Genomic DNA, 66942 nt, shown 5'->3' on the forward strand with positions numbered 1-66942 from the left:
TCCATCTTCAGTGGCGCTCCGATACTATGATTCACCATGGCAACAGGTAAATAAGTTAACACTATTATATTTTATTCAGCGTAGTCCACTCATTCATCATTTGCCAGACTTGAATTTCCTTGATGGATGATAAAGTGGTGGAATCCCACTGCATGTAATATTTGATGTTTAAATATATGTATTCTGTATAGATGTAACCTGACGGGGACAAAATGCAGGTGGCAGCAGCTGAAGATGAAAATATGGAGTTTACTTATGGACCTGTGATTGTAAAGTCATAGTCCAACCCAGTAATAATGATTTTGGTGATTTGCAGTTGAAAAGATGTCTAAGTTCAAACTGACTGTAAATTTTTAGACGTCTATTTTAAAATTTTAAAAACTTGCTCAACAGCATTTAATGACTATATTTCGATGTGTCTAAATATTTCAACATAGTCACTGAAATGCTGTCAAAACACATTAAGACTACATTTCAGCCTCTATTCAAAAACTCACTTTTAAACTACATTTAGTCCAGTTTTAGAATCTTAAAAGGGACAGTTCACTCCAAAATCTTACCTGTAGTGCTATGTATCCATCTGGATTGTTCTGGTGTGAGTTGCTGAGTTTTGGATATATCGCCTGTAGAGATGTCTGCCTTTCTTTCCAGATATCATGACCCGGTTACTCAAGATAATCCACAGACCTTGTTGTGAGCAGTTTCATGTAGGAACTATCGGCAGAAAGAAAACAGTTCCTTAAAAAACTCGGCAACTCACAACAAAGTCTAGATGGATAAATAGCTCTACAGGTAAGAAGAAAAATATGCATTTTTGAGTTTGGGGTGAACTGTTCTTTTTTTAAATTAGTTTCAGCTGCAGCACAATCATCCTCACTCAGAACCAACTCCAGCATATGTTAACAATGATATGTTCCATCAGGGTGACCAACCACAACATGACAAATGATTGTTCATTGATCAGTGTTTTGTGTGTCTAAAGCTTCATACAGATTAGTTTTATTTAAACAGTGATTACTACAGTAATGTACGGTGAATGTTTCAGTGCAGGGGCACTTGTTGACAACCTGACAGCTGCCTTAATGTCCACAGAGTCACAGGAATATAGAATACATTGGTAATGTACATTTTACCGGCATAATTGAGTGGTTCTGAACGGACGGCCGCAGCAGTTCCTCTGAGCCTCTAATATTGCCGTGGATGGTTTTACATTGGAGTTAATCGAAAGCCCGGTGCGTCTCATACAGACGCTGAAGGGTGCCTTGTGCGTCTGTATGAGACTCCAAGGGGCGTGACAAAACGTCTGTATTTGACGACCTGGGAATGGGTTTGTCATACACAAAGTGAAGTCTGACTGCTGCTTGTATAATCTCCGCAAGGTGACGTACTTGAAACACATAATATACTTGTCAACATCACAATATGGTACCAAAATCACACACAAAAAATCCCTTCACTGATTAAAAGCAGATAGCAGGTAAAGTCAATCAACCATAGGCATGGCATTTACTTGAGTTGAGGGAAATTTACATTGAGGGAAATTTTCTAAATATTTGAATTCATTTGATTTAGTTGGCCATCTCAATTATGGGTGAGAGGGGAAAAACTTATGACTCGAGAATGGAAAGACTGGGTCGGTTCCATATTTATCCACTCAGGATATTTGGTCTTGATAAGTCTTAAAACATTGAATTCAGTTTCCTCAAAAAAGGACTTAGAATGTTTTGAAAAGTCTTACATTGAACTATTTCCTTTTGCCTGCTGTGGGCAGCAATGTTAGATATAAATAGTTTTTGTATCTGATTGCGGGCTGGAGACGTAATATATCTATCAACTAAAAGTGGGATTGTTGTTACAGTGGATTGTGCGCACAAGAGGCGTAGAGTTTTAGTCAGCACCATCAAACCTGTAGCAAACGCTATCATTACTTCTAGCTACAGTAGCTTGGACGCCTCATTATGGGCAAGTGTCGATTTTAGCAAATACTTAAATGAACTTAAAAGAATTCATAATTTTTAATTGGTTAATCCATCCATCCATTTTATTCTGCTTATCTATATCGAGGTCATGTCAAATTAATTAATTATATCATCAGGAATTACTGTTATGTACTGCTTGGCTAACAATGGGGATATCATTTCTTTACAGTTAGATCGTAACAGGTATTAAATTACATTCTATGTGGTATTATTAGTGAATGATAATACGTAAGTTATGTGAATAAAACATTTAAAAATGATATAGTAAATTGTAAAAATATTTGCAAATGTTTCTGACAATACATGAAAACAGTGTATGATGATCATTTATGAATCATTTTGCGAATTTTGGATTAGATTTGAGGACACCGATTGGCTAAATGTTATGTCAAACATTCATGTTTGGCTAAACTGCTACTAGGACCCACCTCCTGTGGGCGATTTCTCCATTGCCCCAGAACAGCTGAGACAAGCAGACAGGCAGAGGGGATGTGTAGAAAAAGCATATATGTTGCGCAGATGATTTTCTGTCATATTTTACACATATTACTGGGTGAATTCCATATTTCAAACACACAAATATTGACAATGTGTTTAATTTATTATTACTATTAGTAGCAGTAATGGGTTTTTTGTGGCTCAAGGTCTCAAGGAGGGCGGCATCCTTGCACCCTCTATTGGCCAGCTGCCACTGGCTTAGTGCTTCAGTCTCTGTTGTAGAATATCGGTATACTAAAGCAAGGGTTTTTGTTGGTCTTTAAATATTCTTGCCCTCCTAAGAGATCCTCTCACGATCCGCGCACCAAGTTTTTATTTTTTTATTATTTTTTATTCTTTTATTCTTTAGATCTTCTATGAATGGGGGATGCCATTTTCCAAGAGAATTGATTGGTCAGTAGGCAGTACTTGTACGTGTTGATCTGTTATCTCCAGCATAACCTTCTCCAAAACAGGTTAGGTGTTCAGCTTAAGTTACCATGGCGATCTACCCCGCTAAGGACTGAAAACCCAGGGTTAAACCTGCAGTTACCCCTCTAACCCCAAATCCTGCTTCATAGTATAGGCCCCAGGACCAATTGATACTGCACACATAATTTCTAACTCAAAAAAGATTAGTGTTACGTTACTCTTTAAATTAAGACAGATATATTGGAAAAACAAAACAAAAACAAGCTCTAATGTGTCAAAATAAACTCAAGTAAAATCTCACTGTGAACAAAAGGGAAATTTAAAGCCACTGGTTACATTACAAGTTTCCATCATTTCACTTTACTGCAGGGTAGTTTCCTCAATCTGTTCAGGTAAAGCAAAGGGTGAATGAAGCCAGTCAAAAGATCTGCTGATGCCACATTTGACATAATGTAGCATTGTGTGTGGTCAAACTGCTATAAAGTGATGCCAATGATTACGAAGCTGAGAACAACAGACGTGTTGAGCAAAGTGATGTTAAAAGCCTTTCCCTTCATGTTGTTCAATCCCTTGCTGTCTGTCTGTCCCTGTCTCCTGTTCCTGGCTGACTCAGAGCACCAAAAATATAAAAATGTAAAAGAACAGTAAGCTTTAAAAGGAAAATGACACCAATGTAGTGTTAAATACAAAATCAAAGGATGTCAGGGGTTTGCACCTGAGGAAAAACACAGGATGAAGTACTTCCAGGTAACACTCCATGGAAATACAGGACTGGAACAGGGGCTGAAAAATGTATAAAAAGATGTCAAACAAACTAGTTAAATCAACCATCCACAAAATATTTGTCAAAGTAAACAGCATGTTAAATACACAACCCAAACAGGTGAGAAGATCAGACACAACCAAGTTGACAGTGAAGAGCTTGGCGGCCATCGTCCCTGCTGCTCCAGTCACAATCAGCCACATGTAGCTGTTGATGGGGAGACCGAAGATGATTTTGACGGAGTAGGCAGCAGTTCTTGCTGAGATGAACACAGGGGAGTAGTTTGAACAGGAGTAAGTGGAGGTAGAGAAACTGGAATTGTTCAGGGTGTTGTTCATCATAACGTTCAGTTGAGATTTAAGGAGTTCTTGGAATCCTGTGGAATTATTATGTACATTGACATTATTAAACAAGATTTAAATAAGATTCAAAAATAGCCTCTGAGCTAAAATATCTTTTTTTCTGAGCTTAATTTTTAGGTAAATATGTTTTGTTTTTCTGTCCCAAATGTTTTGTGAATGAAGCATTGTTCAGCAAATTAATTGTCACATTTTTGGATTTCAGGTGTTAAACCTTTAGGTAGGATGTGACGGTGAAATGTCAGCTTTGTTAAGAACTGTGGCAATATCTAGTTTACCAAATCAAACTTTTTGATATCGACTGCATTTTTCTAACCCTCTGCTGTTTTTGTTTCTGTGCCCTAAAAGCTGCTAAGCTGTGCAAGCCCTCCACCATCAGCCATCCTAGGACCTCTCTCCTGGCTGTCGGTGCCTCATCCAGTCGTTGATCTGGATCTTCGTCCCCCAGGAGATTCAGCCTCTCCTTGTCTCTCCCGAGTTTGCATGTTATCATGGCTCTCTCTCCCTATGTGTGTTTGTTTGTTTCTCCTCTCTGTGTGAATGCTGACCTCTTCTGAGTTTGTGTGGCCTGTCTGCTTTCCAGGTGTCTATGGTGGAGAGGAGGTGGTCTCGCTCAGATCCTACTTATTGGGCGACACCTGAAGCTGCTCAATTATCCTTCTGCATCCATTCTCTTCCCTTAAGTTTTACAATCTACATTTTGTCATCATAACTGTATATTGTCATGTATGACTTTCTGTTGTGAATCTATTCTGTAGACACGACATTTGTCACGCCCCTTGGCACCTTGGCTGAAGGTACCCCCTGAAGGGTACCATTTAATTCTCATTTAATCCCTGCACTTGTCATGTTCATATATGTATATCATCAAACTGCACTTGATATTGTGCATTGCATTAGCCTCCACTGTTAAATAATGTAATTATTTATGTACATGTCACATTTAATGTTTGCGCTTGTCACCTTCATATATTTCATACACTTAATTTCGTTGTGCATAGCACAGTCCATATTTCCTTTTTTATATCTCATTTCAAAACTATTAGTATTCCATTCTGTAAATAGATTTTAAAATGTCAATTTAATTTTAATATTACTTTATTTAATTATTATTATTATTATTATTATTACAATACTTTTGTCTATTCTTATTCTTCTGTGTTGCGTTTTTTTGGGAGCAAATGCTTTGTATGCTTACATTGGCTAATAAAAGATACATGGTTGGAAAGGTTGTGAGCTGAAGAGTAAGATATGTCAGTATGAAGATTCTTCACGGCTCCTGCTTTGAGATACTGACCTATGAACCTTGACCTCGGTGCATGTTTGAAGGTTTATAATCCAGCAACAAAAGAGGCTACAGACATGGGACCAACTGTTATAGAGAACTCTTGACTTCGGAGATCATGTGAGCATAGTCAACAACTGGGGCTGCCAAATAAGATAAATTTCATTGATCCCACACCAGGGAAATTTGCTTATTACAGCAGCTCAAGATTCAACACGTACAGGAAAAATGTTGATAGATAAAAAATACACATAAAATAAAAATTAAATATAAATAGAGAATATAAAACAAGAGCTATAAACACTATATACACCTGTCATTTATTTAAGAATTGACGGCACAGGATACAGCAGGAGGTAGTTGACAGAATTAATACCTTCTGCCACTTTTTGTCACTCAATGGTTTTCATTTATGATACCTGAACTAAGGCCTCCATCAAAACTTTTCACTTTTCTTGACCTCACCACCAAGTGTCTCAACTTCACATTTGATGAAATTGTGCTCTCTGACATTCGTTGCTCTGCCATGTCTAACAACTTGTAGTGAATATAGCACTCACAGCAAACATGGGTTGGAAGTGTATGAAATGTACACAAGAGTCCTAACAACTTTTCTCATAGAAATGTAGTTTATTTACAATTTACACATAATGAACAGAGAGGAATGAAGAAATGCCGTGAAGAGTCAAAACCACAAATCAGATCACAAAAGAAGAAAATACATTGATAAAGACGTGATTGTGTTTCATGATTGTCGTCAAGGTATGTACTGTAGGATAAGGAAATGTCTACTGTATTTCCCAGCTCAGCTCTATAGGTGGCGCCCTAGGTGAGATCTGGGAGGCAAAAATATACAGTACCAATATTAATGTACAGCATTAGCCTATATTATCGAATATACAGCATCCCAAATGCTTTTAAGGGTAGATGGTGTTAAATTTAAATGGTAAATGGATGCATTTATACAGCGCTTTGATCCAAAGTGCCTGGCATTTACATTTCGGGGGAAAGTGAAACTCCTTTCAGTGAGTATATGATGTGTATATCAGGTGTACAAGTTATTTTAGTCAAGGGTATACATGTGTACAGCAATGCCACTACTGTAAATAGCATGAGAAAAGCAACCAGCCACTTACATAAACACAGGATAATGTGGATCACTGTTACGACCATCTTTGTGACCTTCTGTACAAGGAAATGGATAAATACTGTGCAGTAAAAATTGATGTTATGAAAAAGAATTACTGAACAAAGCGACCATATTGGAATAACAAATTAAATGAATTATGGATTAACCTGTGCTCAGCAGAGAAAATGTGTAAGGACCAGAGCAAGAGAGGGAATTTAAAGATTAGGCTTAGGTTTTTCAAGAGACGTTTTAGGAGAGGACAAACTCTCCAGTTAGAACAATCCCAAATCATAAGCCACAGCACTTTTGGACGGAAATACATAAAATGGGTCCAAAAGTTGATTCCAATGGAGCTCCTAATGAAAAATGGTGAATCTTCATTTGAGACTGACCAGATATTAAAGAAGTGGGAAACAGATTATAATAATTTGTATGCATGTAACAGTCCTCCTCTATTTAATGGTCAATTTTAAATGAAATCTGTAAATTAAAATGTGATCTTGAAAATGGGATGAGTAATACAGCATACTGTCTAAACCATATGCTGAATAGTGAGATCACACTACAGGTGCAGAGGGTAGTAGATAAAGCTAAATTAAATAAAGCTATGGGTTTAGAGGACCTCCCTAAGGATGTCTTTAAAAGTACTAATGTGTTGAATATTTTACATTGTCTATGTCAGACGTGCTTTCAGAGTGGTATTATTCCGTCTGTGTGGAACAAATCCATAATCAAACCCATCCTTAAATCTGTAAAAGCTGACCCTAGAGTACCATTAAGCTACAGAGGTATCAGCTTGATCAGAACAGTTTATAAATTGTATTCAGGTGTCCTGCATAGAGCAGAACGGTTTTAGGAAAAACAGGGCATGTATTGATCATATTTATGCTGTATGCTCTGTGGTGAGAGCTAGACTACAAGGGGGTAAAAACATGTTTGCTTGTTTTGTTGATTCCTAGAAAGCCTTTGACTGGATCAATAGAGATCCTCTGCAGTAGAAGTTCATTTGCTCTGGTATTGACAGTAAATTTTATGATGCCATCAAAACCATGACTTAGCTCAAGAAATCAAGCAGGCCGATCTAGGTACATCGATGATGATATGAACTTTAGTATTCTGTTATATGCTGATGCTTGCCGAAAAAGAAATTAATTTATTAAAAATTCTGAATATTGAGTTTATGGTGTAGTAAATGGAGACTTGCTAATATCAATGAAAAAACACAGATTATACATTTTAGAAAAGCAATGTGAAGAGCAGAGCAACCGTATATTTCAGTGTGGATCAATGACCCTAAAGTACACCGCTTCTTCGTCTTTAATGAAAACCTGAGCCTTTCAGAGGGCAGAGAAGCGTTGGCAGAGTGTTAGGGTCTGTGATGAACAAAATGAAACTGTGTCCTGACCTTGGTTTTTCAACTTTATGATTCAATGGTTGGCTCAATTTTATTTTATGCTGCAGGAATGTGGGGATACCCCTGACAGTGATGCTATCCAGAGTCAGGCCATGAGGTGCTTTCTTGGGGGTGCATACATATACTGCTGTGTATTAAGTAAGTGGGCTATTGAAGGGACATGGGATGGGACTCATGTCTTTGTAAAGCAGAGGTGTGAAATAGCTCCGCTGTGGAACCGCCTGCTCCAGTTGCCAGAGGAAAGGCTAACCGAAAAGATTTTTACCTGGGACAGAGCACACAGTTATTCTTGGTCAGGAGAGGTTTCTGCAATATTTCTTCTTTCTGATTTACATTTTATGGTCAGGAATAATTTGCAGTGTAATATTATTATAGTCAAACAAAAACTATTAACAATTGAGGAAGGCAGATATAAAGGCATTCCCAATGAGCAGTGTTTGTGTTTTATCTGATCTTGGTGTTGGTGAGGATGAACTTCCTCTTGTGTTCCACTGCCCCATGTACAGTGACTTGAGGAATCATGTTTGAAATAAAACAGCTGAACCCTGATTTGTTCTGGTTGTCTGAAAGTAATATGTTGAGTCGGCTCCTTAATGAGGTTTTTATCTTAGCAAGGTTTATAGAAAATGCTTGGCAACTAAGACAGAGAACACTGTATCCGACATTACAGGGCATTTCTGTCATGGAAATTGAATGTTTTGAAATGTTCTCTTTTTGAATTTGTGGAAATGTCTATTATGATTTGTCATGTGGCCATCCTGGCTGTTGGTGCTGTCTAGTGTCTTGTAAGCCCATATGGGCTGGGCACCATATTGTGCAGGACTCTCAAACAAATAAACTGAGAGCTCCCTGTAGTAATGTGTATTTATGATAAAGGAATATTTTTACAACTTCAGTAGAATGAATCTATTTTTCATTTTGTGTTATTTTTTTTTATTTCAGAGTGGGATTTAGAAAAATGAAACCATGAGTAGTCATGGCTTTATAAATCCAACAAAAAGAATGTGTATGCATAGTTCTGCATTTCAATCCACACAAAGTTATTAAGTTATTTTATATATATATATATACACATGCTAATGGGGAACAGCTGCGAGGATCGGGTGGATGGTCAGTTGATAGCTGAGAAGCGAAAACTGCAGCTGGACAGGTACGCAATGGTATACACGGAGCTGGAGAAGGGCGTGGAGATATTTTAGTGATCCACGTGTGTCCTTACACATGCTGGATGTATACCAATACAATTAGAGCTGTGTCACCTGCATGTCTGTGTTGTTGATGATAATCCAGTGTGTATTCTGAAAAGAAACCGTCAGAGGACAGGCATGCTGGGAACACGCGTGTCTAATACAATTCAACTTGTCCAGAAGGTGTTAAACAAAGAGATGAAATCGCAGAACAGTATTTAACAGAATGACCAGAACTAGCACCTTTGAGATGGGTAATTTATACAATTTACACAGAACATCATCCATTATAGTCCTCCCATTAGCAAGTGACAAGAACTGAGTTGCCTATCAATTGGCAGTTTTTTTTCCCAGCATGCTCTGATTATGATCACCTGTCTGGCAACCTGGGAAATGGAAAACATACGGAGGTGGCAAGCCCCTGTGTCCGAGGGCGAGGTGAGCCTGGACATAAAAAAGTGTGTTGCTGCTACTAACCAGAGAGCAGGAATCCTGTAGGTAAACTGCCTCAAATATTGTATAAGTATTTTACTGTGTATCACAATTTAAATGACTGCAGGTGTAAACTTAAAATTTGTGTGTTTTCAAAAATAGGATTTTTGTTTTACTGTAAGGTTATTAGGAAACAGTTTTGCGGTTTGCCCCCTACTCTCAAAACCTGCAGTAAAAACCTCGGGGAAAACCATAAAACAGACAGGCCGATCAAAGACTACGAAAGCTATTAAACTGCAGATGGAGAAATGTCTGACATTCAGATAGTGAATGAGTGATAACAGACAATTTAGTAAAAACCTTTTATTGACTGTGCACAGTTCTTACTGCCAGCCATATTCCACTGGCTTCTCCTAATTGTACATGAAAATGAATACCACATATTCAAACAGAGACAGGACATGAGCCTAATCTGGACCCTTAGTGAGAAATGAAGGGACAATACAAAATGAGGGGAATGGCAAATTCAGTCAAGAGTTTCAAAGCCACATTCAGCTGGAGTCAGGTTTGGCAGTCACATTCGCCTTATTCGTGGTCGGCAAGTATTTCTAGAAGACAATGAACAAGGAAACTAGATTAGACTGGAATATTCTGGCCTCTTTGTGACCAAACAAATGGCTGGAGATATTGACACCTGTATTACAATAAATGAGTCAAGAATATAAAAATGGGCAATGATCTTGAGTCCTCGTGATCTTGATTTCCTTGACGAATCCTACTTTACAGGCCACTCAAGTTCTTCTTGGACGCCTTCAGGCTTTGTTTAGTGTATTTCTCTATTGTCAAAATAAGGTATGTGTGTCAAGAAACTCTACTACAGGTATTCCTCAAATTTCCAAAAGTTCATGTATGGGTGTTTATGGTACAAATAGACTTGTGTAACAATTCAGGAGCAAAGTGGATGGTGTGATCTAAGATCACCAGCGACTACACTTTAAAACCATAAAACCTTATGAGCATCTAGAGCCAAAACAGAGGCTTGGGAAGACTTTTAGTGACCATTTTTATGTCCAGACATAATCCGAACTTGTAATGGTCTCCAACGGGCCAAATAACTGTGTTGCCTACCTGTAGGTTGTCATAGTGTTTGAGGGTTTTGCAGTGGTTGACCTCTGCCTCTTTGGTTCCGCTGAAGAACCTATTACACACCTTACAGAAGAAACCTGTCTTTGGGACCAAGAACTCCATACCTGTGGACACACACACACACACACACACACACACACACACACACAAAGTGAGCTCTATCAGCTGTTGACCACTATCAAATATAATAAACATAAATGTAAAAAACATAGATGAACACACAATGGCAGACATGGTGAATAAACAGAAAAGTCTCTTACCAACTGGGTTGCTTGGGTCGTAAGGAGGGAGGGAGTAGGCTGTGCTCAGGGGCGTTTCTGTCTTTAATTTCTTCTTCACACTCTCCTCTTCAGTGTTTGTTTGGTCTTCAGACTTCTTGTGCTTTCCTGTGAGAAATGGAGACCTCCTTAAAATCGGGAACAGGGATGTAAAAAGACCTGGTCCTGGTTTTACTCAGCAAGCTTATCCAGATAACCTTGTAATCATGCTTTTTCAAATGGGCTCCAGGTGCCGTCATCATTAAACATCTGCATCCCTTCTAGCACCTCCCTACCACAAGGATAAGGTGCCATGGTGCCACACATTTTCAAGAGGAGGTAAATTAGGACATTACACATAACGGTGTTTTGATGCAGTGCCAAAACATAAATGAAGAAATATCTCCGTCTCGTTATAATCTTAATAAGCTACACTTAACTTGACAGTTCATGCACTATGACCTTATACTGTATTATTATCATCAACCGGTGAGCCCACTTTGTACTTCACACTTATTTTATTTTATACTCACACCCACTTGGTACCTAATCTATCTGACCTGTGTTATAGTGGATTATATGTTTTGCTCAGTGCTTCTCTTCCTGTGTGCACTGACTGACAGCGAGCTGCTGGAACAAGAGTTTCCCCTCGTGGATCAATGAAGTGTTTCTGACTCTGATATCTGCAGGAACTTCGGAAGGCTGGGAGCTTCCCAATACAACCATACTATCTAACCACTAAGGTACTGCTGCCACCCACGGCTCTCATTAAATCAATCAAATAAGCTGTACCCGTCTCCGCAGCTTTGCCCTCTTCAAACTGCATCTTCTCTCGTTCCTCCGTTTTGTCCGACACCACCAGCATCTCCGCTGCCTTAGCCTGACTGTGACTGAGAGCATCTTCCTCAGGCTCTGCGGTCACTGGCCCTGTTGTTGGGCTGTTTGAGGTGGAGCCAGCTGGGGCCGCTGAAGCTGCAGGGGCACATGTGGGAAGTGGTTCATCCTCATTGGTGGAGTCCAGAGTGGCTGTCAGTGTGGTTTCTAAAAAATGACAGATTTCAGGCCAAAATGAATGACACAATTTTAAACTTAAAATTAAAGAAAAAATATTTAAGAAAGATGTTGTTTCTTTCATTTCAGAAGAGGTTAAATCAGTGTGAGGTTGTACCTGTCTCAGGTGCTTCTGGTTGACATATTGGCAGGTGTGTTTGGCCGGGGGAAGAGTCAGACTGTGAAGCCGGGGCGGGGGATGCTGCAGCGGTGAGGACCAGACCAGGTGTTAAATCTGATGACACCAAACCTCCTGAAGTCTCAGCTGTCAGCACAGTCACAGGTTCAGACTCCGATAAGTGCTCATCAGACACTGATGTTTCTGTGGTAACTTCCATGGGTGTGTCCTAAAAGCAGGAAGAGGACCATGATGTCATTACATTGTGAAAATTAAAGTCTCAGGGTGCATCCACGTTTCCCTCACTTGTGTCTTTTGGAAACCATGCAAGGAGAGAAGAAATGAGGAAATATGTTTTAAGAGAAATGAGACGTCCTTTCCTCTGAGTGAAGCGACGCCCGTTTCTGATGACGACGGCAGCTGATCGCAGCTGCTCAGCTGTCAGGCGGCTTTAACAGCTGTAGAGACTTTTGATGCCGTGTGAACTGTGCTAATAAAAAGGCACACAATTTTTGTGGTCCTTTTGCTGTTCAGACTTACAATTAACAGATTTTTAACTAGATGGAGAATCAGAAAACACATCCAATATAACATTTGGGAGTGATACACTTGAGTTTAATCGGTTATCTGTCTTCACTCCGGTATGAAACTCCAAAAAGGGGGCGTGTCGGCCAGTCAAAGACTTCCGTGAAGGCTGCTCTTGTGTCTCCTCATTGCTCCTCACTCCTCGGAGCACAAATAAGAGCTTTGGGACGTCCTTCAAGATGGCGGACCAGAACGACTTCCGGTTCAAGCGAGGATCGAGGAAGTGACAAATAAGAGACTTGGGAAGTACCCTCAGACACCCCAATAACCATACAGAGAAACACAGTGGTATATGATATATAGAAGCTAAAATGTACCCCTGGAGCGTCCTGTAGGACAGATGAGGGAGCGTCTTCCCTTCCCTCTGTGGTTTCCGTGGGAACAGCGGGAGAGGGAGAGCAAGGAAGGTCGGTCACATCTCCCACTTCATCTACCGTCACAAAGTCGCTCAAGTTGAATGGGAACTCAAAATCCTCCTCCTCCACCTGATTGTATGACAGGACAAAAACATTTAACTGAGGATGAGAATAAAAAGAGATTCAACTGGCCAGTTTCAACCCTTTCAGACCTGACGTGTCTTCTCACCGTTTTGGTCTCAGCTTCTGAGTTGTTATACTGTTCATCCCTCCAAGAGCTCGGCTTGTATCTCTCAAACCTGCAAGACGACCTCAATCCCGACAAACCTTCACCGTATGCTCTCTTTCTCTCCCTCCTTTCTCTTTCCCTCCTCTCCCACTCCCTTCTTTCCTCCTCTCTCTTCTCCCTCCTGGCTCTTTCATCCCGCTCCCTCTCCTTCTTGGCCCTCCTCTCCCTCTCCCTGGCCTCTTTCTCCTTTCTTGCCTCACTCTCTTTTCGCTCCCTCTCCTGCTTCGTCACCTCCTCCTCTGTGTGGCTCTTGGCTGGCTCTTTTGTCTCCTCTACTGCTTTTTCGCCCTGCTCTGTCTCCATTTGTGTTTCCCCTTGTTCTCCATTGGTGGACGTTGCTGTGTTGTTGGGATGGCTGGCGGTTCTTGTTCGGCACTCCACAAGCAGTGCGTTGACCATCTCTTGCGTAACCTGGTGAAACAGGAATTGAAAAGAGAATTTCAAATTCATGAATATAAATGAATATGCTGGAGCTTCCTGACCTTAGCTACCCAGGAGAACAGTCTGGCTCCAAAGGCGGAAGTATCCTGATATTTTCAGGATATTTTACCTTAGGGAGCTTTGGCATTGCAGTCTCCCAGGAAACTGTTTTGCCATCAGAGCTAGACGGCTTTGTCTCTTCACCAGCAGGAGTCTTGTCATGTCCTGCTTTGGATGCATTGACACTTTTCTTCTCTTCTGCTGTCTCCATGACAGTTTCAACAGCTGAAGTTTCCCTCATGTCTGTCTCCAAGTCTGCTTCTGGTTTGGTGTCTGGTGCAGCCAAAGAGTCAGAAACAGCATTAGCAAGCTCGTCTTTTTTGATCTTGTCGTCTTTGCTCCCGTTGTCTCCCAAAGCTTCATCTTCACCAACCGTCTTCTTGGTGCTCTTCATCTTCTCGTCCTTCCCATTGCCGTGTTTTTCCATTCCCTCCAATGGAGATTCTGAATCCTCTTCATGTGCAGTTTGGCTGCCCTTTCCATTTGCAGGTGTATCCTGTGACCAAAGACAAGGAGGTATTGAGCAGTCACATCAAACACCTGAATGCTGGTGTTAAAATATAGAAACATAAACAATGTGTCTAAATGGATGTCCCAAAAGTCTTGACAACCATTGCCAATCGATTATCAAAGTTACCGACCTCAGATGAATCAAGGTATGCAGTGATGACTTTGGTCTGTGTGTTGGCTTTGGGGTCAGGCTTGCGGGAGAAGAACAGAGGGTTGTTCTGGATGATGCACGGAAACATCTGGAAGCGTTTGTAAACAGACAGGGCCATGGCTGCAGTCGCCATCTCACAAATGACCTGAGCCGGAAGAGACATGACATCATGTCAACAGCATGTGAGATTTCTTTGCCTGATAAATACAGAGTGAGACATGCCAGATTTAGAGAGAACAGGACATAGCTGTGACTGAGGACGCAGATATTCAGGACATAATGGATTACCACGTGTGCAGCTGCGCAGACAAAGAGCCCTCACCGTATTGTTGAGCACTAGGGTCTTGATGACAGTCCCAAAGCGTCGCACCAGTTTCTGGACCTCAGAGGAGCCAGACGGCGTGTTGGGAACATTATTGATCACCAACAGGCTGCTCCAGCCTACTGGAACGGGACTCTCCTGCAGGACGCCAAGGAAACTTTCAATTCAACTTACTAGCCAGTGGATAATTACTCGCCCATCACCAGTTCAGCTATGTAACAGTCAATCGATCAGTTCAAGGTGTACAGATTATTCATGTTAGTTAAGACACATTCATTTACAGTCCATAAATGATGGTATAAGAGCCCCTGCACGGTATGATGATAACCATGTACAATACGGTTTTGTTGGTTAATTTAATGTGTTTTCACAGTAAATCAGAACTTCAACATACGTTTGTCAAAGACAGAAATACTAGCTTTGGATCGTAAAACACAAACTAAATTTTGACCAATCAATTACTTCACCATGTCAAGGGACTACAGATGAAAAACTGCCTTTTGGCTAACTGCCGCTTTTACAGCCAAGTTTATTAATGTGCAAGTGCCAGTTAAATAAACTAATATTGGACAGAGAACTATACTGGTAGGAATACTCACTAATGGGTCCACTGATCCCATCAGAAGATTGTAGAGAGCCACCTGTGTAAAGAGTTTGTTAGTTTTCATCATCAGTTATTGCTTAAGGTTCGATGTTCAACACAAAAAAATGTTTTTCTTTCTATACAAATAGTGACTGAAATGCCCCACTTGAAATATATATATCAAATATATCAAAAACCCAACTCCCAAAAGGGAGATAATTGACAAAGAACAATGTTCATGATGATGCTCAGTATACTGTTGAGGAAAATTGGGTGAGTGATGAGAGCCCTACCGGAGTGCTGAGACCGATACACTGTTTGAGATGGATCATCTTCAGCTCAGAGTCTTTAATCTTCGCAGGGATAAAGGTGTGGACTTTCACTATCTCTTGAGCAATCTCATTGTCTGGCACTGACACGAGTACCTAACATACAAAAAGGATGTTTTTACTAGTGTGGTAGTCACATCGACTTTCCTGTGAAAGAATATCTTTGTTAAAAAAAAGACAGACATTAGCTGCCCTGAAAAGAGCTCACCATCAATCAAAACTACATGTATCAGCAAGTTAAATGTAAGACTTTTTAATGTCACAGTTTAATTAAATTTAAGGCCAATTCTGCAATAAAAATAAACATCAGATGTGAAAATATAGGTGTACTCTTCTGAGTAAATACATATATTGTCAGTTCAAAATCATAAGTAAGGTAAAATCTGACGTAAAAGTAAAATGACAATAGTTAAATAAAAGTTAAAGAACATTTGTCCAAATGCGTTTATTAGTGTTTATTAGTGTTATTTGTCCTTACTGATCCAATAGCCTTACAGCCACAGAGTCTGAAGTGAGGCTATATCAAGGTAAAATGTCAATTCTGTATCATTATAGTGGTTCTCTGTTTTATAGTTTATACATGGCTTTTAAATCAATAGATAAATGCCATCCTGTCTCATTTAGTCTGTTGTAATAATCACCAGTCAGCATTTCAAGTTGACAGGTGCAATGACATGAATGTGAGTGGCTCTAAAATACTGGAGATTAACGGCTAAACGGAAGCATTGGAGAAAGGGTTAAAATGATGGAGAAAGTAAACCCACAGAAACTGGAGTGATTGCAGGTTAGCTAACTAACTAGCTCCTCCATGCCATCTAGACAGATGCTACGGTGGTCACCAGGGGACAAAGTTTGCGAACACGAGTAGCAAAAACCTAAAAGACTGTAACAGGATAATAGAGGCATTTGAATTCAGCTCTTTCACCAAAGATTAAATGTACAGGCATTTTGCTCTTGGAGTGAATTTTAGACCATGCTTACAGCATCCATAAATTAATCTAACACTTTCCCAAACAGAATTTAAGACATTTTAAGACTTTTTAAGGGCCCGCGGCCACCCTGAAGTAACTAACCGCCAAACAATGGAAATAACAACTCGACAATCCACACAAAAAATATTCTACATGGACAGATCGACTTAGTATACTACTTATAGACACAACGTACACAGAACTTTGGTTTGTATTGTGGGTATTCATGATCATTTGACTATCCTATTTAAAAGCTGGATTGTAGCCTGTCAAAGAAAGCCAACTATCTTGCAAAAATGTCAAGGTACTCAGGACTTGCATCAGCTACTTGTATTACTGCCGTCCAGTTGTGTCCAAGTGTTTTCTCCACTCCTAGAAACATTAAAAGCTTCAGATCAAACTGTGTTTATACCAACCTTTCCAATTTGTGTTGCCAGGATGATGTCAGAGGGAGTTCCAAAGGGCTGGACCAGCTTGATGATGTCACTCTCTGACCAGCCAGTCTCAGGAAGTCCTGTGATCAACATCATGCCCTTCTGTAGGAGACATGGTACTGGGATGTAAGGAAAATGCCTGAATACTGATATTTTATTACTACTGATGAAGCCCAATCTAAACATTTACCTGAATTGCAAATTTCAGCATGAGCTACAGGATTTGGTTTAACACACTCACCAGCCCTTTTCACAATGTTCTAATTTATTTTTATGTGTTATGTGTATGTATCATGTACCTCATCAGAAGTCTTCTGGTCAGCCTCGACTCCTGCAGTGGCGAGTTGGAGGAGGGGGAGGGGGAGGAGATGGGGCCAAAGTGCAAACAGAGCTACAATCAGTATGTTAGTAATAAAGTATTTCTGATTCTGATTTTCAACACCACAACATGGTGATGGCATGACATCACAAACCAGAAGTGGTATAGTTAAGATATAGTTATTATAAATTGATATACTGAGCATTTCTTGACAATGATAGATTTGGATATGTTAGCACAAACTTATTTCATTGGTGAGGATTGCAGACTCCGACTAATAGTTTTCCTACCAGAGTCTTCCCCAGCAGCCCTTTTGTCCTGTCCTGGAGCAGGTTTGCTGTGCAGACAGAAATATTAATAGTTGAGTGCAGCCAAGCAGGTTTGAAACTGGCAGGGTGAGTGTGCAGCATATTGGGGTAATATGGAAAATGCTTAAGATGATGATAACGGTGACAGACCTGTTGTTAGCATCAGAAGACTGCCCCGCTTCAGGTTTCTAAAACAAAAAAATATGTTTGCTGAACGTGTACATGACACTACATGTCCAAAAAGGTAAAAACAACAGCAAAAAAACTGTTTTTTCAAAAAGCAGATTTTTGTCTTTCAAACTGTTTCTGAACAATAGCGACTGCTTTTTACATTCAGGAAAAATAAAAACCCATTCTGCTTTTTGTGGAAGCGTCATGTTTTTTTATGTATCAATGGGTTTATACAGGATATGCCACCAATGCCACATGCATATTTCCACACAATACCTTGGCTACTGAAGCAGAGATTTGCTGGTCTCTGATGGAGAGCTTTGTGGAGTTAGCCAGAGCCTGAGCGTCTTCAGCCTTCACCATGCATACAGATGCCTGCAACAGGGAGGGTGACAAAGTGATGATGTGGGACAGACAGAAACCATGATGGCTTTCTGCAACTCAGAACCAGGAAATGTTCACAGCCTAACATAGCCACGGCTACTGTTTTTTTGGACTCGGGAGTGACAGATGGAGAGACCAACTGCTATGTAGATTTGGCTAATTTTGCTACAACAAAATAGAAAAGAAATATCATCCTTTTAAAAGAAATGGCCAGATTGAACATTATTGCAACATGTTATTTCTTTTTGCCTGTAATATTCACTACATGAGCAAACTGCAACAAAAACTTCATTATCAAAACAGATTGTGACTACATAACATTATTGCTACATAACAGCAATACAACCATATCAGCGTGACGTGATGAATGAACAAAACATCAAAAGTCTGGTCTTTATGTCTGTTTATGGGTTGTGTGGGGTGTTCGGACCCCTTCATAACTGCCTGCAGGTTTTATACTTTTCATGTATCTCCAGAAAACGTCAAAACTGTAAAAAATCTCAAAAGTCACATTTTTTGCAAAATGCATCAATAACCATTATGTCACATTTAAATAGCACCTTTTGCCCTTCATCCTTCTCGCTCTCTTCCGTGGAGCATGGCATGAGGATCACGTTGTTGATCTTGCCATAGGACCCGACCAAGTCGGTAACTTCCTGCTCTGATGCATCCTTTGGGATGCCTGTCAGATAAACTAGACGATCTGCGACAGACGAGTCCTGGGAGGCTGGAGTCACTATTTTCTTCTTCTTCTTGGCCGGCGGTGGCTTGGCAGACTAGAAACCAATGGCATAAGTTTTAGGAGAAATCGAGTTTCAGTTGACCAGAGGCAAACCAATGCAAGATTTTACTACTTTGATCAAGTAGTTTTTATTCACAATGACCAAAGGAAAAATTCAATATCAACTTGTCAAGCCAATAGAACTAATATAAATTATAGAAATAGAATTATTTCTAGCATTGTGCCTGAAATCAGCCTCTAGCATCTGTAAGCTTCACTGACAAATACTGGTGTAACGGTGTAAACATTAGTAGCTACTGCAATCACTTCAAACATTCAGCTGGTTTTGGGAATATTATGATAATGTCACATTGTGACATTGTAACTGGCTATATTCAAGAGCAGAGAACTCAGCAATATTCATATTAGGAGTAGTCCAATAATAGTTTAATGGTATGAATCAGTTAATATTCTACCTTCAACAACACATTTGAATAAGTGATTTAACTGCCACTAAGCCACTGTATAACCAGTTGATTAAAAGACACACTAGCAGGTGTTTTTGTGGTGTGTTCATTTTTATGATCTTAGTGTTCACCCAACACATGCTTAGGAATAAAAGTGCTTCTTTAGAACATAAAAATGTTTACTGTTGTTACCATACACTCTTTGTAGTCCTGACTGGCTCAGGACAAAGGAAAAGGTTCTGAATTCTCACACTCCAAAACATCTGTGTGATCTACAAAATTAGCTGTGAAATTGTGGTTCGAAACACTGGTCTCCTATGTCAAGCTGTACACAACTAAAGGGAAAAACACTCACTGTGTCAGCAGTCTTGGCACTTGCTGTCTTAGTCATCTTGGATCCAGGCTTTGTCCCGCTCTTGACAGTTTTGGTTGCCTGTAAGGGTCTGTGTTTGGAGCTGTGACCCGCCTTGGAGGAGGATGGATGTCGGCTGGTGTCAGTGGAGAATTTGGTTGAATCATCATGTGGACGTTTCACACCACTGTAGGAGGAATCCCCTGTAGACACACCATCAGAGGGAGGGGGACAGGAGAGCAAAAATAAAGAACAATTCAATTTAGTCAATTTACAATTACATGAAATATAGAAAACATTAAATCCCTGCATTTGAAAAAGGTAAAGACACAAAAGCTCTGGTCATTTAAAGCCCCTATGTGTACGATACGAACACTTCAGACTGACCCTGCTAATATATTTGAGTTTTTCAAATCTGGGATGAAGGCTTATACAGGTTTGTGAAAACAGGATATGTTGTTTACCAGAGCTAGCTCCTGTAGCTCCCGACCAGCCGGGAAACCAGGGAGGCTGGGTGACTGTCCGAAGGAAGCATAGCCCTAAGCAGAAGCCCACGGTTCACCACCAACCTGTTCACGGTTCTAACAAGTTCTCCCTTCTTAGCGACACACCTGCTGAGAAACTAACTGTTGATTGGCAGCTCTGTTTTGAGAAACGTGAAGTTAGCGACACCAGCGACCATAGTCAAATGTATTCATGGGGCCAGAGCGGGCGGCGTTGAATCCTATTTAAAACTGCTGGCTAAGGATAAACGTAAATACAGTAAGATTGTTATTCACGTTGGCGGTAATGACTCCCGATTACGCCACGGAGGTCACTAAAGTTAACGTTGAGTCGGTGTGTACATACCTCAACGTTAGCTTGACCGAATCCATGTGTGCCCTGGTGTTCTCATGTTTCCTTATTTTCTCAGGCTACATCCACATTACTACGTTTTCATTTTTAAAACGCATAAGTTTTGCTACGTTTACACCAAGCGTTCACACTACTCTGGCGTTTGAGCCCCTAAAGCGGATAAGTCTGGAAACGCTGCTGGCCCCGTATTTGTTTGAGAACTCCGGGGTTGCGTTTTAGTCTGGACGGGTAAAAACGAAGGCTTCAGGAAACGGTGACGCAGACACCCACATTCGCTTCTTGGTCTCATCAGTAACGCCGTGTCCTTCCCCGATTCGTCCTGCCCCTATCACGCAACCCTTTTCCAGAAGAAAACAAACACAAAGCATGGTTAATTCAACAGGGATAAGGAACCGCCGTTGCTGACCTTGCTGTCAATGCTAGCAGCTGTTGTGCAGTTAAAGTCAGCCTTTTATAATGCTACTACTGCCCACATGCGCAGGAGGCGAGCTATTGTTGGAGCGATTTGTGACAGTTCCCAAGTTCAGCGGCGTTATCAGCTCTGGGCGTTGAGCATCGGTTTTGGGTGAAGAACTAGTGCCTATTGGGAGAATTCTATTAACGAAGGTGTGGTTCCTGGGAATGGCGAGAAATCTTTCGGACGTCCAGCTGTGGAAGGAGCAACAGCAAAAACTAGCACGCTGCGTGGATGTATTTACAAAAGGTATCCTGCACGTTGTATTACCTGAGTGACAAGAGAAGACTCTGGGAAACTGATAACAGTAAGGCGTTTGGACTATCCGACAAGTCTGTCAGACCATCACCATCTTCCTGGGTCCAGACTACATCCAAACACAAAAGTGAAGGATCTTGTCGTCGTCTTGAACTCGGAGTATGTGTTGTGATATTGTGGAGTATTTGAGTTTGTACATTGATGGAATGGATGTTATATTGTCTATATTTAGAAAGATTCCAAAAGACTGAAGATACAATGATGGAAGAGAGACAAACCAAATGCTATTTACAATGTTTTAATAAAAACAGCATTATCCGGGAGGATTTGGTGAAGAGCAGTCATGTTTCCCTGCCTTATTATTTTTGTCCTGTTCCTGTGTACACCAGCACGCCCTTACCCAGTGTACGCGAAAGGTCATGTGATATGCGTTTTAGTATAGACAGAGATTACTTCTGAAACAGAGCTGAAACGCTCGTCTGGACAGACCATCGTTTTCGTTTTTGTAGTGTGGATGTAGCCTCAGACAGGTGCTTGATATCCCTCACTCCTGTAACTGTCCATGCTGTCATGCCATCTGTCCCCGTTGTTTTAAAAAGCAAGCATGGAAAGCAAAATAAGGCATTAGCATGACTGCATCCAGCTAGCCAGGCCTTTCTGGTGGACCAGTTACAAGAGAAGCCTTGCATACGCTGCTTCCCTTTTCCGCTAACCTGCTGTCTGATTGCTAGGAAAGGTTGATCTGGGCCCAGCTCTTTCACCTGCAGTTTCTCCGCCAAAGTTCTCCTCTCAAACAGATCTTGGAGGAGAGATTTTACTGAGTTAGGGTTGGGTCTTGGAGGAGTAAGTTAGTTTGCTCGCTATTGTCATGTAGTTAAAATGGTGCATGTAGAGGTCCTGACCATAGACCGTATGAAAGAAGGTCCTGACCTACTAGCAGTGGCTCGCTTGGGGCGATACAATAAATTGCCCTTTTAGGATTAGATTTGATTTTCTATCATAATTTACACATATTACTGGGTGCATTCCATATTTCAAGACACACAAATATTAACGTGTTTAATTTATTAGGGCCGAGTGCCGACAGGCAGCGATGGCCCTATTGTAACGCAAGGAATTATTATTCTGATTCCGTCTTTTTACGAATGAATGACATTTTTGAGGGGCTAAAGGTTATCGAAAAGTTGTGAAACTTTGCACACTCATCAGGACTAGTGAAAAGTTTTATTTTATGGGTTTCAGAAATGGGCGGGGCAAAATGGCTCTATAGCACCCCTTTATAACTTACAAAAATTCAGCCCCTCCTTGCGGTTTCACCCACATGTACGAAATTTGGGAGGCCCCGTAAGATGCCAAGACGAACAAAAAAGTCTCTCAGTTACATGACCTAAACCCAACAGGAAGTCGGCCATTTTGATTTCAATTTCCTATCTTTCGTATCTTCAATTTACAGGGGTCGTACTTGAACAAACTCCTCCTAGACCGTTAATCTGATCCACTTCAAACTTGGACAATGTATATAAAAAGACCTTTACAATGAAAAGTTGCTTAAAACTTGAGTTTTTGTCTCAACAAAACATATATTCAACTAAATATATTTGTCTACTGAAAATATAATATTTGAAAGAATAAATTTATACATTACCCTATTTCTAGTAGATTATTTCTTATGTTACCAATTTAATTCTACTTAATTCACCACCTTATTTTAGTGTTGACTCACAAACTACTTCAATCTGCTCACCTTGCTTTTCCCTCCTTCTCTTTTCTCCACACACACACACACACACACACACACACACACACACACACACACACCCCCTCTGGTCTCTGCACACATCGGCTTGCCCCACCTGCCCTTTTCTGTTTCTCTCTCCCCGTATGTGTCTGCACTGTGTCTGACTTTTTTCGTCAGCACTATGTTTTATAAAGTCGCCCAAAAAACACAGCTCCCGTTTTGGATTTTTTCACCCGCGATTCCGTTTTCACAACAGCAGGTGACTCGTGTGTGTGATGGAGGCTTGTTGTTAATTTCTAGCAGGTTATTTGTTATGTTACCATTTTAATTCTACTTCTGATCAACTTCAAACTTAGTCAGAATACATAAAACAGGTTGCAGATGAAAAGTTCACATGTATGATAAGAGTTCCGCCCTGAACACACCTGATATATAGTTATTGTCATAGCGCCACCTACTGGCAACAGGAAGTCAGCCTTCTGTGACAAACATCTTCCGATTTACATTGAATTTACAAGTGTTGTTAGTGTGTGTTCTCTAGCGCCACATAGTGGACACAGAAAGTAATATTTAAACAGGAAGTTGCTGTAACTTCAGTTTACACTGTGCAATCTGCCTCTAATTTCACATGTTTGATAAGAGTCCCACCCTGAGCCCATCTGAGGCCAACAATGACAAAGTCAAAGCGCCACCTAGTGGCAACAGGAAGTAAGCCTTCCATGACAAAGATGATCCAATTTGCACGCAATTTTCGTGGTGTGATCAACGCATGATATCCTTCAACATAAGATGCATAAGTGTGTTATCTAGCGCCACATAGTGGACGCACATTTAACTTCTATGTGCAGTGACCAAAATACATCACAATTCAGAGCCGTGCTGTAAGCTGCGGCACGCCCCGACGTGCGAGGGCCCGATCATCTCTGCACTCTCTCAAGTTTTTCCTTGCCACTGTACGGTCTAGACCAACTCTATAGGAAAACTAGAATGACTTAACTTCTGTTATGAAATGGCGCTATATAAATACAACTGAATTGAATACATGTGCAAACACGGAAATGGGATTCTCCAAAAACCTGATAACAAGATACTAATGTACATACACACTGACTGGGGCACCCTGATAGCCTAAATCCTCTTTCTCCCGATGTCCCTTGTCTCTCTACACTGTCAGCTCTCAAATAGAGGCAAAATGCCAAAAAAATTATCTTTAAATTAAAAAAAACACACACTGACTAACCTGATGATTCCCCATCTCTGTTCTCAGGCCGATGCTCTCTGGAGGATGAGGAGGTTCGATGTGAGCGAGACGGACTGTTTGAGCCAGAGTGGCGGCGCTCCAACCAATGGCCATGTTCTTAGGATAGCAAACGAAGAGGAATTTAGAAGTGGGTATACTATACTAGAAATATTTTCCTTTAATCAGCTAATACTAAATCCAATGCAATATACACAATTCCTACATTATAGAGCACAGGGCATACTTACCTACAGTAAGCAAACATTCAAATTAGTAACGCCATTCCAATTTAGCTGTGTTTGAGAGCTAGATAATAATCTGCATTAAGAACCTATAGCCTGCATCAAATCTTATTTTTGTAGTGTACATCTGTAGAGAGAAGTGCCCATAAAGATCTGTTGTGGCAAGAAGGTTCAACAACCTCTCTTCATCACCAGCATGAAGAAAATACAGTGTGTTGAAGTATTAAACAGCTTATTTGTATGTACCATTATGCTATTTACTGGTCACAATGTGCATTAAGACACAATATCATTGTTTTAAAGGAACACAATCATGCATTTTTGACATCTGGTGTATCTTCAGTACCAAGGCTTACGATAAATGATGGGTTGCAAATGGATTAGAGATAATTAAGCCAATATCAAGAAATTACTAAATACACTGAACAGTCCAGTAGCACTTTTGCAAATCAGCTCAGGACATTGTTCTATTATTTCTAACTTTGAGGGTGAATATTTAAACATTTAAAAAACTAATTATTCATTTCATGTTATTAACATCATTAGCATTCCTTTAGTAAGTTCTACATTTACCCACTTTGTACACGTTGTGTCTACTCCCTAGTATGTGGTCTACCTGTGTAGCGTTGGTGGCGAGGGTGATGGTGAGGAGAGTAAGGCCTTCTGTGAGGCCTGTGAGGATGGGGGCCCACCCTGTGTTTGCTGTGAGGAGGACTTGGTGTAGGAGAACAAGAGAGGGATCGAGACACAGAATGGGACGGAGAGTGATCCTTGGGATCCCACAGAGCCCGGCTGTCATATCGTCCACTCCGACTGGATCAAAGGCAACATTCATTAACAGACATAATCAGTGAAATTACAGTGGAAAGAACACAACCACACTGATGCAAGTTAACGTGCGATCGTTGTGACAAGGGGTGGCCTAAAGGCCTACACACTGATCAGTGTTTTTGTTTTCCATTTTTGTGCTGCCTGAGCAACATGGCTGGTTAAGATTTCAGGATTTTAAAACATTTACTGGACAACTTTTTAAAACTTATGAATACAACTTGTTGTGTATTCAAGTGCCCATAGTCAGAAATAACAGGCCGACATTGAAACAAAGCTGTTATTGACTATTTGGAACAGACTATTAGGTAGTGAGTAAATTGTGTTGGAACAGAGGAATTTATGAAAAGATTATTCACATCAGTTTGTTAGTGATATTTTAGGTTTAAAACATGAACATTAACTATACTTTCATTTTTACACTTTATGTAGCCTAATTTTATACAAGATCTCTGAAACAATAAGTAGAACAATTTTCAAATGGATGACTAACAAAACTGCTCAGTAAGATCTGTGTCAGATTAGCTATATATGCGTAGTCCAGTTATCTGAAATGTGTGGGACAGGCCAACTGACAGGAGTGACTCACACTGGCTGCTGGTCACAGCTAAAAACAGATTATTGGAAACATAAGAACGAGAGTCCAACTGACCTTGGTAGATTTGGTTTCCAGTCAGGGTACCTTCAGAGACACACACAAACAGCCGTTAGCATGTTATTTAACATCTTCTTACTCCTAAACTTGTATTTAGAAAGAATTAACAAATACAATTGTACATTTAAATACAAAGCTTTTTAAAATCTGCATTAAGCAATGTTAGATAATATTCTTTGGTGTAATGTGAACTGGTCGCTTGTAGTACCAGGCCCACTCAGAATTAACTCCCTACTCTGCAGCTCTATCCAGATTTACCCTTCAGTTTGTTTTGGTCCTACGGCCTGCACATCAGTTGTATGGTTGACTCTCACCGCCCACGCCAATAAAACCAAACAGGCAGCTGTTTCCCCCCAAACAAGCCCATCGTAAGCTGTGTTAGACAGCTGAAGTCAACGAGTGGCTTATGAAGAGGGTCAAGCATCCAACAAGCTAAAGACCCAGGGATTGGAAGTAGGCAAACACATTAACCAATAACCCAAAGGGATGTTCTTTTGTTTCATTATCAAAAATTGCTTTATGCAACTTGAATTTTGTTTTGTATTCTATTCTACTTTTTGAGTGTTCATCCAAAACAAAGGCAGAATGCTTATCTTAGTAACTATGACATAATACTGGAGATACATAAAAGAATTTCCTCACTTGTTGCGCAGGTCTCTGCAGGCAGCAGTGTGGTTGACGGTGTTAATATGGTCAACCCAGTCCTGAAGAAAAATGACAGATGGGGGAGGAAGATGTCACAATCAGACACGAATGGAAACAATCCTCAACAAAGCTAGATTTACATTTCACATGTATGAATAATAAATAAATGATAAATAAAATGAGCAAAATGTAAGCAATCAGATAACTCATTTATCTACAGTGAAAGACTTATGTAGTGAGACAAAAACTCAGGTGGATCTTTGTTTCCTGGTGTCATTTTATAAAATGGTGTGAAAACCCTGAACTGAAAGTCCAGGCCCAGTTCTTTGATCCCATATTCATGTGCAAATTATGTTACAGCCACTAGCAGAAATACAATACAGTGCTTAGTCTTGTTCTTGAATATCAGATCATTTGTCTCCTTGGCATACATGTTCTGTATCCTTTCTACCATCCATTATCTTCAGCGTGACTATCAGTCTTCACCATTAAACACACTATACATCACTGGCAAAAAAAACCCAAAAACTATTTGTTTTGAGTCTTCTTGTTGCAAATGCTGTTCAGTTAACTTACTAAGTTATGTTCCATGGCCTGAAGAGGACATATAATTTATTACACCATTATCTGCTCATCCACCAATCTTTTGCCTATACTATACGGAATACCAGTCAGCCTGTGACATATGATAATTTAGTTCAAAATAAAAGAAAACAAATCCCTCTAGTCTACAATAATTCAGATAAACCAAGAGGTTTAGAGTAGGAAACCTAAAAACTTAGTAATTTTGACAAAGACCACTTCACATTATGCTAGACCATGACATGCAATTGATTGATGATTAAGGGACTATTTAATCATCAGGCTACACCCTTAATTTGCTAATGACATTTTTGTAAATCTGGGGAACCCTTATATATAACAAATATGAATCTTTTAATGAGAAAATGTAAGATGAAAGGAATGACCGTTAACAAATTGCTTTTGTCTGAATATCCCAGATCTTCAAAAGTTCCACACTTGGCATACCTGAGAAATTAGTACAGTTACACTCCACTTTAAGTAATTACTGCTATGACACTGAAATAGGAATAACTATGTTTTAAAATATGTACTAAGTATAGCCTAGTCAATCACAACTAGGGGTGTAACGGTACACAGAATACACGGTACGGTTCATACCAAACCGTGACGGTTTAGGAGTCACGGATCGGAGAGGGTTCGGTACAGCCTGAACTCGAATTGTTCCCCAACAACTGATTTGAAAAGGTCGAGACAGGTCTTCCAGCTCCGGCGTTTCATTTGCGCTCGTTGCAGGCTGCATTCAGACAGAATCAGGCGCTGCGGAGAAAATACCGGTCCCGTGCGTTTAGGCTGCGGCGGTAGGGGCCGCAGGGGGTGTCGGAAAAAAACGCAGCGACCTGAAATACAATCCGATGTCACGCTGCAGTGGCCAATCTGGCAATCAGACCGGTCAAACTGCTCCAGTCAGTCTGAAATATCACTGAAACCTGTCTATGCTAAAAAAATAAATAAAATGAAAACAATACGAAGCTTCCTTTAATTTATGTTTGTTTGTTTGTTTGCGAGAGAGAGACAGACAGACAGATCGAGTGACTGATGAATGAGGAGAGGGAGTGCCGGGACCGAGAAAGCCAGTGAATCTGAGAAATAAAACCTTATTTTCTTCAGCGGTTCAATTCTAAGCATAAATAAACCCCACACACCCCGCACAGCCCTGCGGCTAATGTGACCGACTGGCATGCCAGTCAGCTTGTTGTGCTAACCTCAGCACATGCTGCTAAGGGCGTACGGTTAAAGTTTCCGGGTGGTACGCACGCTTGTTAACTTTAGTCGCACATTAAGTGCATCAATCTACATATCGTGTAGTCTGCATGCGGCTGCGTGCACCGGACCATGACCCCCGTACCGAGACGGTTCGGCACGAATACACAAACCGTTACAGCCCTAATCACAACACCATTTGAACATGAGAAACACCACTCCACAGCCAGAGAACGGAGCACTGGATTTTCTCAGAGAACAAGGGCGTTTATTCAACAGTAATTACAGCTGAACTAAGAAAATATTTCTATTATCCTTTGATAATTCCTCTGATCAGTTTATACCAACTTTTTAATTGACTGTTGGTCCAAACAAACGTAATCATTATTGATTATTGTATCTCATAGACACCGTCCCTATAAATTAATACACATGTAAACATGCAGCTAAAATATAACTGTTCATATTTACAGTAACTTAAGTTAAACTGTTCTTTACAAAGAAAAACCTGAATTCTTAAACTTTATGCCCTTAAAATGCTATATAAAACATCATCTCACTGCCAATTTGATGTATTTCGTGATTATATATTGGGGCGGGTCATAACCCAGGAAAAACAATAGAATATCAGTTAGGAAAAAAAACTTAAAAAAAAAAAATTTAAATTTTTTTTTATCTGTGATGTGGTTGGAATTTTTGACCTTATACCTACTGGTACTGCATGAGTTCATTAAATACGCATACGTGTTTTCCAGAAATAACATTATACATTTCCTGGGAACTTTAGACAGGTCTGGTACTTAAGAAATATTGACATATGGATGCTGGATAAATGTAGGTTTGCTTAATCTCATTCATTTAATGAGCAGATCAGCCTGAGCAATTTTTTCTCTGTATATACACCTTTCTTGTTGTTAGGTGTTAGCTTAAATATCGGTCAATCCATGTTGAAGTTGCATGTGTTATGGTTTAGAGTATGTTTATCTATAAAATAGCAATTGGACTGGGACCACATCTGTTTGGAACATTATGGGGCCCCAGGGTTTGGTTATGGTTATGAGGTAATGTAAAGGACAGGACCCCAAATGAAAAAGAGTTTGCAGATGTGTCTTGGGGGTCCAGGAAAGTAAGATAAATAGGTTTTGAAGGGAACCAAGAAGGGTCGCCCCAACTAAGGTTAAAGGTCAATTTCTAGAATGGTATATATCCACACATTAAGCTTTTCTTGGTTCTTTCAGTATTCCTTGTAATGCTCCTCAGCTGATATTAAATCCCACCTGATTGAAGGTCGACTTGTGAATGTGTGTGTGTCCTGTCTTGTCATCTTTCGGCAAAGTATCTTACCCATCATTTGAACATAAAACCTCTAGTTGAGAAATTGTATTTAAAAAAATACTTCAAAAGTTTTCTTTTGTTTTTTTTTTTAAATACTTGGGATTTACCAGTCAAAGCATAGTGCTACAAAACATGTTTCGTAGATCGAGAAAAAAAAAAAGGAGGGGCTCTTCAGGCCCTAATCAGGACACCTTTCAACTCAAAGTCTTATTTTACTTCACCAGACCCTCGTTTTTTGACTGGAATTTTCAAAGCCTGGTTTTTCTGCTCACTGCTATTTCTGTCAATTACTGAATTCAGAACATCCTAATTTGGGCAAAGAGGAGAAAGCCTGGGTGGGGTAGGATGAGCACATGGCAACCCCCACCTCTGGTGGTAATAGGTCAAGAAACCAAATAAACCACACTCCACGTCATACTTGTTCTTAATGGAAGATTGAAATCACTGTTCCACTAAGAACAAGACACACATGAGAAGAAGTGAAACCAAGTGTTTTCATAGCTGCTGTCTGAACAGCAATTAGCACTGCACCAACTGAAGGCACTTCAGCATTGACTACAGCTTTCAGCCATGATGGTGGCCACTTGCAGTTATCACAATATGGGGTACAAATATCCAGCTTGATGCTTTCAAAGGAAACTAGAGCATGCTAGCACAGTTAGAGTTCATTATTCAAAACAATAGGTTTTGCTGGCTACAACTTAGCTGGATCATTTAGAGCAATTGTACTGACTTATTTTAAATGGGAATTACTAACCATGAAAAACACTACTTGAATGACATCACTCATCTAGACTACTGCTTGGTGTAGAAAGGTTGCAGACAGAAATTCAACATGTGAAGGTATTCCTTTCAGACATACGAGGGCATGGTGGCACTCACCTTTTCCTGATCACACTGTATGTGGCACAGGGAGCAGGTGTGGGGATACACCTTTGGAGACACAGCTGAGAAATCACTTATCATGGTGGGGGTAGGTAACTTCTTGCTGCTGCTGTGTGGTTTTGAGCCAGACGAAGAGGAGACAGACCGTCTTGAGGAAGCCTCGCTCCTCGTTTCAGATGAGGGCCTAGGTTTGGGCCCGTCACGCCTGTAGTCTCGGTCTAAATTACGAGATTTGGACGATGGTGGAAATTCTCTCCCAGGTGACCGGTTGCTCTTGCGATGGTCGCTACTCGTCCTGCGATAGTCCCGGTCTCCGTGCTTGCTTGATTCAGTGTGTTCCAAACGAACCCGCCGCCTTTCAGCTTTATCAGCTTTTGGAGCTGATGAGGAAGATGATGAAGATGGGTACATTTTAACTGTCCTTTCACTGGAGAGCTGCTCTCTTTTGAAAGTCTCTCTGGTACTACTCTCATCCTTTGTCCGACTGGCATGACCATAGTCAATGACTTTACCTGCTGTCTGTGTAACAGTAAGAAGGCTGGGCACTTCGGGGGAGCTTGAACGTCCCAATGGCGAAGAGCGGGTAGGAGGAAGCGGCACATCGTGGACGTTGCGTGAGAACGAGGATGAGGAAGTGGAAGCCACAGTTTTCTGGTTGCCTGACTTGTTGATTTGGATGTCACGGAGTATGAATGGTAAAGTATCTGGGGTTAACTGATCATCGGGGTAGTGACTCAGCACTTCTAAGTCCTCATTTGAAAGTCCAAAGCTAGCCAAGATACTTCCTGCACTCTCGGGTGTATACAAACTCTGACCATCCCCACCACCACCACTTCCACCACCATGGGGGTGCCGGGCTTGGGGCGACGGTGAGCCACTTACAGGGGCAGTCCAGCTTGGGATGCTTGTTCCAGTGTGGCTGCTCTGGGGTTGCTGTTGAGGCCCCTGGTGCCGTTGGGACTGGTGGCTAGCACTAGGTGGAGGACTGGCAAACAGTTTAGTTGGAGGTTGGTAGCTTGACCAGTCTACTCCTTGTTGGTGGCCAGGCTGATTATCAGAGGTGAGTGTTATTGGGTTTGAGCCGTAGCTTCCATGTTGACTGATCCCAGAACCTGAGCCTTGGTTCTGGTGTTGATTTGGTCGGCTCATGTGGTCAATGACGCGGTGGTCCATGTCCCTAGCACCCCGGATAGCCAGGGCAGACTCTAGTTCATCAGGGAGCTGGGTGGGACGAGGAAACTGGAAACCCATCACCTGCGACAGCATATCAGAAGGAGGGCGATTCTGATGTTGATTTGGAGGTGGCTGATGATGAGGAGGCCTGGGCCCATTAGAGAAGGGCTGTGGGCCCTGTTGCTGGGAGTGGTGGTGGTACATGGCAGCAGAGAGACAGGGCCGTGTGTTCCTGCAAGTTTTGCTGTTTGTGTCCACGTTAAATCCAATAGCTGACACCTGCTGTCTATTGAGAAGACTCAGGAGGGCCAGATGAGGAGGTAACGCTGCTGCAAACCAGTTGTTGTTGTGCCACTGGTTGCCAACAGTTATGGTTGCTAGAGCAGCAAGCTGCTGGAGAGCAATCTGCGCCTGAGTCAATCGGAGAACTGTCACTGCAGGTCCAAATATGAAATGGGTCCCTCTGGTGCTGTTGGCGTCGGAGAATGTTGAACTGGGCTCCAAACGAAGGGTAGGAGCAAGGTGTGGATTACTGTCTGTATGCACAACGAGGCTGTGAGGTGGAAAGCAGAAATATACTATTACAGATGAACAAGCTTTATTTTTTCATTTCAGAGGTAGCTTACGGATGAAGTCCTTTTTCCCATGCACTTTAATAAGTTGGCTCAGTCCTCATTTTGTTTGTGGTTTCTTCCTTTTAAAATTTGTCAAAAGATTAAGAAATGTGGTCAGCCTCGAGATCTCTTTCCTGTAGTCAAGTGTGCCCATCGTGCTTTTCTTTCAGGACGGAAAAACAAAGCAACATTATGCAACAACACCAATTCAATGAAAAGAAAGAAAAACCCAAACAGCAAATATGATTTTAGCCTACAGGGACACTACACAGACACACACTCTGGACCGGATAGAAAAAGAAAAAATATAATAATGCTTGCCTACAATGCATGTTCAACATTACAACACACTGGACTTAAATGTCCAAACATGGCAAAAGCCTCTTTGCCAAAATGTTCACAGCAGAACAAAACAATTCTACACACACATTTTCCCTATATAATGATCTAATGCATCTTGCAATGATCTAATGTTACCCTGCAGGTAACATTAGATCATTGCAATGTCTACAAATTATAAATCACACTTATGTCCTAAAACAGATTCAAAATAAACATACAAGTAGAGAACTATAATGTACTTTTCTTTGCTAAAAGCCAGTAAAACACAAATAATAAAATGGTGAGCAGTAACTAAACATCCTGAGCAACATGTAGGCCTGTTTGACATACTAAATATGTTTTGTAAGACCTAGGCCTAAAGAAGTTCACTAAAGATAGGCTTACACTGTATATATATTTGTACAAAGTTTTGGTCACAGACTTTCAAACATGACAAAGGTCCATGTGCTCTAAACATTTAGCTTATTTTTGGAATCAGTATCCACCCTCTCTTATTTTCTATATCCTGTACCTGAGCCCATCTTCGGGTGAATGGATGGTTGTTTTTCCTTTAACAAGATCTACTAAACTACCTTTAAAATGATTTGATTTTAGCGATAGTGTCACTCATGTCAAACAGTGATTGGATTAGTCTACCCTGTCATCTTGTTCTATGTCATATAGTATCTGGCATAAAATCCAGTTGTAAATGTGTGCAGCATGTCATAAATAGACCAAAACATATGTTGGTGCGCACAATCAATTTGATGACGTTCTCCAGTCTTTGAGGGTTTTCTTTTAACAGACCAAGCTGAGCAACCTTTGACCAAACATTAGCTTTAAAGCAAAAGGTGAGCTTGCATGCTGGGCAAAACTATATAGGATATACCAAGAGACAAAGAGATGATGTTGTTGCCAATCATCTCAACCGATATTGGTTAAGGAGGTTAATTGGCCGACTATACTCAAAGTCAAACTTAAGCAATGTAACACTGCAATGTAGCAAAAGAGTTTCCCCTCGGGGATCAATAAAGTATTTCTGATTCTGAACATTTAACTGAAGAAAATATAGCCAGTAGGATGACATGCCATTTCCAATACAAATAAATATAAGGAGGGGGGCAAAACATGATGCAAGAATATCTATTGTGACCTAACAGTAAAGCTACATATTTATAAAAAGGTCTGGCATAAAACAAATAAAAAAAAACATGTCTAGCATATCAAAATGTTAAACAATTACCAGTCCGCCAAAGAGAAGGTAACATTAGCTGTCTGGAAAATTACCCAAAGAGAAATGTCCCACACAAAAGCATATTTCAACAGAAAAAAGCTGATGAAGCAACAACATACAAGCCTCAGCATTTCTTCTTGTTATAAAGAAGTGCTGACTTCTCACAGTGATTTTTAATTTGTTGAATAAATACAACTATAGCATCCATCTGCACTTTCTCAACAGACAAACATGTGCATGGTCTGGATAAGCACACAGGTAGATTTAGAGCACTGCAGGTAAACTTTCTGTCACTGGCCGAACACTAAACATCAGCACGTAGAAGGTTTAAAGTTCAAAAATGTGATTTCTGATGCAACATATGGTGCAAGGGGTGACTAATTTTTGTATATCACCACAGAAGTACATGTAGACTATATAATGGTCAACATTTCATTGTCTGGAGGTAAAGTGGAGAATTGTTAGCACTGTTTCAAGAAGCTAAGGCCAAGAAACTGATGCTTCGTTTGTGGGCAATCCCTGCTAGTATAAGACGGTGTAGTCCCTCATTCGTCCAGGAGTGTTCTATCGTAGAAAAGGTTTCAGTCGTAGTCATCTGGACACTGTTTTCAGAATCAAGACGTTTCGGCTCCCATCCGGAAGTCATTCTCAATTGAGAAAAAATGGGACGGGAACTAGAAATTTAAGCTACTGTGTGATAGACTTTGGGCAGATTGAATCTCAGACCACCATTTCTGTTCAAAGAGGGGTTCTCTTTTTTTTCCCCACAAAAATGGCTTCCTTGACACCCCGTTCAAGGAATCATTGCATCTAAAAGCTACAAACCACACATTTGAAGACAGCGAGGTGAAGATTCTAAGTGGAGAGAAGAGTTGGTTTGAACGGGGCGTCAAGGAAGCCATTTTTGTGGGAAAAAAAAACCCCTCTGAACAGAAATGGTGGTCTGAGATTCAATCTGCCCAAAGTTTACCACAGTGTATTAGCACCTTGGTCACGCCAATCACATGCTAATCAGGTACTTAACAGTGATGAAGTAGATGCAGCCAGAAAACAATAGGCCTGATTACTGATCACTGGGCCATCTTGGAAACTATTAGGTCAGTTTCAGGTGAAAGTAGCTATTAACAGATACTCAGGCAGATTCCCTCCTGAGGGCGGGGCTTATGTTACACAGAGTAGCTTAAATTTCTAGTTCCCGTCCCATTTTTTCACAATTGAGAATGACTGATGATGGGAGCCGAAACGTCTTGATTCTGAAAACAGTGTCCAGACGACTACGACTGAAACCTTTTCTACCTGCTAGTATAGCCTATTTTCACTCTGTATTTAGTTGGCTCGTATTTGAAAAAGTATTCTGGTACAACTTAGACAGTAATACCACCGTGCTAATATTCAGATACAACTCCATAAAGTACTGCATTTATGGCTGCACCAGAGCCCCTGCATGGCGCGTAGAACTGCACTCGTGATAATTACGGGCCTGCACAGCTGAGATCCCAGTGTTTCTGATCCAGGTTGATTTGGCTTTAAACTCTTACACACCGGCTAAATGCACACGTACAATCTATAGAATCCATAAAACACATACATATATGACGTTATGCAACAGTCCATACTATGATAAAATAAATGCTGTATTTGTTCGGACAAATTATAATGTCAACCGGGAAATACAGGGCCGCCCCACATAGACCCTCACACACCAGCCATTTTGGGTGTTTTCAAGTTATCTAGCTAGCTAACGTTAGCTACCTAGAGGAAACCATATCAACAGTTCCGTTAAATTGTATTGACACTCATACCATTTCCGAGTACATAACACAGTCAAAAAATACCTTCACAATGAGTCGATGTGGTCTTTGTCGTTACCGTTAGACATTTTCCTTTTCAGCTCCGTAGTCATTAGTATCAAGATAAGCCTGTACTCCGCCATCAGCATTCAGCAACAACGCGCACTTCCGCCCCGAATATTTCAGAATAATACAGTCATCTCCACAAATGACTAATTCAACACCTATTGAACAAAAACAGCACAGATTATATTTCAAAATACTCCCCATAGTGAGTCATGTCCATTGTATTGTAACGGAGTAGGTGACATGTTAGTGTTTAACTGTTATGTTATGAGTGTCACTGTGTTAAGAGATAGGAATTCAGCCAAGTTAAAAAGGACTGTTTGCTGAAGTTACTGAGATTTCCATGGTGTCAGTGAACATGTTAAGCTTAGAAGCTGTGAAGCCTGTCAGTCATTTCTACGGAGCCCTGGAGTGGCCATAGAGAAAAAAATAATTCGTTTCCACGTTTTGATTCATTCCTGCGCACGAGATACTATATTATATATATTTTTTAACAGTTTGAGTCAAGCATATAAAGGCGGTATTATCTTTACTGTCATTGCGCTTTACTGGCATTATGTGTAGCTCTGGTTGTGTCTATGTTTTTCTTGCAGAACTGGTTTGTAAAGCAAACAGCCAGCGGCGGTGCTGATAGCAGGTTGTGAGCTGTAGTTGCCTTGGTAAACACACCAACCTCTTCGGCTGTCGCAGTCCCTCATGCTGGCCTGCTGTTGCTCCATCTCCTTCTCCTGTTGGTCACTTCTCCTCTGGAGTGGCGCTTTGCTGCCAGAGTGTCTCTGGGCTAGGCAGAATGGACAGGCCGGGTGTCCGCAGGTCGGGCTGCCACTCCAAGGCTCCGTACATTTCAGCTACCTATGATGTGATTTGTGTGAGATAGCATACCTGTGATTGGCAGAGAGTTAGGGGGGGGTATTGAGTTAGTCTATAAGCAGAGTGGACGTGAGATGCTAGCGCGGAGAGCACACAGTAAAGTTGACAGTTTTTGTTGTTTTGGAGCTGGCTACGGCCCACGGTAGCCTGTGTACTGTTTAATGTGATAATAAATTGCTAGCAAAACTAGCTAACGTCTCGTAGCCTTGGGCGGCTGTGGATCCGGAGGTAGAGTGGGTTGTCCACTGATCAGTGTTGGCGGTTAGATCCCCACCTCCTCCTGTCCACATGTCAAAGTGTCCTTCGGCAAGACACTGAACCCCAAATTGCTCCTGATGGTTGGCCTGCCAGCACCAGTATAGGGAGTAAAAAGGTTCGCCTATGGGGTTTTCTGCACCAACGTGCTAGCAGGGGACTGCTGTGAGAAACTTGTTGCTGAGGAACCACTCCAAGATCAAGCAGGAAGGCTTGGAGGGCGGCTGAGCGCACAGAGCAGGTGAGAGAAATGACTGTGACCGGGCTGCTCTGAACAGAAAATCAGCGGTGGCCAGAGTTATGGACATGGCCACACGTTGAGCTGCGTGGAGAAGTTCTTCCGTCCATGATGAAAACTCCCAGATATGATGGCGAGGCCAACTGGGAAGCATTTAATGCAGAATTTGAACTGTTAGTGGTCCACTGAAGAGAAAGCCGTCCAGCTAGCAATATGCCTTACTGGTGATGCTTTGTCAAGCCTGTTACTAAGGTCTGATGATAGGAGTGACTATGATGCTTTAGTTGGGGCTATGCTCAGTCTGCTTCGCTCTGAACTGTGCAACCCCTGGCATTGCGTCTTCCCTTCCAAGTGAGGAAGCAGCACAACGCACCAACCAAGTGGGGGGGCGACTTGTGCTGCTGGGCCGAACCTGGATCGGAGACTGCTGGTATGCCCCAGTGACTATTGAGGGGACATGCGGCTCTGTGCCGGTGGACACGGGTTCTTCAGCAACCCTGGTGAAACCTGGTGTGGTGAAAAATAGAACAGTTATTTTCCCCACCATAGTGAAATTTCAGACAGTCACCGGAGAGTGGGCTCCCATGGTGGGGGAGGCATTAGTGACTCTGGGGCTGGGAAAGAAGTCGGTTCGCTGCCCGGTGTGGGTCGTGACCCTGGAGAACTTTATACTGGGGCTGGATGTTCGTGGGGCATTGGACTGTGTCATTAACACAGTCATTAGGAACTCTCACTCTTCCAGATGGACGTTATCCAGATGTTTCGGCGGCCGCCCAAGCCAGGCTGCCCCATGACCCACACCACTGCAGCGCTGACAGCTGAGACAACAATCCACATGGCTGCCTGCTGCACCTCCACCAACAAGCTATCTGCACTGCCCTCCACCCCGCATGCCACTGGTCCACACCCAGCATAGACATTGGAAGTAAGGGTGGGTGGAGGTTTTTTATTATAAAGAATTGGTGCTTAAATTTGTCTGACTTTCATTTCTGTCTTTCATATTTCCTTACAACATAAATATATGCTTTCATAGCCCAGTGATGTGATTGTTGAAATGATAAGGCTGTCTCCTCATGTGCACATATATGCAATGGGGTCAAATTTAGGCTAGAGGTTCAAGGCAATGTCACAAAAGCGGATATTCAATTTCTTTTCAAAACCTCCCTTTGACCCAGCTATGTGCCTGAGAGAGAAACAACAGCTGACAAGTTGACACCTACACCACCCAGATCTGTGCCAGTAGGCAGCAACAGGGGCAGCAGCAGCTAGCCCCACTCGGTAGTACTACTCTTCCTTCCCCGCCTCCTGAGGCTACTCAAAAGGCAGGTGCAGTGTCCTTCAGACCACTAGAGAATTATGCATTCCCTGTCCAAATATTCAGAGGGGAGCGCTTCTCTCACACCTGCAAGGCCTCCTGGTTCACAGAGTGGCAGTGGCTAGAATACATTGCAGATGGTAACAGCAGTGTGTGCGCTGTGTGCAGGACCTGAGCTAACTGCAGGTACCTATTATTCTATTTTTGCTTACCGTAAAACTTCAATTAAAAGCAGAGCCCGATTAATGCAGAGTCCCTTTTATTGGCTGGGTGTGGCTGGGGGTGGTTTTCATAGAAGTTCTTTGGACCTATAAAACCTTTTAAAGCCCACCGGTTCGCCTGCTTGAGCTAGTTCTAAGCTGCTTAGATCATGCATACAAACACCGGCTAAATGTTTAAACTTTTGTCAATATGGACAAGTTACACATTGTTAGATCGTTTAGATTCTCCACAATTCAATTGTAATGGTAAACAAGAGAGAAAACAAAAAGTGGTGACTCCCTACCATGGGCGCCGGAAGTAGGGGGCCAAGGGGCCATTGGTCCTCCCACCTTACGCCCCTGTGAATCACTGTATCCCCACAAATGCCCCTGTATTGCAACACTTACGGTAAAAAAGAAATCATTCCCATCCACTCTAAGACATTAGGTCAAATAAAGCAGGCAAACATAAAACAGGAAGAAAATTTCCATTTGAATCCAATCAAAGAGTGGATGCATAGTGGATCTAGGCATACGTCGCTGTCTGCCGTTGTTATTTCCTTGCTAACGCCGACTTCGGTAACACAAAGTTTAGGAAGCGAGCAAAGCACGGCAATTTCTCTGTTGTTGGCTGCAAGAATCAACACAAAAGTCTTCATCTCCCACCACCCGAGGAAGCGAAAACCTAGAGGATTAACTTTATTTAACAACTATAAAACCATTAAATGTGTGTGCTAACCATTTTGCTTTGGATTGCATTCTCAACGAGGGCCACTAACGTTAATTTACAAACCAGAATTTGTTCCAAAACTGAAGCTCAAGGAAGGACCGATAACGTCCAACTTTAAACTTGAAGCTGTAAGTTTTGCCATTTTTATGTTGCTTTACTGTTTATTATGAAGGTTAGCCTGTTGAACTTGGCGTTAGCATGTTCTAGTTTCTATAGGCTACACGCTAGTGATGCACGGTCATATCTGGGGATCGGACGGGCCGGGTCATAAAAATGAACATTCTGATTAATAGAAGATGGGTTGTGGGACGTCAGCAGAGCTGATCCGCACATCACTAATAGGCTACACACACAGTCGCAGTTTTGGATTATTTGAACGTAAAACCTCATTTAAAGCCAATAACCAGAGTAGAAGTTTGGATGTGGGAAACTGTTTTTTAATGTTGCTTTTTGTGGAATTTCCCACTGCAACCGAAGCTGGCTTTGCTGTTACACGAATTGGTAGGCTACTTGTTAATGTGAAAATTCACGTGAATTGGTATTTGTTCATTTGAAGTATTTACTGCCCCCGACTTCTGAAATTAATCCTGTGCCCTTGATCAATGTTGTGTTTACAGTTTGTAAATTAAGGATTCATTTATGGTATTTTTAGGTATTCTTGTTTCATAGAGGATAATTTGAGGTTAAGAAAGGCAGCAGAGGAGAGTTAATAAATGAATAAATAATACTTAGGTAGGGAGACAATTTCTCATAGTGTTTGTGTATGTTAGATAGACAGACAGATAGATGACCTTAAAACTAAGCTCAGTCACACATTTCACCTCACACACACATGTGCGCACACACTGACACACACTCATGGACACAGATGGAATTTCATGCTGCTCAGGTTTTTGCATTTTTTGGCCTGAACGTCCAACTTTAAACTTGAAGCTGTAAGTTTTGCCATTTTTATGTTGCTTTACTGTTTATTATGCAAGATAGCCTGTTCTAGCGTCTATAGGCTACACACTAGTGATGCACGGACCGCGGTTCTATCCGCAGATCGGACGGGCCGGGTCATAAAAATGAACATTCTGATTAAAAGAAGATGGGTGGGTGAAATAGGGTGAAGCAGCTCTCCCCATTGAGAGATGTGGGCATTTACGCACGAGCCACAGCAACTTCATTGATTATTTAAATCTCCCGACACGCTGACAGGATCGATCAGGATCTAATGTTAATTAATGTTCTGTTCTAATCCACATCCAAAAAGATCACACATACACAGTCCAGGCCCATACAAGTCAAACTGTTAAATCCTGAGCTCCATCACAGTTGTCTTAAAAAAAATTTCAGAAGCTAAAAGTTGAATTCCTCTGGAGAGTGTCCTCTGTCCTGTCAAGTTTATAACAGAAGTTTTGCTGCTTAAATGTCCCACGATAGTTGCTGTGACATTACTGCACGCATGGAAACATTTAAAAATGACTGACAGCGGCCTCTCTAATCACTAAAGTAAGTCATTAAAGAAAACACTCATACATCAGTACAACACACAATAAAGAGATCAGCTGGAAAGCTCGTGCTGCCAGGGACCAGTAGAGGTGGAGAGGAATCTCCATGCGGGTGTAGGTCTCTAAATTGGAGAAAATAATTGATTCGGGTGGGTCGCAGGTGGATGATTTATGCGTAGGCTACATGGATTCGGATCATGTCAGAGCCAATCCACGCATCACTAGTAGGTGTAACAACTGGTGAGGCGGAGGCATTGGACATTGGATTGCAGGTTCGGTACGCAGGCAGGCAGTCCAGAGAAGCAAACAGTAGGGCAACACAAAGGCAAGATCCAACACACGGGCAGAATTCGAGTCACCAAGAAAACAAGAAACAAATGCTGGAACGTGAGACATGAGTGTACTTCGACGAACTGACACTGACTGGAGGCAACAGAATAGATACACAGGTGGGTAAAGACAATAGGATACAGGCGCAACGAATTAGGGCAGAGCAAGTATTCAGGGCGGCAGGAAAACACACGAGGGGCAGGAAGTGAAGTGTTCTGGAACGAGAGGAGAGATGAGTTACCAAAGTAAAACAGGAAACACTTAAGAACTATAAATAACACATGACCTAAGAATCACATTAGGATGTGTCAGTAGGCTACACACACTGTAGCAGTTTTTGATTATTTAGGCTAATATTGAGGGACAGCCAAGAGCAATTGTGTGAACGTAAAACCTCATTTAAAGCCAATAACCAGAGCAGAAGTTTAGATGTGGGACATAGTTTTTTCATTTGGGATTTGTTGGGTCTCTGATAGGCCTACATTCCGAATGTGGCCTGGAAGTTCACAGCACTGAACTCACCGTACTGAAGGCCAGCATTTAGCAAACCTTGCTAGCGGTAGTGCTAAGTTGCTGCTACCAGTTTGGAAGAAACCTGCTCCAGTCTACTGCAACGTCTGTGTCCTAACGGTACCACGTTAGGATTGTCCGCTCACACCCGACTAAGTGGTTGTCAGAGAACGTCACCCTGCTGCCTGCAGAGAGAGGGAGAGATAACGGCCAAGCCGAGCCGCCCGCGGGACTGATCGGCCACGAGAAACCGAGAGCTACGTAAATAAGGATCGGCACTGATCCCGCACTTCTCCTCCCTCCGGCTCACCTTTCCCACGGCCATCTGAAGCACCAGGTGAAACTTCACTTTTCCTGTGCTTTGGGGTTGATGCTACAGTGTTATGGCAGTTAGGGAATGTTAGGTTAGCAGTAACGTCCCACATCAATATTGGAACGATTTGAATGGTTTCAGATATTTACCGTTTACTTCCCAACAATCTCAGCTGCTGAACGGTGCATTGAGTTAATTTCACGGGTTAACGTTAAAGTTTTCATCCACTTGTGGTCTCCTCTGTTCACACAAATTAAGTCATCTTGCCAAGGTATCATTTGTTGCTTTATTTTTGGTGTTGATTGCTTCATTGATTCATTCATCATTGCATTTATTTATCCATTTGTATGTTCAGTAGTTATTAGTTGTCTGTGTAGCGAGTAGTTCAATAAACCTCTCATTTAAAAAGAACTATATGGTTGTGTGTATGAAATATTACGGTCACTGTTTACGAGTCAAGAACTTAGTAGCAACCTCCAGAATTGAGACTGAATTAATTAATTGGCATTGTTTTCCCTTTTCTAAAGGTAGTGCCCTGAGGTGAATTTAATGCGAGTTAAACTGTGTTATTTAGTGTAAATATTGATTATGTATGATAGCCGAAGTTGAGTGTCATTCTTCTACTTCATTTTGTACCAGTTTGTATTTAGGGCGACGTTACATATTTTTGGCGCTGGCTTTATTAAGTGGTATTAACGCTACATAAGTGTCAGAGTGATGGCCTGTGGAAAGAAACTGTTCTTGTGTGTGGTTGTTTTGGCACACAGTGTTCTGCAGCAGCTGCCAGAGGGGAGAAGTTGGAACAGGTTGTGTCCAGGGTGCGATGGGTCTGCAGTGATGCCTGTTTCCTGACTCTGGACATGTACAACTCCTGAATGGAGGGCAGAGGAGGTTGGCACCAGTGATGTTTTTATGCAGTCCTGATTGTTCTTTGTAGTCTTTTCCTGTCCTGTTTGATGGCCAACCCTAACCAGACAGTGATGGATGTGCAGAGGACAGACTGGATTATTGCAGAGTAGAACTGGATCAGCAGCTCCTGACGATGGACTCGATGTTGGATGCCCACTTTAGGTGCTAGGAGATTGTGGTGATGGGGGGCAGTGTTGGAGGGCTCCTCCTGAAGTTCAGTGTCATCTCCACAGTTTTGAGCTCCAGGTTGTTATGACCGCACCAGAGGACCAGCTGTTCAACCTCCTATCTGTATGCAGACTCATCACTGTTTCAGATGAAGCCAATTTTTTTTATCCCTTTGCTGATAAAGTAAATAAATAAATAAAAAATGTGCTATTTTGGCTCTGATGCAGCCACCTCTCTCTGTCTGTAGTCTCGCTCAATGTCCCGCCCACAGCACTATCTGATTGGGTACATTTCACGAGTAATAGCCTAACACTGAAGGCTACCATGACACAGACGGGAGCTGCTCCGGCGAGTGAGCGAAAACACCACAATCTCATGATCAATTTCTATGATGACAAGCATGCCTACTTTCCCAGTTACACCCTGAAAATGCCCAAAGACATTGCCTACCGGACTTCATTCAATGGAGGCGAAAGCGATGTCTTTTAAATCGGTCACTCTTCCGCCACTGTTCCAGAATAATGCACTTTGTTGCAGTGATATTGTCGGATGTGCTGTGTAGTGGTATGTGGACCCAAAAGCAGATGAACAGGAAGCGGTATCAGGGTGAAGTAGCCGGATGACTACAGTGTTTATTGGGTGGTGGTATGCAGGCAAGTACAGGCAGACCGGTAATGAACGGGCAAAAGGCAGACAGGTTACTGGCTGGCAGTGGTGGAAGCAGGGGAGGGAGTCCAAGGTGGCAAACAGTTCACAAGGGAGCAGGCAAAATACAAAACTCCAGGATCCAGCCGAGGTCCACCGGAGACAAAGAATCCAATGCAAACTGCCGGTCAGAATGCTGGGGGACTGGGCACAGGAACCAGGTACAACAAAAGAAGCACCAAACGGCAACACACACGAGACAGGAACAAATCTCACGGTAAGAATCCCATCAGGCAGGAATAACACCATACATTAACAACAATGACCCAACACTGAACAAAGACAAAGACACGGACTAAATACCCCAGGGGAGGTGACACAACGAGACAGGTGCAAACAATTAAGGAAGGACCAACAATCAAAACTGGAAAACAGAGACAGGAAGTAAAAACACAAGACACACAGGGGAAGGAGAATACTACAAAATAAAACAGGAAATGAAAAACCTTAAACTACCACAGATATACAGTTAACTATAACAAGATAATTGAGTTTGTTTATGTAGCGATAGCTATATCTTTGAATAACGTTGGTGCCAATGCATCTGGAACTTATGTTAGCTACCATATTGCGAACGTAAGATTACTCGCCCATGAGTCGGTGTTTTTACATGTTATAAGGTAGCCGGTGGTAATAATGGTGGTAGCAGGCGAACTAACGTTAGGTTTAGCGAATGTAATATCAGCTTTGCTTTCGCCTCGGTTGTGAATGAAACTCAGTTGCCTTTGTTGCTCTTACTACATGGGTTAGCTAACAAGCTACATGGATGTGGGTCAATGGGTTCATTTGTTGATCCATACTTTAGTCAGCTGACTCGCAAAAAAAGTGATAGGCTATAACGTTATTTCTCACACATCACTCACCAAGGCCAGTATGTCTCTAACTCTGATTCTTGTAAAGAGGTGCAGGATATTGTTGTTAGAGACTTTAGACAAAATGGAACTGCATCTAAGGCCTGTGTTAATCCATACGTGGACTGCATAGATGGTGTACAGTTGAATAGTCACTTCTTTTGCTACATTACTAATGAAGTAGCCTAGTTTTGAATGGCAGGTTTGCAGTTATTACGTGTTGTTAATATATAACATTTAAATAACTGAAACCAACTTAAAGGTTTTCGAAAGCTGTTTTGCTGTGATAAATGAAGCATATTTGTGCTGTAATAATTTAAACATATGTCAGCCTGCGGCCCCTCTTAACTCTCTCTCTCTGCTGCTGGGAGCTCCCTGCACTTAAAAAATATATTGAAAAGTTCTCTTTTGCAGCGTTTAATAAAACATATGCTTAAAGGCATTTGAACAAAGTTTTGTGTTGGAGTTTTTGTTATTCTAAATTTTGACACGGGGGGCAGGGGCAAGAGGGACAGAGAGGCAGAATGAGCAGTAGTATACACAACTGAGGCGGACATCGTGACAAAAGTATTAAATTAATATTTTGCCAAAAGCAAGGGTATGGGTCTTTTTAGGCCCTAGTTTGTGTCTCTCGTTGTTTTGTGTTTTTAATCATGTTCGGACAATCTATGGTATACAGGCGTAGCTACATCACGGCTGTTGATATAGTGGGATAAATTCATTTTTGGTTTTGGTCCTTTAAGAGACTATGCTGATTTAAAAAAAAATCTATTATGGGACACTGAAGCCTAGTATTTCACTAATGCAGTACTGTATTATCACCACTGCAAGACACACCCCCCCACACACACACACACGCACACACACACCTGTTAAAGCACTCATAGTGTTCGTCTCCTCTTTCAACTAGTGTGATGGAGGAGGTGAGAGAAACATTTTGTCAGTTATAAATTAAACTCCCTCAACTCTTTTCCTTAATAACCACATCAGTAGCCCCCCTCTCCCAGAATTTATGTTATTATAATGGTTATTTATTGAGCCAAGAGATGGGGCATCTGTCACTCTGGTAGACTGGCCCGGGATAATCAGAGAAAAGTTGCTGTGTATGTTTGGAATAGGGAATGGACAGAGAGAAATACAGTGGGAGAAAATACAGGAGAGGTGATGAGCAAGCAACAGTCTGGGCATGTGGCAAAGATACATGCACTATGGTAAGTAATATCTTGTATGTTCCTTAGTTGGTTCAGATCATATTGAGAGGGCAGCTTCTAGGTTGTTGCTATTGGAGATCATTAATGTGAATAGATCACCATGGTTTCAATCTTGGAAATCAATTCTTTTGTAGTAAGACACTAAGATTGTGGCTATTAAGATTTCTTATCTCTTTCATTAAATGGTCCGCTGAACTTACTGACAATGCTTGATGTGATGACATTTCCTTTAATTAAATAGAAGACAGAGATAACTACTGTATTTGGCAACAAGGATTCAAAGTTATTGCTTGATTCCAGGGTTATAAATACTAAAGGCCAATTTAGAAATCTTGGTGTACCCACATCAAGACAATACCCAAATCAACCATTTCATCTAAAGAAAAGAGCAAAAATTAGAGGTTTCTGAGGAGGAGCTGAAGCATGCAATTTATGTGTTTGATTTCATTTCTTTCTGAATCATACCTAGTAGAGCTTGTACTTGTCTCCAGTCTTCTTCTATTTTAGTCCAATTTTCAGTGTCATTCCCAGGAGTGACTACTTGGACATATCTAGTTATGTTCTGGATGGACCACATGCTGTGGATTAGCCCTCATGTTCCCACTCAACTTGATACTTGTTTCTACACCCAGACAACATTCCTGTGCTGAGTCATATTAATGACTTAACTGGATCTTCTACATCAGGTGTTGCCTTGTATAGTGGATCAACATACTGCCAAGGAAGACCTACTAAGATATTGGTGGAGGAAAGGCAGGATGGAGAACAAGGAGAAAGGAAGGGTGGAAGTATATGGAAGTGGACGACTATGAGGGAGGCCAAGAAGAAAAATGGAAAGGGGGTGGTAAAGTAGAAAGTCTGTGTGCTAAAGTGGGAGGCTAGTAGGCCATGATTCATGATCATACTATCAGTGCATCCCAAGTCTCTTATTTGTCACTTCCTCGATCCTCGCTTGAACCGGAAGTCGTTCTGGTCCGCCATCTTGAAGGACGTCCCAAAGCTCTTATTTGTGCTCCGAGGAGTGAGGAGCAATGAGGAGACACAAGAGCAGCCTTCACGGAAGTCTTTGACTGGCCGACACGCCCCCTTTTTGGAGTTTCATACCGGAGTGAAGACAGATAACCGATTAAACTCAAGTGTATCACTCCCAAATGTTTTATTGGATGTGTTTTCTGATTCTCCATCTAGTTAAAAATCTGTTAATTGTAAGTCTGAACAGCAAAAGGACCACAAACAACTTTCTTCATTTATTAGAAAGATTTTTCTTTTCATGATCTGTTATTTCCCCCATTAACTTTTATTATGGATACAATTAAAGTCAGAGAGAGGAGGAGAGTCTGTCTGTCAGCAAGAAACACTTTTTACATCTTGTATCATCATTTCCATTCAGTCACACGTGAGGCTGGTCATTCCTGAGCGGCGGGTTTGATATGAGTTACATCGTTTCAATTTTCCCTGAAACATTTAGCCTAATAATGTTCAAAAGACACCATAGTCATATTCTGGGTTATTCAATAATGAATTCACACTCAGAATATCAATAAATAGAATACAGATGCAAATAATGAATAAATAAAATAAACCCATTCTGCCAGTAGAAATGCTTCGTGTGCCTCTGAGCAGGACACAGTACACAGTATAAATATAGAGTGCAGCTTGTTATTCATGTGCAGGTGTTTGTTAAACAGGTAACAGGCTACAGAGAGAAAACACTGCTGCTCTGGCAGTGATAACTGTGTGCCTTTATTAGTATTAGCACACAAATGCCATCAAAAGTCTCTGCAGCCAACTGACAGCTGATCCAGCTGCGATCATCATCAGAAACGGGCGTTGCTTCACTCAGAGGAAAGGACGTCTCATTTCTCTTAAAACATATTTCCTCGTTTCCTCGCTCCTGTGGTGGAAACTCATAGATAATAATTAATACTTTTACTACTGTTATGTCCATAATATCGTTACAATATCACCTTTAATCATGTGCAATGATATTTTTGAATCTGTGCGACACAGCACAGTGGTGATCCGCACAGCTCGACCCGGGGCAGTCAGAGTTCAGCAAGGTGACAGCTAACGCAACGGTTGGGAGTGGAGAACTGGTGATGCGTTGGGCAGTTTTCACCACCCTCTGCAGTGCTTTCCGCTCCGAGACAGAGCAGTTGCCATACCATACTGAGATGCAGTTGGTAATGATGCTCTCAGTGGTGCAGCAGTAGAAGTTCTGAATCTGAGGAGACAGATGGACCTTGAGTCTTCTCAAGAAGAAGAGCTGGTGAGCCTTCTTGACCAGGGTTGAAGTGTTGAGGGTCCAAGAGAAGTCCTCAGAGATCTGGACACCCAGAAACTTGAAGCTGGAGACACGCTTAACCTTCATACCGTTGATACGGATGGGGGTGGGTGTGTCGCCTTTGGTCTTTCTGAAGACCACAGTGAGCTCTTTGGTGTTGGGGGCCAGGTTGTTGTTGGTGAACCACACCACCAGGTGCTGGACCTCCTCCCTGTAGCCAGTCACCATTGTGTCGTCTGCAAACTTAATAATGGTATTAGAACCATGTACAGGTAGGTGAAGAGGGAGTAGAGGAGAAGACTCAGCACACAGTCCTGTGGGACGCCGGTGTTCAGGGTTGTGGAGGTATGATTGTCTAACCTAACAAACTAGGGTCTGTTGGTTAGGAAGTCCACTATCCAGTTGCAGAGGGAGGTGATTGCAGTTTGCAGGGGATGGTGGTGTTGAATGCTGAAATGTTGTTGTTGAAGTCAATGAACAGCATCGTCACACACGCGTTAGTGTTGTCCAGGTGGGAGAGGGCGGAGTGTAGCGCCGTGAAGACGGCGTCCTCCGTACTCCTGTTCTGGCAAATTGGAGGGGGTCCAGTGTGGGTGGTAGGCAGGTTTTGAGATTAGCCAGGACCAGCCTCTCGAAGCACTTCATGATGGTGGGGGTGAGTGCAACAGGGCGGAAGTCCTTAAGGCTCGCTGCCGTGGACTGTTTAGGCACCGGCACGATGGACGTGGTTTTAAAGCATGTGGGGACGGCTGCTGTAATTGGGATAGTTAGATTTTTTTAAGTGATAGCGTTACTGTACAGTATATTACATTGTCAAAGAGTGTGGATGTTAGAGAGACACAACAGCAAATCGACACTCCCCAAACATCATTGGTGATTCTTTAATAACAACTTCATTGATCTAAACCCTCCTGCTAATGTGCCCGCCAAACCCTGTACTTCACAAACATTCTATATTTTTAAATTGTTGATGACACTTACTCTGTAGTAGCTACATTGGCTTTACTTTATAGGGACAGGTGGTGGGCTGTTTTAAGAGTCTATCGCAACTAGAACAAATTTATGAAACACATAAGCACCAAAACAATGACCATCAAAATACTTTAGATTTGTTCACCTCTGAAGGTCAAATTGTGTCAAAGACCCTGCATAAGTTGTCTAATTGCGTCTTCAAAATTTATAGACCATTTTACTACTGGCACTTCTCTGAAGGGTCAAGGCCATGAGGTCGTCTAAACAGCAAATTTAGAGGGGAGGAGTTAGGAAGTTGGTATGTGTGTTAGTGTTCTCATCCATCATCACAGTGAGAGCCAGTGCAAGTTTTGGCCTTGTCTTTTGCCAGTCCTCAATTCTTCAAGGTTAGTTTAGGAGTAACATGAGTTTATGGTTAAGTATGGTTTGGTTTAGAGGAAAAATTGAAGTAAATTTTTAGATTTGAAAGTACATATTCTTATGGTTATATTCAGGATTAGATTTAGGTAAGGGGTTAGGTGACCAATGGAAGGTCCTGACAAGAAGAGAAAGAGGAATAAGTATGTGTTTGTTTGAACAGACAGAAATAGTTGTGTAAAGAATGGGAAAGGAGAGCTTGAGAAAGTTACAGAAATTGTCAGACGCAGCCCCCCTCCCCCAATTCTGAAGTCAAAAATGTGTGAGGAGATGGGGTTTCCGATGCTGTTCAACAATCTGACAAGCCCTTTGTTACTAGCATACTGACCCCTGAAGCCCTCTGAGATGTCAATTCCAGTTCAAAACGTGCTACAAGCCACTGAAGCCCAAATTATGGATTTTCTGTCTCCAAACCACTACTGTCTAGAACAGATGGTGGTGTGTGGTAAACCCCAATCCACGATTCAAAACATACCTTAAAAAACCTATGGCTGTATGAAATTAAATTTGTATCTCAATCCTCTGTGTGACAGGAATTTCTGAGCACAGACAAAACATTTGCGAGAGGGCAACTGAGTTATTGTTGTGCACTTATGTGGACAGTAGCAAACGTGTTAATACATTTATTTAAGCATGTATTCTATGCTCAACTGAAATAATTGTTTGCATGACGATAATTCCCCCACTAAACATATGCATCCACTGCCCATCCATATGCCCATAGCGTGTTTAGGATTGGTGCACAAATGTTTTTCCATATGGGTGATGTCAGTTTCTTTTTATGGCCTAAGTAAACTGTAGACTGTATTTAATTTACATGGTATGTTCTGCTGGGCCATCAGGTTGGACAGTGGTGGGAAATCTCAAGACCTCACATCAAAACAGGAAGTGACTAATCCTCTTCACATAAGATCGAAATCCAACAGTGTTTCTTTAACTGCAGTGTGCAAGATGTGGCAGCTTATAATCATCAATGTACTGTATTCAAATGCATGTTAAGAATGGTGTTACCAGAATAACACACAGTGTTTAACTCTACATCTATTAAATGGAATTGTAATTGGAAGCCAAAGGTGTGGAGGTGAGTTTGGAGGTGATTGTCTCCCTGTGTGTTCGTCTGGTGACTTGTTCAGGGTGTTCCTTGTCTTTCCACCGTATGCAGTGTACTGCATGCTGGGACACACTCTCTATGTCTCTCCCTCCCTCCCTGTGTGTCAGGTGAGATGCCTTCTATATTCTCTGTCTCATGACCGACATCCCAGAATGTCTGAGCAGGACAGGCCTGAGCGGCTGCTCGTCGTAAAGCTGTCTATGATTTGTAGCAGCAGGGTCACGGGGACCCCTCTCCTGTCTCGTGGACTAGAAATACTACACTCTCTCTTGTGCAGTCTATGAATATTTCTACTTGAGACAGCAACCAGTAGCAGGGTTCAATGTCAGATGGCCTGGGGACAGTAAAAAGCCATGTCAGTAAACTTTAGAGCTTGCTGTTAGTTAGTTAGCCTATATAATAAAAGTATGTCCCTGACCTGACCTGACACACACCTGCCAACCAGTCAGATCATGTCGACAGAGCTTGACGGTCGCCTAAGGTTCCTCCAGCTGGAGGGAGCTAAAGAGGAGGAGAGCAGCAGTTTTGTGTCTATTTCAGTGATTTTCTCCCTCTCCTCATTCACTCTCTAGGTCGCTTGACCACCATTGTCTCTCTCTCTCTCTCTCTCTCTCTCTCTCTCTCTCTCTCTCTCTCTCTCTCAAACAAATGGACACAAACCAAGGGAATAAATAAATAAATATAGTAAACATATGCTTGAATTTGTCCTTCAAATGGGCTTCAGTAGAAGTGAATGGGAAACAGAGTGAAAATTTGTAGGACGGAAGATAAATGTGACCATACCTTAAATCCTGACCAGACCCTTCTGCAACAGAACACTGTAAGTTGTATAATGACAGAAAAAAAATGTCAAAAATTCAATTAAAATAAATACTGGATCAGGTCAAGGCACCCCCAAGTGAAAGTCAGATACTGATAACACTGAGACTGTCTGTGATGTTGAGGAGTCAAAGTCACTCCTGCACAGACCATCAGAAACCTGATGATGTTACTCATATAGGGTTTATTTGTTCCATATCATATCCTGAACATGATTAAAGACATAAGCGGGACTAGTGTGCATGTAATGGTACTAATTGACAGATGATGTTGATGACATGGCACCGACCAGAAGTTGAGTGAATAATAAAGATAAATTGATAATAACTGAATATTATAAAATGATTATAATTGTCATATATAGTGAAAAGATCAATCCACCCAGGGACGCCAGTGGACGTCTCGTCTAGAGCACCACGTTTCAGTTTCAGTCAGGACAAAAGCCAGTGCAGTAGCTATGAAAGACAGCTATGAGAGCAAAAGAACAATTTTCCCTGGATCAAACATGACAATACACACAAATGACTTCACCCAACACATATTGTGCATTGTGTGTTGTCACCACTTTCTGACCTGAAGTGGGGCTTGTCTGTGGTAGATATCTATAGAAAGCAGTGACTACAGACAGATCCATGCTTCACCATTGTTTGAATTTTGTAATAAAATGTCCTTATCAATTTTGCAATCCACATTTGTATTTTTTTGATTTTTTTTGGTGGCTTATATCGAAGATTGTTAGAACGCAACCCCAAATGCACAGGTTTCCCTCCAGTTTTCTTCCACTTCACTTCTGATCTTTTGAAAATCAACACATTTTGATCAATATGCTTATTTGCTTTCTTGCAAAGATTTCGATGAGAAGATTGATACCACTCATGTCTGTACAATAAATATGAAGCTACAGCCAGGGGCTGGTTAGCTTAGCTTAGCATTAAGAATGGAAGCAGAGGGAAATAGCTAGCCTGGTTCTGTCAAAAGGTAACAAAATCTGCCCACCAGCACCTCAAAGCTCACATACATTATGTCTTGTTTGTTTAATCTGTACAAAAAATGAAGTGTAAAAATAACAAGTTGTGGTTTTACGAGGGTCATGAGCTGGACTATTTCTTGGCCGGGTGCAGTGACCAAGACTTCAGGAAGTCACTGCGCCCAGACAAGAAAAAGCATTTTGTTGGATGTTCCTAATTGTGAACCAAAATTTCAAATTTAGGGAGGGAGATGCTGGTCAGATGGTTATTGTGGTAGTACAAGTATTCTTTTTAATGTCTAATCTTGAATCATTTGCTATTAGATGATCATGATGTTTTCTCTGAATGATGAAAAGAAATGAGTACTAAAGTGCAAAATATATTTGGTGGCCATTCGTTTTTGGGGGGGTTATTGCAACACATAGCCTACATGTGGTATGTAATGTGATATATTTAAGGTTAGAGAACAGTTGTAATATTCTAAATGTCACTACAGTAAGAATAGGTAATTATATAGTGCTTTGTATTTAATAACCAGTTTACAAAGTGCCAAAAAAAGTATTTTACTGATTTAACAGAACTGTAAACTAATTGGTGAAAAAACATCCTATCAAGGAACATTTGCTGTGTAAAAATAAACTTTATATCCAGTATGCATTTGGGAATTATTAATCATTTAATGATTCTGTTGAATATTTGTTTGTTTTATCTTAATGAGTTATTTTTATTTACGTTTCCTGTGGAAATGACCTTGCTGCACATCATCTGTTCTGTAGCTCCTAAGTTTCCGTAGTCTCCCGTCTGCCCCTCACAGCGCCGTTTTCAGATCAGCATGATGCTCGTCGCCGTGGATGCTGGGTCGCCGTCCTGATCTACATTTCAAGATTATTGTGTGGTCAGGTTTATAACAGACTGCGGATTAGAGCATAATGCTTTTTGATGCTAATACTTTTGTACTTTTCCTTAAAGGTGGTGTATGCGATTCTGGAGAAATCCAGTACCATGATATAGAGCGAACAACGACACAGCAAGTGATGTAACTGAGGTTAGCTAGGTGTTGTGGGTTAGCAAACTGTCCCTACAGATAACAGCTACACTGTAAAAAAAAGTTTTTACAGACATTTTCCGTATTTAATTAATTAAATAAGATTTTTACTTTGTTTTTCATAATAAGAGAATATACCTGTGTAACATACAGGAAAACCACATTTTTCAATACATCTGCTGTAAAAGTAGTCAATTCAACAGAAAATAGTTTTTTTTTAAACCTAATGAAAATCTATTTTACAGAACTGTCAAAAAAAACAAACAACAACTGCAATGCCTATTGTAACTATCAGTAATTTTCCTTTTTCAAACATTAAATGTATGGTAAATTCATCAAAGTGTCACATCATCACTGAAATTACACAGAGATATCTTGCCAATACTTGAGTATTGATTGTATATTTTTTGTGAGCATTCTTGGTATTTTGACAGGGAAGATATTTTAATCTCTATGCTCTAGCACAATAGCCTAAATGTTTTATGCACTGGTCCTTCATATACACACGCACAAACACCCACCGGGAATACAATTCTGACGGATATTTTGATTAAAATTATGAGGTTTAAACAATTCAAATCATTTAATAATGTCAAACTTCTCAGTAATTCGTTACCCCTCTCTTTAAAATAGGTGGCACTTGTAATATCATTATGTTAACATCTGTTATATTCAGTACAGGCAAACAAACGTTATTTAGTTTGTAGTGGTTGTTACTGTATTATTGAGCTTATTCCCCGTGCTAACTGGGCAGTAACTAACAGCCAAAGTGAAAGATGCAGTTAGCACTTGATAGAAGTCTAAAGAGCTACATGTGGTTATTATTATAAAGCTGACTGAAGTGTTAGTTACAGTGACAGAGCAGAGAAAAGTGACCAATCAGTCATCGAAATTCGGTAATTTCCAGTTGATCAGCTAATTCAGATACTAATGCTACAATTACTGACGATAACAATAAGAACAACAGTTATTTCAGATTTTTACATGTTACATTACAATGGTATGCATGCTAAATTGATCTAAAACGTGCACAGGATGTGTCAGAATGACTGTACACAGGTTACAGGTTAAAACAGATAAACGTTTGATTTTATCTTTTCACAGACGAGGCAGTGGCCACTAGTTTAATAATGGCTAACAAGATCATTGAGAGAAGCTGCCCACAGTGTCCAAAGCCTGGAGTTCTGGAATTTTCGTCCTTATGGATACCTCCTAAGATGACCGACATCTTTCTCAGAGTTAATGATAAAACTGTTATGTAGTGACGGCTAAGGGTGAGTGAACTGAGACTGAAGAGAACAGAAGTGCATAGTGATGAACAGTGACATGTCATTCTGAGATATTTGATGTGAGCATTTCATAGTTAAAGTCCCAATCCTTAAAATATTTTCAGCACACTTTCCATCTTACTGTTAAGGACTGTAACAACGGTTTCAGTATTAGGTTCTGTGATTGGCCCTTGTGCTTTGTGTTAGCCAATTAAAAGTTCTCATCTAGAGGCATATTCAGTGTAGCTAAGTCCTGAATGTAGTGTGGCTGCTTAGTCCTTCAAGTTGCTGGTTTTGTGCTCAGCGTGTGTTAATGAACCCAAGTGAACTCTTGTGATATTTGCAGTGTTCCGCACATTAACGGCCTCCCCGGTATAACTGGCGACCCATTTTAGATTTTTTTTATTTTTAGAAGCCATCCATGATTGATTAACTAGTAGACAATCTCCCCTTACTCTGCCTTCTTCCACACGTTAGAAGACGCGGACACACGGATATTTTACAAGCACGGACCAGGTAAAGCAACAGCGATCGTTTCGAAAGGCACCGCCATTAACAACAAGCTTCCTCCACACGTGGCACACCTGCTGCTGTGAAAACAGAAAGGGGTGGAGCGGGTGTAGAGAAAAGAAAAAGAGACATGAAGGGAAAAGCAAGGTGAGCAGATTAAAGCAGCTGTGAGTAAACCCAAAGTTTGGTCTACAAACTGGACGTATATTGGGCTGATAAATTGGAAATGTATATTATTATTATTATATTATTATCATTACATGTGCAGTATCAATCATAAAGGGTAGGATGGAAAGAGTGCTGAAAATCTTTCACAGACTGGGATTTTAAAATGTGGCATAGAACTAATGGAAACATTTAGGGTTGGGCTTGTAATTGTGTTTATTATTAAGGGAAAAATATTACGCAAAACCTGTGCCACCCATGTGACAAAGTAACTGCCCCCTTAAATACTCAGTCAGTATAGTCGAACTGAACTGACACTTGAGTTCACTTAGACTGTACACACCCAGGCTTGATTACTGGCAGCCATGTTGAATCTGAACAGAACCTTTCCAGCAATGCAAAGTCACTTTACCAACCAGCACACTATGCTACGATCAAAAGAAATTCCTGAAGAGATGAGAAAGAAAGTCAGAGAAATATATCAGTCTAGAAAGGGTTACAAAGCCATTTCTAACGCCAGGGACACCCCGGAGGCGGAAGTGCCCCAAAGAGCTGCCCACTTCCTTCTGGCACCCATGTTAACCGATTGGTCAGTTCAGACAGACCCTCCGCGGGCGACTCACACTCAGCAGCGATAGTTTCGGCGTCTGGTCTATTTTTTCCATGTGCTGCGAGCTAATCTGGCAAGAAAACACACTGATAATCTATTATAAATTATATAAATTGATATCATATATGATATAAATGATCTGATTCTGATAAATAATATTCCATGCTTGCCAACCCTTTTGATTTCTCTGCCTCTTTCCCCGCTGTCCTGGAGTGATTTTTATTTCCCCCCCACATGATTAGAAATAGTATCACTGCTGTTTGTGATTGTGTTTTTTAAATGACGTACTACTTCTACATATTTGTCAGTTGTCTCTAAATAGAGAGTGAGAGAGACGAGCACACACACACAAAGGCCTGCCTGTATGTGTGTGTGCCCCTCCCAGCAGATCATCACACAAGCCCTGCAGAAACACATAAAAAGTTCATTTTAAGTTATAAATGTATGAAGGTATTATAAAGATCAGCTCTTTATTGTGATTAGAAAAGAGTAGAGGAGCAGAATCGCTTGTTGACCGGCGTGGAGAAATGCACTTCTGGTATGAACAGCCAGGCGACTGCTCGCAGGAGAAATAGCATAGCGCTTCGCGGCACTTCTGCCTCCTGTGTGTCCCTGGCGTTAGTCAGACAATGTCCCTCATCAAGAGCAGCTTAATGCTTCAGTTGCAGATCAGTGGGCAGAGGGAGTCAGGGGTTTGACACGCAGTGCTCTTTTTATTGAATCAAATTGTTTTTAATTAAGAATCGATTTTAATCTAATTGTAGCACCGAAAATCGGAATCAAACTGAATTGTGAGATTGCCCAAAGTTCCCACCCCTACATGGCAGCACCACCATGTCAAAATACAATTTTTCCGATGCAGTCCTAATCTGAATCTTTTAATAAATGTACAATGATACAGTCCATACTACAGATAAATTGAGAAATATATAGGAGGTAATTAGTGCCGTTATTACTAACCATAAACTTTTATATAGGGTTAATTACATGTCATTTTACATTCTTTTTTCTGTATTTAACCAATAGAATCCAGTGCTGTAACAGTGAGATCTCATGGATAAACAGTACATCATAATAATTTGTAGGCAGGTCAATCAATATTTAACGGTTACCCACTGTAAATTTATATGTTAAGAACATTTACTGACAGATTACCTCTGTTGAAAAACTTTAAATAAAATTTAAAAAACGTAAAGTGACTGTTAATTAAAATAACTTTTCACAGTTGAATTATGTACAGCATTTTACTGTAATTTTATGGGAACTGTTTGGCAACTTTTGCTGTCATTTTTGCAGACATTTTAACGTTTTTTTAACTTTTTTTAACGAGACAGCAAACCAGCTCCAGACAGCGATACTCACAACTCTCCTGCTATAGCAAACATCACAACAACAGCATATCTTGGCAAACTAGAAAGTAAGCTGAATGTCCGTGGGCAAGTCATATAACGTTACCTGACACACAAATCATGGCTGGAATTGACTAAATGTTTTAAACTGGATAAAGTATTTTAGTCATCGGATGTGGATTTTATGTTGTTTGTGCACTTCCCCATCCGAAGTGCAACCAGGCCGGCTTGTGTTTAGCATTGAGAGATAATTGGGGGTTGGAGCCCTTGCGTGTAAGTGCCTGGGCCCTCCCTTGTATGCAGCGGGTACGCCCAACCCCCTCAACTGAACAACACTAAATTATTTTGCACTTTTAGCCCTTGTACTGGCCTCCTTTTTTATTTCTGTTCCCTAGCCATCCCATCTACAATCCATGGCTCCACTCACCTCCCTATCCGGCTATGTCAGCTGCACCCCTGGCCGATAAGACTGCAGAGTTGGAAGGAAGAATCGCTGTACCAGATCCAGGAAAAACTCCTGGATACCATCACTTTCGGTCCAGCACAAACTGACACAACCTGTGCCCGTGAGCCTGATGCCACTGCTCCCTGTCCTGCTGTTGGGGCTGATGAAGTCGACTCTCCTCAAGAGTCTGGTGCCATCGCATCCTGCTGCTGATGCCTCTCCTCTGATCACCGTCCCTGTTGACTCCTGGTTACGGCTCAGGGCTAAGCCTAAAGCACCGGTGAGCTCCACTCCATCCCATCACGAGTTCTGGAAGCTGGTCAGTGCTCGCAGCAGAAGAGGGAGGTGCTCCCCTCCTGCACCTCCTAACTATAACATCCTCGACCTGCATGACCTCCCTCCTCTGGCTGCGGATTCCCGGCATCCTTCTACACCTCCCCGGCTGTCCCGTGGGTCCCACAGCTCACAGTCGCCGCCGATCCCTCCACCAGCCATACCTGAGCACCCCTCTTGCAGGGCTTGCCACTCCATACCACTCTTCACACCAGCACTGCGGCTCCTCTTCGTCCCCAGTGACCTCTTCACCTCTGGTTCGTACCACCAGCTCCCGTACCAACAGCCCAAATAATTCCAATAAATAAATCCAGAGAGCCTCTCTATCATCCCAGTTATAATCAATAACAGACCACCACACAATCGCTATCATACAGCATGCAAATCCGGGGGGAGTCTGTCTCTCTCAAACGCGGTTCCTAATAACGTTAATATTCCTGTGATTGTTACTGGTAGATCTGTTAAACGGAACGCGCAAGTACACAGAAATATGAATAATCTGGTTAAGATTTGGACTCTCTCACCAGCTCAGACCGCAGACAAAGTCAACCCACTTAGAATGGCACTTTTTAATGTGAGGTCTCTCTGTGAGGTAAAAATTGGGCCCTGGTTGCTGTCAATTTTTTAACAGCTCTCTGTTCCTGGGCTGCATCACAGAATACTTCAAAATTACTAGTGTTCAGCCACTCCTAAAAAAGCCTGGGCTTGACCATATGGTTCTTGAAAATTACAGACCTATTTCAAAATTACCTTTTATATCAAAAATACTTGAAAGAAATGTAGCAACTTCTTTCTGCTGTGGAAGATGACAATATCTTTGATGCCTTCCAATCTGGTTTTCGTCAGCATCACAGCACAGAGACTGCCCTTCTTAAAGTCACTAATGAGCTTTTTATGACTAATGATGTTGGCATGTGTTCCATTCGCATACTGCTTGATTTGAGTACTGCTTTTGACATGATTGATCATAGCATTTCATTAGACAGATTGAGGAAATGCTTGGGCATATTTGGCACTGTACTGAGTTGGATCAAATCCTATCTTTCAGACAGAAAATTCTGTGTGTCCAATGATCCTGGCCAGCAGATCAGACTGTGGTTGTACTGGATAACTTCCAGTTATGAATGTTTGAATGTGATCAGGGTGTTCCTGAAAAAGAGAGTATTACTCTCAGTGAACCCCCCCCCTGAATAAATAAAGGTGACAAAAAAGGTCTGTCTGATGGCAATAATTTTGTTTTTGAAGACTGTAGCGAATTCGATTTTTCAGTAGACAGCATCTCTGACGGGGTTGTAGATGGTGGATTAATCAGTCGATCAAAAGTAGAGAAGAGCACTTTAATGATTTTAGAGATGAAAGACTGTCTGGGCTGCTTAATTTATTTGTCATAGTCATTGAGTCTATCCTTGTAGATTTCATGGTGAACCAATTTTCCAATTTTGTTCTGCCTCACGACACTCTCTTAAGCTGCCTAACAACCACTCAATTTCTCCAGTTCTGTTTGTTTTTCTATGTTTTTAGTTTCAACAGGTACAATGTTATCAATGATATTTCGTATTTTTGAGTTGGTGATGCCATGAACAAGGATAACTCATTTCCAGTTTTCTTAAAGGTTTCAATGGTATTATTGTCAATGATAAGTTTTTTGATTGTTCAAGTACCCTTATGTTGTACAGGAAAAGCAGACACATCAAAGAATATGCAACAGTGATCTGAAATAGCAACCATGACACAGGGTACGGCAAGTCCAGAGTATGCCCCTTACTGTGGGTGGGTCCAGAAACATGCTGAGTGAGGTCAAATACCTCCAATAGGCTAATGAAGTTTCTAGCATTGGGGTCTGTTTGGTTGTCAGAGTGAATATTAAAATCACCTGAGATAATTACACAATCATAGTCAGTGGAAACCCTGGACAGCAGCTCCAAGGGAGCATTCGTAGAGAAAGCCATATTAAGATTTTGGTGGCCGATAGACAGTAATGATTAAAATCGGAGCATTACAATTTATAGATACAGCAAGGTATTCAAAAGGGAGGTTTCTTTGCAGCTATAGATATCAGAGAAGACAACAGTTATTCCATCACCTCTCTTATCAGATCTAGTGGTTTGGATGTACTTGAAGTTAGGAGGTTCAGTCACAATGAGCGCGACTATGCCATTTCTATCCTGCCAGGTCTTGGTCAGAAGGGTGAAGTCCAGGTTATGGGTACTTATAAGGTTATTGACTAAAAATGACTTATTCTTTAGTGACCTGACGTTTAATGAAGCCATTTTTATTCGAGTTGGCTTGTGGGGTACTGATAGTTGAAGTCCGAACCGGTAATACATTGTATAGATTCCTGTATTTTACAGGGAAATTACAGGATCAGTGTCTATGATTTATAATTACAGGAATTGATAGCAGAGTGACAGTCATTAGTAGAATAGATTGGACTCACCAAACATTAGTTGTGGATTGCGTTAGAGGATTTGAATGCAAGTCCCATGTTCCTAGCATGAAGATGTACTCCATAGGGTTGGTACCTTTCACATTTGAACTGTTACCAGTACCGGTACCTGAAATTCGGTACTCCTACCCAACAGTACCTTTTTTTTGGTATTTTACTCTCTCTGTAATAACAAAAATGTAATTTCAGTTGTAAAAAATAAGTCCAAACTTCTCAATTTCAACATTGTTATTTATTTAGAACATTTTACCTCACTAGAGGACGTGTTGCCCTGGCCAGCTTATGCAGTGAGTGTTGTCTGCCTCAGGTTTTGAAAGGTGTAACCACACTTGCGACCGCTTTCAGCTCGCCATTGCCCTGACTCAGTAGCCCTTCTTTACACAGAGATCCCGCAACACTGCTGTAAAGAAGAGCCATTATTATGCCTGCTTTGCTTTTTTTTTAACCACACCACGCCGGCAAAATGCTGCACCACTATGGATAGCGGAAATTACCCCCTCGGAGCAAAGACGGAGCTGATCGTCATAGCGATGCTGTTCCAGCAGTTAGGAAACAACACACGGGAGCTTTACTTTGGTCTTGAGAAGCTGCAGCCTTTATTCTCTGACAAACTGTAATCTCCACTGTACATTTACTGCCAGATTGACAGCTTAACCGCTCACCTTTTCCTCTGCACCGCTCGCTTTCACTTGTTCAACCACACACTGACTATGGACACACATGTGTCCCTGTGACTAGAACAAGCAGCAGGGGTGATGTAGTCTCGCTCTCTCTCTTTCTCTCTATACTTTACTCTCGCACCCAGGTGCGCTCTCAGGTACCAACATTTGGCACTGATTGATTTAACGTGAATCGGTACTCAGTAGTACTGACGTAATTACCCTTAAAAGTACCAAGTTTGTGTCTCCATCGTGTCTGAAGAGGTATGGGCGGTTTAAGGAGGTAACAAAGTTGTCTACAAACGGTATGCTGAGCAAGAACCAGCTGAACTTGACGCCTTCAAAGCTGGGACATCCAGCAGCCCAGAGGTGATGAACCTGAGTCTGATTGAGGATGGTTGTCTATAAGGTTTGTGAAGTCCTCTCTGAGTGTCACAGATTGTTTATTCGTGAGTTTCCACATGAAGGACAACGGTTGACGCAGAGGGGTTTTTATCCAGCAGCTGTGGGACTACAGTGTGTATCTCCTGGACTCGGGCATCCATGTAGCAGAAGGTTTCAGCTGCAGGCAGGGTGATGTGTCCAACCATAGACAACAAGCACCAATGGAGGTCTAAGCTGAGTAGCCGGTGGTTCAGAATCAGAATCAGAAATACTTTATTGATCCCAGAGGGGAAACTCTTTATTTACAGCTGTTCGCTGTCAGTCAGTGCACACAGGAATAGAAGTACTAAGCAAAAAATATAATACACTATAATACAGGTCAGGAAATTAAGTACAAAGTGGGTATAAGTATAAAATTAAAATAAGTGTAAAGTACAGAGTGGATTACCGGTTGATGATAAGTATGTACAGTATAATAATACAATGTAATAATATAAGTAATAAGTAGTAGTGCATGTACTGTCAAGTTAAGTGTAGCTTATTATGATTATTAACGGTGAGCATCCCAGAAGCAAAAGCGACGTCTGGGCCCCTTCCGAGTTGTGCGCCCATTTGGTTTAACAAGAGACTGTCGTGCTGCTTGGCTCGATGGTTCAGGCCTACCAGGGCCAGGCTGGGTGGCTATTCTAGTAGCCAGTAGTGGTGCGGGTTTGGATGATTGATTATCATCACCTGATACCATGTTCTCCAGCTGCAGGTGGTCCCAAGAGAGTGAGATGGGCAGAATGTCATCCTTCCTACCTTTTGTTTGAGACGGAGGACCACTTTTGGGTGGCGATGGGTGTGGAGCAGGCCAGGGACTTGGGTTTAGCCCCGAACTTCGCCCAGCGGTCATCTGCCATGGGCGGAGCTGCGGTACAGACGATGACATTGTCTCTCGTGCCAATGGTGCCGCCAGACCATGGGATGGTTGTTTCCAGCCTGGTTGCAAATGCAACGAGGGAGTCCAAGAGTTGCTCGTCTTCTCATATCTGGTGAAGCATAGAGAGCCTATCCTCGAGGCATCATAAATACCAGAGCGACGTGCTTACCTGTCCTCTAATCTGCATCCAATAATTTCAGATTTGCGAAGTACAAGTTGCTAAAATAACGTCAGATCCTCTGCCCTTGTGTTGTACAAGCAAAGGTAACAGACTGCTACTTCCTGAGTACAGAAGCTCACTGATAATTACATTATAGACTAATTTATAGGGAAAGGAGTGAAATAACCATTTTAAAGGTCTAGCATGAAGGACTTAGTGGCATCTAGCGTTGAAAATGCAGTTTGCAACCATTTGAATACCACTCGGATTATCCTCCTGTTCGCAGCGTGTAGGAGAAACTACGGTGGCCATGAAACTTGCGAAAAACACGAAAGGCCCTCTCTAGAGCCAGTGATTGGTTTCTCTGTTCTTATACTTAGCTGTATTATAGTGAATTATATTTTGATTTGCTTAGTACTTCTATTCCACTCCGTGTGCACTGACGGAACGAAAGAGTTTCCCCTCGGGGATCAATAAAGTATTTCTGATTCTGATTCTGGGCTCCTGTAGAAACATGGCAGTGCAACATGGCTACCTCTGTGGAAGAGGACCCATTCCCTCTGAAGATAAAAACGGCTTATTCTGAAGTAATCAAAACACAATTCTTATTTTCAGGCAATTATACACTAATGAAAACATACTTATAAATATTATATTCCATTTCTGCCAATAGCTCCTCCTAAATGTTACATACTGGACCTTTAACAATCCAAAAATACCATCTCATCCAACTTCTCAGCAATTTGTTAACTTCCGAATAGTCTCCAAAATGCAAGTGATTTTGCCAAATGTAAAAATATAAAGTACACCCTCTTTATCAAGAAAACATTATATTGCTGAACTGCTTTCTATTTAATCACATAATAGTAAGAAGGATGAACAGACAAAAAAGGACTTACAGATTAATGCTTCCTCTCAAACCTTTTAGACATACTAGAGGTTATTTCATTTTACTGACTTTATTTTCCTAAACTGAACTGGATCTTCTGTCCCTGACTTGACCCTCTTACCTAACCCTGTTACTCACTGATGAGCTGCATTTGTGAGGTTAGTTCTGGTCCTCTGAGCTTGCTTCTTTTTGTTGGTATTCTGCATCTTCAGACCACTCTGGAAACCTGGATCAACTCCCCAAAAATCCAGTGATTATAGTTTGAAATGATGGATGAAACAAGGAATGAAAAGACCCAAGACTGAAAAGTGAAAGAGAGGCGTAGTCCAAAACATGAGACCTTCAAAGGCCTGCCTCCACCATCTAGAAAGTCGCAGCTAAGAAACTGTGAAATAAAAAAGTAAAAGTGTGAATTATTGTGCGCTGACCACTGCTCCATGTGCAGCCAGCACAGTAGAAGTTTGAAGTGTTCTGACCTTGCTCCCTCTCTTTTTCCCTTCTCCCTCTCTGGCATTTCACAGACACACACATACAACATTACCCCCTTCTCCCTGTATCACACACTGAACTAATTTTTATTACCCCCCTAAACTGTCAGAAATGCATACCTAAACAAATACTTCACCCCCCAAATGAAAAGTATCTATTAACAGCACTTCAAATCTAATATGTCTTGTTGCAGTATATAGAACAAACAGGCTAAAGCTGTCATGTGGATTAGCTTTTAAATTACAGTATAACATGTACAAAACCATACTCCATTTGAGTTCCTATTTACTTTAAACTGTATTTAGCTATTTTTTTCAGCTATTTTTTAGCTATTTCATTTCAGTCTGTCAGATGGGGCAGCATCCAGGGTTAGCCCTGTTTTACAGGATGGTAGGAATTACTGGGTCACAAGTCACAACTTCAGAGTCTCCAGTTACATCAGACTGTTTATTCAGAGGTGGAATGGTGAAGCGTAAGGGGACAGTGAGAGAGAAGAAGGGTTGGAGTGATGCAAGAAGATAGAGCAACACGTAAGAAGAAAGAGGAGTAATGTGTATTACATAGTTATTTGGGGAGTGATAGGGGAAGGAGGGAACACCGATCAGAATGAGCAATAGTAATAATTTTTTTCCACCATTTTTTTCCAGTGGCTTTGGATGCTACTACAGAAACTCTTAAATTGCATTTTGTTTATGTTTATGTTGCTTGTTGTGTCAGTTAGAAACACTCATTTTTGTAAAGTGAAGTCTCAAATATCATTGAGACACAAAAGAGGAACAGTTGTCATAAGTAGACATTTACCAGTATAGAAATACACTGAAAAGGGTACTATGGCGATTTAATATTGCACTTCTATAAATTTGGGGGACTTGAGAGAGACAGATTGAAAAAAGGAATGATCAAAATCGAAATAAACGCCGGACCCTGCATCCCCGTCTTGGTCTTGCAGTCCAGCTTTTAGAGGTGGATATCCCAAACCTAGGCATGTAAAACCAAAAACATAACCAAAAACAATCTGCATGACTGGATACCACCGGTGTTAAAGGAATAGTTTCACATTTTGGAAAATGTTTATTTGCTTTTTAAATTTTAAAATTTTATTTATTTATTTATTTTATTTTTTTTACAAATAATTGAGCCAACAACTGTACACATGAATCTGTAGTGGTTATTAGGGTAGTCACTTATGAACTGTTCATACCACATTTAAACAAGTAATAATAATCTGTGATATGTGCTTATTATGTGCCAGTATTGATAACTGGATGTCTAGTAATTTTTTACAGTTAAACAATGACAAGACGGAAATCCTGGTCATCAGGGTAAAGGCTAACAGACAGGAAATCTCTTAAGTTGTCACAACTGTCACAGGTCAGAAACCTTGGCATCATCCTTGACGCTGACCTCACTTTCCAGAGCCACATCAACAGCATAGTTAAAACCGGATTTGATCATTTAAGGAATATTGCAAAGGTACGGAGCTTTTTATCCCAGGAGGACGCTGAAAAAATCATTCATGCTTTTATTTCCAGTCATACTGTAACGCTCTGCTCACAGGAATTTCTAAAAAACATCTTGTTTAACTACAGCTACTCCAGAATGTAACTGCTAGAGTTTTAACTAGAAAAAGGAAATACGACCATATACTGCCTGTGCTGAGGTCATTTTATTGGCTCCCAGTAAATTTTAGAATTCATTTTACCCTACCGTACATGGTCTGGCACCTGAATATCTCTGCAACATGCTTGTGAGCTATTAACCAGCTAGACCGCTTAGGTCATCAGGAACAGGCCGTCTGGTTATTCCCTGGCTCTCCACGAAAACTGATAAAAACTGCCTTTAGCTTTTATGCTCCAAGCCGCTGGAACTCCCTATCCAGTCATGTTTGATGTTCTCCAACGCTATTGTCTTTTAAAACCAAACTCAAAACATTTCTTTTTTAGCTACTGTGGAGGTGGGTATGGGTAACTGTCAGCTGCAGAGGGAGAGGTGGTGGAGTGGCTCAGGTGAGCAGCATCAGGGAGAGGTGGCACAGCTGAAACTGGTTAATTAATAAATTATGCTCTCCCTAAATACAGTAGCATGCTGGTCCTGAAGAGGGCTACGACAGCCAGCCAGGGAGGCTGGCTTTTCTGGACACAGAGGAAGAAGCAGAGGCGCGGTCAGAGGAATAGCTGATGCTAGAAGGAAAGATTGTGTGTGGAGAAAGAGAATAAAGAATATTGCCTGAAAACGTGGTCTCAGCTTGTGTCTCAGAGCCAAGGGAACTAAGGATAGCACAATTCTGCTACAACTGGCACCCAACATAAGTTGGCTTCTGAGGTGAGCATGACAGATCCGCAGCAGGTGCAGCCGTTGGCGGTACTGGCCCAGATGCTGGGCGAAATCGCAGCGATGCACCAGGAGCAGGCAGCTGTGAATAGGCGGCAGCTGGAAATGATGCAGGAACAGGCGGAGAAGCAGCCCAGTTGCTAGCGGTAAGAATCCAAGGGGGTATACACCGGGCAATGGTGGATATTACCCTGCACGCAGTCCATTATTCACCAGAACCTGGTTCGAGGCTTGCTGGGTGGACATTAAGTGTGTACATGGAGATGTTCACAGATACCCTCTAGTGCCGGTGGAAATTAGACATAAAGGAAAAAAATTATTGTTAAGGCAGCGGTTAGTTCCCGCTTGACGCACCCCCTGATTTTGGCCTCATTACAACCCGAGGGCATA

The 66942-nt window shown here is 41.4% G+C and overlaps 1 protein-coding gene across 4 annotated transcripts; it reads right to left on the reverse strand.

Moving 5' to 3' along the window:
- Positions 1-9805: 9805 nt before the first annotated feature.
- Positions 9806-35985, reverse strand: LOC122872932 (zinc finger protein 638-like). 4 transcript variants are annotated; one of them, XM_044189063.1, is made up of 25 exons: positions 35858-35982; positions 30678-32406; positions 26673-26734; positions 26028-26057; positions 25164-25360; positions 24306-24422; positions 19764-19963; positions 18781-18996; positions 18113-18211; positions 17816-17853; positions 17648-17694; positions 17338-17369; positions 17021-17140; positions 15598-15729; positions 15321-15362; positions 14722-14859; positions 14380-14544; positions 13809-14234; positions 13199-13669; positions 12931-13098; positions 12029-12257; positions 11653-11901; positions 10864-10989; positions 10586-10707; positions 9806-10065 (listed from the first exon to the last, which is right to left on the reverse strand). In XM_044189063.1, the coding sequence occupies exons 2-25, from the start codon at positions 32055-32057 to the stop codon at positions 10009-10011; spliced, it is 4863 nt and encodes a 1620-aa protein (XP_044044998.1). In that variant the 5' UTR covers positions 32058-32406; positions 35858-35982; the 3' UTR covers positions 9806-10008. The 4 variants fall into 4 exon arrangements, with proteins under 4 accessions (XP_044044998.1, XP_044044993.1, XP_044044994.1 ...); XM_044189058.1 differs by having other exon boundaries at positions 10586-10989; positions 35858-35984; XM_044189059.1 differs by having other exon boundaries at positions 10586-10989; positions 35892-35960.
- Positions 35986-66942: the final 30957 nt, after the last annotated feature.

Source organism: Siniperca chuatsi, linkage group LG3, assembly GCF_020085105.1.
Source record: "Siniperca chuatsi isolate FFG_IHB_CAS linkage group LG3, ASM2008510v1, whole genome shotgun sequence".
Taxonomy (NCBI): domain Eukaryota; kingdom Metazoa; phylum Chordata; class Actinopteri; order Centrarchiformes; family Sinipercidae; genus Siniperca; species Siniperca chuatsi.

What these genes read in the sequence shown, in the direction of transcription:
- LOC122872932 (XM_044189058.1), bottom strand. Translation starts at nt 32,057, where the DNA reads ATGTACCACCACCACTCCCAGCAACAGGGCCCACAGCCCTTCTCTAAT. An exon ending in TCGCCACCAACGCTACACAG is followed by an intron (nt 24,423 to 25,163) that starts GTAGACCACATA and finishes TGCTATCCTAAG; the next exon opens with AACATGGCCATTGGTTGGAG. An exon ending in CATACCTTGATTCATCTGAG is followed by an intron (nt 14,235 to 14,379) that starts GTCGGTAACTTT and finishes CTTTGGTCACAG; the next exon opens with GATACACCTGCAAATGGAAA.